The sequence below is a fragment of the Mytilus edulis genome, chromosome 13, assembly GCF_963676685.1.
Source record: "Mytilus edulis chromosome 13, xbMytEdul2.2, whole genome shotgun sequence".
NCBI classification, from domain to species: Eukaryota; Metazoa; Mollusca; class Bivalvia; order Mytilida; family Mytilidae; genus Mytilus; species Mytilus edulis.
Genome location: NC_092356.1, coordinates 47,712,498 through 47,784,586, shown reverse-complemented (window position 1 = coordinate 47,784,586; position 72,089 = coordinate 47,712,498). Strand labels below are relative to the sequence as shown.

The window sequence follows — 72,089 nt, the reverse complement described above, 5'->3', positions numbered from 1 at the left end:
TGGAATATTCATTCGTGTACATTGTTTTCAAATTAAACATTTTGATACAAGTAAAAGAAATCATCAAAGATCAAGGCATATTACTGGAATTAAATTCAAATTTAAAAATCAAATCGCTAGAAGCATTAGTATATATATGAAAAGTAAGCTGTTGCAAAGTGCTCTGTGAGCAAGAAATTCAATGAATACAGGAATATTATTAACTCACAAATTTTTATTACGTTAATGTTAATGATGTTTTGTTAATTTACTTAATATATCAGTCATGATTTCATTCACACGCTGAAATACAATTTTGTTCAGATATTGTTACTCAGCTGGGCCTGGTTTTCGAAAGTATCTTATGACTAAGACATGTCTTATGATGGTCTTATGACATGTCATAGTCGTAAGATATGTTTTCGAAAGTGTCCTAAGTTACGATTTGTCATAACTTTTGTTGTAAACTTAAGACCTCTCGCGACATGACTTATGATGGTCTTATGATTGTCAACTAAAATTTTAATTACTTTTCATGACTTTTTTGGCATAATTTCATATTAATTGTAATAAAAATATTTGTTGTGTTTCTCGGTTAGCTAAATAGTGATTTTGTTACTACGTGAATTAAAATTTGAATCTCCTACGAAATACAATTTGGAATTATTTTCTAACTTATGGTTTTGTACAATAGATATACATATTATTTCGTTCCTTGTTTATTTAATAGTACTATATTTACGTATGTGCACGGGCATTTCGTTAAGCGGGTTCTCGATGTACCCAATCTAAAAAGTATTCACAGTTGAATAACAATGCATGTATGTTGATACACGAAAGCGAAGTTCAAGATTAAACATATATTACAAACTAAATTTAAACAAATTATGAACTCATATTTCAATTCCTTTTTGTATAAAATTTCAGGTTCATTATAATGAAAAAAAAAAACTTAAATATTAAGAATAGTAATAACTTATTTGTTCATACTTTTCATTTTCATTTTTATATTTTATACTTTTTAAACATTATTTAAAATAATAGAAAATAATGTTCACTTATGACAGTCATAAGAGCATCATAGCTATGACTCTCTTAAGACAGCTTTGATTTACATCCTATGACATATCATATGATAGTCATATTGAGATGATCATAAAATATGTCCTTAGATATATCTTATGATACTTTCGAAAACCAGACCCCTGCAGGTTCGTATCATAAGTTCATACTGCTACTTATATTTTTTGAACAAAAATAAAGATGACCGTTTGTACAGACATACCTAACATAATATAGGTAAATAGCAGAAGAAATTAATTATGCATCCAGTGTCCAATCTCAATATAGATAATGATTATTAATTCAACACAGTAAATACAAATTAATATACATTAAATTTTGTTATTTTTTGTTATAAATAAACAAAATATTTTATAAATTAGGATTTACATGTTTAAATTTCAAAAACGGTATTAAGAAAAAACATGAACAAATATAAGTGTAAGTATTATTTAAAATGGCATGATTTCAAAGGAACTGTTCACAAATTCAGAAAAAAAGGAATTATGTGTTTTACCTGACTAGGACCAATAGATCAGTAGTTCCAGTTTACTAGTGCATGTAGTTTCAATGGCAAATAAAAAAAAAAAATATAGAAAAACTAAACAAGCATTAATTATAGTAAACCGTGTACAAATATTATTGATAATAATAACAATTTAGAGTAATAAAAAAAGTAATAATAAGTTAACAATAAATGGATACATTTGTCCAGAAATTCACGTTTTATTTTGGCTTTACGGCAAATTAAATTTTTTTTGGAATTTATGAAAAAGTGTAAGAGGCCCATTTTACTAATGAATGAGGTGAAAAAAATATAATAAATGAAAATACAAAATAACATTGATCAATAATGAACTCATTTATATCTAGAAGCGATTAATAAGGCTTTATAGGTTTCTAATATACTGAAAAGACATATGTGATATTCTATGGAGAAAAGGGAAAATATTTTCTAATGTTGTGTTTAAGCATTTGAATTAACAAATTGACCTGATGTGAAATTCAATCTTTAGGGTAATTGATTAAGTAAATGATAAACTCTTTTGTTCATATTACGTTCAACATAAACAATAACAGATATAGTAACTTACAAAACGAAAATATATAACTGTATGACAAACAAAAATGAATTGTGTATTGAATAAGATATATAAAGCAAAAATAATAAACAAATTAATTAGTTTACAAAAAACAAATAAAAAAAAAATAAGTAAAGAAAGATATAAAGAAATAAAGATAGAGTTAGTAAAGAAAGAAAGAAAGAAAGTAAAAGAAAAAAAATTAAATTAATAAGCTTATACAAAAAAAACTGAAGTACGTTACGTTCTTCTTTACTTTGAGCAAGATAGTTTAATATGTTATTTTGCCGATATTGTAAGCAGGTTAATATGCTATTTTGCCGATATTTTAAGCAAATGTAGGGCTAGAGAATAAACCTGAAGACTAAAAAATATTGATTGCCGAACACAAGAGGATACTTTCCGTTGCTTGTTTTAGTTTTCGGCTTTTCTTGAAGAAAAGACAATACAATTTCATCAAGACAATACAATTTGCGATAATTAAGACAATACAATTTCATCAAGACAATACAATTTCACCAATCAAAATAATTTTACAATAGAAAGAAAATTAATAAAAATCTCTACCATAAAGTGGAAAATCTCCACAATAAAAATATACTAGCTGAGGTTGAAATAAAAGTATATTCAAAATGAAATTACGGAATAACGAGTTCATCAATAAGAATAAATTCTTCAAGAAAATAATATTATTAAGTATACTCCCGTAAGTGAAGATTTATATCCATGATTACAAACACAAAATCCATATGTAAACCATATTTTATACATTAGAAAAAGAAGAAAAGCAATTGTTCCTGCAGATTTAATTATTTACACTAAATGAATCATTCCCATTCTATATATCTTAAAAATTGTGGTTAAGGGAAAGGATAGGTCTGAATGTAAGTTGGGTAAAGATAATCTGTTTTTATAGTAATAAGTATTTTTGTTATTGTAATATTTGAAACCATTGAAATAAGAGCACCGGAATAAACTTCTTTGTATAATGTTTTCCCTGTGGTTTGGCTCATCCTATGGTTAATATTTTATGATAAATTGGTTGATTTTTTTATTTATATTATTAAAAATCATAAGAAAGTCAGATATTTTTTATTTCACCTAATGATTATTCGATATCAGAATTTATTATATTGTAACATCCAAAATCATTGAAATAAATGCACCTGAATAAACTCCTTTGTATAATGTTTTTCTCTGTGGTTTGGTTCACCCTATGGATAATATTTAATGGGATTGAGGATTTTATAATTTTTTATTTATTTTTACAGGAAAAAAAAGCGTTTTAAAGAAACTCAGATTTTTTTAACTTCAACTGATAGTGTTTTATTTAGTTTTTTTTAAATCTTTATTAGCAATTTTCTCTATGAAAAACATTAGAACTAATTTCGCCATACTGAATATTTTTCTTTACTTTAAGAGTACTACTTTAAGAGTACGTAACTTATTGAACTTTGTCGAAACTCGGTCACTTGGAGTTCTTCCAAGTTAACCGCAATTTTCTGCCAATGAAAATATACCAATCTGTTTATGGGCTTACTTTGTACCAGATTGTAAAAAAGTTATTCATTAATTTCTTAATTTATGACTGTCAAATGTCGATATTCATCACGTTTTTTTCCAAAAAGGTTCTCGATCCTCCTCTTGTAATAGTACGCGATGTCCCCGTGAATTCAAAAGATCATAGGATCAAAAGGTGCACGTGATGGCATAGCATATATAATAGACAAAAATCAGCTTGTTTATCTGTTGCAAACCGCAAAGATAAGTATATAATTCAAATTGATGGAAACCCGCCGATATCGAGGTAAAATGTAAATATGGCCACCGTTAGCGTTCCTAGACCGGAAATGCCTCTGCTACTTATTAACAGACAAGGGCAACTGGTTTTGAAAAGACACCTGACAAATGTTATATGATTTTGAAAGTCATTAAATACAATAAATAAAGGGTTGGATGCATAAATATCTAAATTGTATGGATTATATTTTGCAGCGTAAGCATTTTATGAAAAGAATGCAAACAATGTACTTACACAGGAAATGACTACAAAGAAAGGAATGTTTGAGATGGTAAATGAAACAGTCAGCAAAGCTGTTTGTAAATTTAGACACAAAGTGATCATTTATCAAACTTTGGGATTCATTTGCATATATTTGATACCAAAAAGATTAGTAATCGACTATTTATAATAAAGCAAAACAACTGGAGGAATCGAATATGAAATTTAGTAACAAAGTTCAAGAAAAAGAGCATTTATAAGTATGGGATATATAAACAATATTGTAAACTAAGATTTTTTAGTTGTTACTACATCACCACCTGCAAATAAAAACAAAGACAATTACGACTTGATAAATATCATTCTTTATGACCGAAACAATGCCATTGACCATCGAGTAAACTTAACCCATCTTTTTAATACATGCGTGAAAATAGCCGGCATTGCCTTCATGTTTAGACTGCTTTAAATACAATCATTTCTGATATTTTGTATCGAGTGTACCCGAGAAGTTAATTTAAAAAAGCACCTGTTAAAACTCTTCATAGATACCAAGTTTATAATTTGGTATGCCCGTAATTCAATCCCAAAAAGAAGTATAATCCATCATTTGTATTCATCTACGCTATCATCTTGACTAGTTCGTATTAACACGAATGTCTACTTATGACATCATAGTCTTCGTGTGTTGTACAGTTAGAAAATTGTTTAAAATTAAGTTTTTTTTATCAAGTTCATAAAATTTAAACTTTTGGTTGATTTTATTAAGGTACATATTGTTTGAAAGAAATATATCGAGATATACGTTGTATGCATCAATTTACAGAGACGATATATAATTTGACACGATACAAAAATGCTTAGCAAAGCAGCAAATCTGATACATTGTACTTTAATTTTCTTTCTTACTTAGATCGATAAAAGTGCATGTGTGGTAAAAGTTTTTGGGGTTTTTGAAGGATAGCATCCGGAAAGTGGTCAATATTTTGGCATTTGACATGAATTATTACATGCATTTGATATATAATGAATTCTCTTGACGTATAGATAAGGTTCAAACTGCCTCATGTGGTGATTCTTTTGACATATAGATAAGGTTCAAACTGCCTCATGTGGTGATTCTTTTGACATATAGATAAGGTTCAAACTGTCTCATGCGGTAAAATTGAGATTTGAATTGCTTATTTAAAAAAAAACATTTTATATCATACTGTATATAGATATAAGAAGATGTGGTATGAGTGACAATGAGACAACTCTCCATCCAAGTCACATTTCAATTTGAAAATATGAACCATTATAGATCAATTTGAAAGCAAAGTCATCAATAGCAGTATATATCTACTAATGAAACCGTTTTTAATTTCCTTGTTGCTCAATCTTTTGTTCTCTGTGTAGTGTTTTGTGAACTTGTTCTTCTTTTCGTAGTTTTAATTTTACTGCCATGGGTTATAATTTTTTCTTCTACTTGATGGTTTTGAAAGTACCTTTGGTATTCGCCACCTCTTTTTTGTGTTTAGTTGGATTAACTTATATATTTTACAACTAGTTTCAAGGAGTCTTCTACATCTATATAAATAGGAAATCAAACACACCGAGGTGATTATAGTGACACCATTTATATACCATAAGGTTCCTTTTTTGGAAGTTCCAACAAAATAATGAAGAAAAAATGGGATATAGCGTCTCTTTGTCGGACACCTCTTGCTTTGATAGATTTTCATTATTTGTATTAGCATTACTAATGTCTGTTTAAATTTAATGTACCCATATTTTACGTGTTGAATGAAACACGGAAAAATCCAAATGCGTTTAATAAAAGCATACAGTTAACCATGCATGTTGAATGCCTTTTCGAAATAATCTAGTACTATAGCATTATATCTCCAATGATTTATACATCGGATTCGATTTATCTTCTTTGTTTGTGTTCGTATTATATTGTTTTGTCCAATAGTTTTCGAACTAATTAATGTGCGAGCTGATGTTGCTTCGAGACTGATTTTCCTTCTTCTTCCTATACATGTATCTCGGGTTTTATCATTATGATTATCATACATGTATGGTATTCATTTCTTTAAATATTTTTGATAGTCTAGAAGTCTAATAGAGAGGAGACAACTTCTGATTCGGACTAGTTACTGAAATGTTTAGAACCAATTGTAGCCTAAGAATGATACTACATTATACTTTGCGGTTGTCTTTTTGTCAACTTTCAAGATAGTCAGTGAAATATTGAAAATCTCCCCAAAAGTAGAAATAGCTTATGACGAAAAATATTTCCAAAGATGAATCATCGTATTGATAAAGTATGGTCTAGAAGCATTATTAATTTTATTAAATACAAAACTGTTTTATTTTTATACAAATATGACAGGGAGAGCGTTGGACCATTCTTCAATGACAAGTTATAAGAGGGTCATCACAGTCAGCACAATTGGTAAGACACACTTTGGAAAGCACTTCTGGAGCATATATCATTTGAAATGTTTACATAATTGATGATAGTTGAATATTAGCATTACAACAAGTTATATAAATATCAGAAGGTTTGTGACAACAACCCAACAACACAATACAAAATATAACAATTACAGTTGAATTGTTCTTCAAGGGCAATATACACAACATACAGAATCTATAAATAAAACATGAACAAGTCTTCGTTGGTTATTATTCAAAAATGTTGCATGCTTTTTTACCACTTTTTAAATAACCCCAAGGGTTAACAGGGATATTTTAATATGATCACCTATATTTCAAGCACCAATCATGCTAAAGTGGGATATTTGACCGGGATGTATAAATACACAGCCATATCGGTTCAGAATTGTGCGACACACGTATAGTGAGAGTCCTAAGAGAGAGGTGAAAGATCGCAAAAGGACATTAAAACTCATAAGTCGAATATAAAATGACAACACCATGTCAAAAAAAAAAAGAAAAAGACCAAAAGATAAACAATAGTATATACACAACACAACATACCAAGCAACAAAAATCAAAACAAATCTAGGGGTGATCTCAGGCTGCAAATTTATAACACTTTGAAGTAGCCTGGTGCCCATATCCAGTGTGCTCCCATGCTCAAATAACAGTTTTAATCTCTGTTCCTTCAGCCAAGACTATCCCATATGCAGAGCATAGAGTAATATTGATTTCTAAATTAGTTTAGTCGTCCAAAATATGTTTGAACTTTTTTCAACTGCATATTAAACAAGCAACAACAAATCAATGTGTCTGATAATTCTTACTTAGCGAGTATCTTATATAACAGATTTCGATGTAAAAACCATGGAAACTGCATACAATGTATGTAGTATGAAATACGTAAATATGGATGTATCGCAATCTGTCTTTTGCCAAAATATAAGCCAATTACCAAAAAAAACCCTTAAAATTCATTACCAATTAAAAGAGTCGCAGAACATAGTATTTTATTTATTTTGCAGTGCTTATTAGTGTCTCTGGTGCAATATTCTTTGAAAGAAGGTTCGTAAGGGAACTGCAATTGAACTATGGGGGACGGAAGGGAGATAGGTGTTTTTTTTTTATCCTGAAATATTTTCTTGTACCATACAAGCATTGAATTATTTTTCGCATAATACTAAATTAATTGTCCCCCCTCCCTGATTAAATTATTTTGAATGTATTCAATAGAATTAAAAAGGCCTGTTGTATTTGATTTGAAGAATGGACGGTTTGTTCCGTTAATTCTGTGGTTGGTGTGCGGAGTCTCTTGCAACAACTTAGAGCAAACATTTTCATTGAATTGCCATAATATGGAACAACATCACTGTGTACATGTAGTTTCTATCGTCAATTTGGAGATTTGACAGTGTCATTATTTCAATACACCTTACTGTATATATATAACAATCATATTTATATACATGTATATATAAGAAGCAAAACACATAGTGTTACAAACATCCACACGTGAACTTCGATGTTCGGAGATAATCTGAAGAAACATGAAAACGTGTCATTTCTACAATAAATATAAGTTTTGGTTAACATGGAAAATTGGTTAATTGGAGTTGTTATTAGTATCGTACGAGTTGTTTGTACTAAATATTAAACCAATAATATACATGTAGGAAGTATAAAACTTAGTAAGTAGGGGAAATTATATTTAAAGGTCAAGTTTGTTTGAAATACAACAAGTGCAATTTTTTTTATATAAATCGGTAACAAGATCAATGATCTTATTGTGTTATGTCATGTATAAGGATTAACTATTGTTTTTTTTTAGAGTCAATGCTATTTTTTATTTTATGTTTTAAATTTCCTGTTTACAAGTATTTTTTAACAATAGGATAGGACATTCACTCAATGGAAAAAATATGTTGTCATTATTGGAAAAAAACATACCTGTGAGTGCAGTTGCACGTATATAGATAAACAATTTATTAACACATTTAAAATACGACAAAGCATTTTTTTCGTAATTTCAGTGAGTTGTTTCATTTTGTGTGACCGTCCGTACTTCCATTGTTTTTTTTCTTCTGAAGAATGTTCTTGTATGTATGGGTAACTAGCTGCTATACAAAGTTATCGTATTTTTGTTATTCCAAGGTGTAGTTTTGTTGTCCGATTTTCTAAAAGTATGGTAGTTCAGGTGTATTAATTAGATTTTACCTGACATACGGTATCGGTAATTGAAATACTTGTGGTAAAATTCGTAATGGTCATTAAACGTTGTTTTGCTCAATACTACACATGACCGACGCTTGACCTAGGAAGTGGTCAGTAATTCAAAGGACAATTAAAGAAATTCATTTCATAGTCTCGGATTAATTTGACCATTACAATATTGGTCATAACAATTGCACCTGAAACACCCACGGTTGTTTTTTTTGACCGACTAATTTATATAGGTTTGGCTTCTTCAATGCCACACAATATGGATCAGACAGATTATCAGAATATTATCCGCACATTTAAATTGTAACTTTAAAAGATATATAACAAAGAAACAAGCCCTTTTAACAAAAGATTGAATTTTAGAAGGTTCTATACAAATTAACACTCTCCGATGAAATATTGAAAATATTTGGTACATTTTTTCGAGCATATTTTTTAAATGACTTGACACATGTCAAAATAATTAATTCACACAGAAGATTTACTAAACCAGGTTGTCCATACAGATTATTTAATCATGTATTAACAGGAAAATTGCTGATTTTGCTATTCACACAGTGACAGTTTTTTTTTTTTAAGTACACATGAAAAAGCAATTGTGCACATTGTCCCGGATAACTTTGACCAAGTATATCCAGCAGTCGTCATTTTAATTAATTGTATACATAAGAAAACGAATATCGTCACTATGTACCAATATTTTATCACGATCGAACGGGTTCAAATACATAATATACGTCACTGTTATTTTTTTTCGTATCTTCTCGTTTCGGTCCGCTTCGCATAACTTATGTCGTACTTATTATATAAATTCCATTCGTAAATGCCACGAAAAACCGGTTCTTTCAGATCATGATGTGATTACCAAATAGGTAATTTTTTAGAAAATATATTTTCTATTTATGCATCTCCGCCCCTAAATATTGTGCAAGCATAAATAAAATGGAATGAGACTCATACGTGTAAAATCAAAACAATACGAAAAATATTATATAAAGTGCGACTAAGTGACCCTTTCTTGGAAATAGAGAGAAGTCGATGTTCAAGAATTCAAATAGAAAATAGAATATGTAACATTGTAATATTAACGAAGTTGAATATGAAACCATCCTTTTCTTAATTTGACACGTAATATGTATAAATCCTTTCGAAATCAGCTTGAAGAAGACATAAGGCCGTACGGTGACCTATAGTTGTTAATGTCTGTCATTTTGGTCTTTTGTTGATAGTTGTCTCATTGGCAATCATACCACATCTTCTTTTTTATATAAGTACTATTTGCCTTTGTTGAAATTGTCCGAAAAAGATAGATTACAGTTACTTCTATCTTCATTTGATATTACCAAGAGGTTATATAACCTCCTTGATATTACGCAGCTTACTTTTCCGGTCACTTGCACTGAGGACAGTGGACACAATACCTGCATGAATATAATTACGTTTTTTACTATTGCTATATATATGATGTTTGATATCTTATAATTTTCAAATTGTGTGTATATTTATTTGTATTGTTTGTATGCCTTAATTCAACCCCTCATGGTGTTAACGTGGATTTCAGTAATAAAAAGGTCATCTAAAAGCAAACAATAAATAAACAACAAACGATCCAAGCAAGTAACAAGTCAATGCAGCGTCCTTGAATTAACAAGTTTTATAGCAGATTTATTTGATTTTATTTATGGAAAATTGGTAAAACTTAATTGGGTCTTACAACCTTGAAGACGAAACCGATATGTTATGTGACATTTCACCTACATTTATATGTTTTTTTTTCTAAAGTAACAATCCTATTTACTTGGACTTTTAACTAATACGATTCTTAATTTTATTCATACATGTGTTATACATGAGCAACAAGACTGTATCGAATCACAGCTTTCTAAAAGAAGAATCTTATTTGGTAACTTCTTCTGAATGTTTAAAAAAAATTTAAACTATCATATGAGTTCTTTATGTGCTTTTATGTTTTTTAGTGTGTGTGCATCCTATGAGTTCTTTATGTGCTTTTATGTTTTTTAATGTGTGTGAATCATATGAGTTCTTTATGTGATTTACTAAGTTTTTGTGTGTGCATCCTATGAGTTCTTTATGTGCTTTTATGTTTTTAGTATGTGTGCATCATATGAGTTCTTTATGTGCTTTTATGTTTTTTAGTGTGTGTGCATCCTATGAGTTCTTTATGTGCTTTTATGTTTTTTAGTGTGTGTGCATCCTATGAGTTCTTTATGTGCTTTTATGTTTTTAGTGTCTGTGCATCATATGAGTTCTTTATGTGCTTTTATGTTTTTTAGTGTGTGTGCATCATATGAGTTCTTTATGTGCTTTTATGTTTTTAGTGTGTGTGCATCATATGAGTTCTTTATGTGATTTAATAAGTTTTTGTGTGTGCATCCTATGAGTTCTTTATGTGCTTTTATGTTTTTAGTGTGTGTGCATCATATGAGTTCTTTATGTGATTTAATAAGTTTTTGTGTTTGCATCTTATGAGTTCTTTATGTGCTTTTATGTTTTTTAGTGTGTGTGCATCATATGAGTTCTTTATGTGCTTTTATGTTTTTTAGTGTGTGTGCATCATATGAGTTCTTTATGTTATTTAATAATTTTTTGTGTGTGCATCATATGAGTTCTTTATGTGCTTTTATGTTTTTCAGTGTGTGTGCATCATATGAGTTCTTTGTGTGCTTTTATATATGTTTTTATATGTGTGTTTCCTACAGATCTATTAAGCAAAATTACAGTGTGTTCCTATGTTGTGTTGTTACATAGCTGTCAAAAGGTTAGGGAGAGGGTTGTGTGCTCTCAAACCTGTTAAAATCGGGCCATATTTTCCGTCTCAAGTCATTTATCAGGAGACGTTAATTCAGAGGTTGTCTTTGGTTTTGTTCATGTGTCCTATTTGTCTTATTCTATCAAAATCTTCATAGTTATTATGTAAAATGGATATTTTTTCTGTTCTACTGTCCGATTTAAGTTTTGTAAAAAAAAAAGTAATAAAGATCAGTATACTGCTTAAAGTTTGTTGTACATAATATAAAAGATGAGCAATGTTGTCCGCTGTATCGTGAAATGTTTACTTCCTTGCAGCAGTGTGACCGAGGACCAAAGCTGGATACAAATACATGATATATGTCATAGAATAGACCAAAGACAACTGTTCCTTAACAAAATCCCCTATCTTGAGGAGAGTAATGCTGATTTTATATAGGTTTCATCTAACAACTCCGCACGAAACCAGCTTGTTTGAAATCATGGATAGAAAGATTGTAAGTGTTTTGTTCATAATTGGAGTTCTGGTGGGTGGTGGGCATGCGTTAACGTGATGTCGTATTATTGCATGTACATTTGTAGTTGCATGATTGTCATGCATTCTTTAGAAAGATAATTACCTTTAAAGATAATAAGTGTGCTAAATGTAATTATGCCAAGGTCAGTGCATGGGTAACTAACCTCATATAACAATGTCTTTTAAATTGCAATTTTATATTTTTTCAGATCATGCTCGAAATTTTAATTATTACTATCAAAATAAGGAGTGTGGTATATATAATTGCAAATGACACAACTATCTACCAGAGTTCAAATGAAATGGATAAGCAATTATAGGTCACCGTACTTCCTTCAGATATGAGAAAAACCCATACCTTATAGTCGGCTATAAAAAGCCCAACGTGAAAAATTCAAAACAGTTCAGATGAGAAAACTAACACCTAATTTATAATAATAGCATGTTTGTGCATCATATGAGTCATGGATAAGTAACAATGCCAATTCGTCAACTAAATTTAATGTTAAAAAAACTACACACGAATGATGTTTTCCTCGATGTGTACAGGGTAACGAAAATTAGCTGTAAAATATAAGGAAAATGCAAGTTTGTAAACCATGCATAACTGCACTTTATCCAAATTTTATGCATGTCAAATTGGTGCCATTCAAAGACGAGGAAAAACGTATAGACGGTGTAGGAGATGAATATCCTGTAACCATTAACAAAGACATGATGCTAAGGGAATGTTCGATTTATCAAAACATTAATGTTAGATAATAAAATTCCTGATCAATATTGTCTTGACATAACTATCCTGCATTTGTATTGGTGTCCATAGGTCATACTCGATTTCCCCTTCAAAAAAATCGGTCCTGCTTTTTTATTTCAAAAAGTATAGGATAAGTTGGTAGAATATTTTATTTTTTGTATATGTTTGGTCATTTCGTGTTTATGTTGGCAAAGCCGCTAAACATTTAAAAAAAAATATATTTTTGATTTTGTTTTAAATAAATTTTAATTGAAAAAAGTGCATTGATAGTCCTAAAATCATTACGGTATGGCTATTTATAAAAATATCTGTGTATAATTCATAAAAATCACAGAGGCACCAAGATCACATAAGAAGAGATTTGTTCTGTATAGACGTGCAGTTAAAGTAGAAACCGATTGTCCTATGACACAGACCAGTTGCGTTTATTTGTTTCTACACATACATATTGATGTCTGCAACAACGTTCACCTCTACGAAAAGCAAGCAGGTCATACGTATGAAAACATCTAAGAGAATTAAAACCAATACGATTAGAAAGGACAGCAGAATCCAAACCGTCTTAGCCTAGCTTTGATTGATGAAGTTAGATTAGAAATGAGTTCATTGTTGTGAATACACTCTGCAAGTTCAATTATAATATCATATATTATTGTCATATTGACTTTTAACATTGCAAGAGGAAGAGAAAATGGTCACAGCTGCAGAACAAGGTGTGACAGGTTTATAGAATGTTTTACATATACTAAAAATAATACTACATTTCCTGTATGTTTAAAAAAAAAAAAAAAAAAAGATTACAGCTAAAAAAAATGCAGGATTTTTTTTTCATCCTAGCCCCCCCCCCCTAAAAACCAAATGGTAGCTCCCTAAATAAATGGTAATACTAATAATATTTAATATTATTCTTTTTATATCTTTATTACTTGTTTCTAGCCTAACCATTAATATATAAAAATAAGTTAACTAGCATGATAGACAAACACAGAAGAAGAAAATTTTGGAAACAGAAAATAAGCAATAGGCCATCAAGTGTACTCAAGGATCGCTCTGGACATACTTGAAGTATTTGCCATTGGACATAATCGACCAGTCATCAGTCAATGCATTGAAAGATGCAAAATTTATCATGACAAAGGCCATAAAAATTTACTATAGCTGCATGTAAAAGAGCCTCTATCAACTGGTTGATAAAAAGTAAGGTATTAACAATCCCTATTTGAATTTTATTAAGGAGTAAATAAAATTCTTTAATTTGTCTTCCTTGACATTTCGATAGATATGTACATGCGTTCCCATTTTTTTCAGAAATAAGAAGAACACAGGACGAACTTAATTCCCCACAAAATGTATCTGAAGGTCATACAAAGTAAAGTATAAAAAATTAAAAAGTTTTAACGACCGAACAATGAATTAAACAGAAACTTAGATCTACCACCAACAACAACACTTAATGTACACAAAAGACATCAGGCTTATAATGTAGACGAATCAAAACATCTAGAAGAAAAAATCGACCTCAAAGTTGAAGAGCATTGAAAAACAAAAACACATTACATCCAAAACAAATGAAAACAGCGCCGACTGAGGGTCCTGACTTTGAACAGAAACAATATATTTTAATTTTGGAAGAGAAAAAACTTTATATCTATACTTTTGCGAAATTCAAGGGCATACGATACAGTTACAGGGGAGGTAATGACGTTGCTAACGTAAAATATTATTTTTGCGACGTCAAACTGTGACATATCGGGAAAAGATGCATTTTCGACTGATTTTTATCATTCAAACTGATTTAATTTGAAAACGAGTGCATGAACCCCCATTTTTTAAACAGACATTTTGTTTCATTTTGCAGGGAGATTATGTTGACCAAATTTTATAAAACTGTAAATAGTGCAATTTTTTTTTAATTTTGATAAATATACAGCAAAAAATTATGTTTTTTTCTCACTGATTCATGACCATTTGATAAATATGAGTTATTTCTGATAAAAAAAGGCATACATTTTTAGAATACTTATAAAATATAGAAATTACAAATTATTTAACAAAAAACAATTTGTGTTTATCTTTTTAAACAAAAAAGGTATGTCTTTCTTTCGAAAAGGAAAATACGGCCACAAATCCGAATTTTGAGCAAATATACAAAATTTCGACCTCATTTAACACAAAAAGTAGCACATGAAGGTATATATTTTATTACATATTTGACATAGCCTTAGTATATGCAAATTTTCATCAACTTGTAAATACGGAATCAAAACTGTATCGTATGTCCTTAAAGTGCAAACGAGCCCGTATAGTTCAACTGGTACTTATTCGGCATGTTATTCATACATTAGTATTGATGAATGTTCTCGTCAGGTTTAACCAAATACCACAGTACACATGATTTTTTAACCTGAAAGGGTCTATTATAGAAAACCTCTTTTGAAATTCTTAAACAAACCCAATAACATAATGAAAGAAAAAGATGTTTCTCATAACACCTAACCCTTAACCCTGGGTACTTAATATACTGGAATATCCGTCCATTAAATCTTCTGTAAACATTTTGCATGACAGTATGTGTCATTTAAAGCTCCCAAACGGAAATAAAAAAATGTTTGAACCCCATGCCGAAAACAAATAAGATACTTAACGTTTCACTAAAGTTAGACAACGGAAAAGAAATAAATCAGCAATTTTTCCATTTGATAAGGGGCATAACTCTAGAATGATAAAAGTGACGACATCACAATTGAAACCATATCCATGGTTTATGGTTATCCACATCATTTATAAGCGCCATAACATTTAATGAGGCAAACTAAAGTAAGAGAACGGAAACGAAAGATTCCGCATTTTTTCCGTTTGTAAAGGGGCATAACTCTAGAATGGTAACAGTGACGCCAACAAAATTCAAACTTGATATGTATTTTTTGCAGTAATAAGCATTCATTGTATATATAATTTAGGTGAAACAAACTAAAGTTTAAGAACGAAAATGTAAAATGATAAATAAAAAAACTACATTTCACAATACTTAATTCACCAAATTCTAGATAAAGTTTCAACCACAATGGTAAATAAAAACCCAACGTGTTACTGTAATATTATTGGACACTCCGTCAATAATTTGAAAATACCATAAACTTTAACATACGGTTTGGTATTCAAAAACAGGAGAATAAAACCGAAATGAAAATAATAAACTACTACTACGGGGGTGTTAAACTGAGGTGTTAAACGACCTTGACTACTGTAAAGTATTAATGACAATCTAAATTATAATTAGAATAGGACTTTTTCCATTTCCCCAAAATATTAAGGTCAGATTTAACATTCAAAAAACGAAATATACCTGATATTATCTTGCTCAAATGCGAAACCGAAAGTTAGATGAAAAGTAGTGGGAGTAAAATTCTAAAAATGTGCAGAAACGAAATATTTAATTCGAAATGCATAAGTAATAATAATTGATGACAAATTCACAACTCCTGATTTGTACTTGATGCAATCAAATTATAATTGCACATCTTACCTCAAGGGAGGGGTAAATGTACATATCAACCGCATGAATAGCTACAATCCATCGCTGTACAGTCATCACAGTGAACATCATTAACATTCATATGTCCACGCAAATATTCCTACATTTCACATTAAAATATCTGTGGTTTCCCATTTATGTATCTGACCTTCAAGGGATGGTTAACTCATAATTGATATTACATGTCCAGTTGAGCATTCATTTACTGTTCGTTGCACTGCTAGTTGTGGCTGGTTCTAGATTTTGACCTTTTTGTATTTTTCCATGCTTGTGTAGTTGTTGATAAGTTAGTAGTTTTTTATGCCGTTCCCATCGGCACTTTGGTATTACATGTCCAGTTGAAAAGTTACCGTGGCTGCTAGGTGTGGCTGGTTCTAGATTTTGACCTTTTTTTTGTCTTTTTCCATGCTTGTGGAATTGTTGTTTAGTTAGCAGTTTGTTATGCCAATTCTATTCCCATCGGCACTGTGATATTACACGTCCAGTTGAGCAGTTACAGTGGCTACTAGGTGTGGCTGTTTCTAGATTTTGACCTTTTTTTTGTCTTTTTCCATGCTTGTAGAGTTGTTGTTTAGTTAGTAGTTTTTTATGCCATTCCCATCGGCACTGTGACAATACAAGAACACAGTGACTGATAAAAATGGCACAGTATTCTACATTGTTCTTGAAATCCTGGTTCCTTAGTACTGCATTAGTAGCTTACAAACTAGATGTGTTCGATATATACGAAGAAGAGAAATTCCCCAAGGAATTTTATGTAAACGGACAAATTTCCAAATGTATAGTTATTAAACTTGGATTCTATTCAAATTATTAATCTTTACTTGGAAACCGAATGAGAACATTATTTCCAAAAATTCTATAAATATGTTTCCCATGGTTGTATATTTCAATCACGTTACCATATCCGTCAATCCTTATTTCCTGTCTTTTTTTTATAATGCAAAGTTACACATGCAAGCAAAGATGAATAAAGGACATTTGTGATTTTTATAAGATAGTAAAATTTAGGAATTTGTGAGTTGTTAATATCAATGAATAAAATGATATATAGCTGTTGTACTTTACTTTTTGAAATTCGATATAAAACATTCATATATCAATATGTACATAAAATGTTCAGAGAAAAGTATGCGGAATTCTTTACATTAAGTGTTGTTAGGACTGTCTACAAAGTGAAATCTATCTGCTTATCTGAACTTTACTTTATTAAAAGTCAATATTAATCATGTACATATACATATACATATGACATTTTCGGAGAAAAATATGCGGAAGTCTTGATTGCGAGATACACGTGGTCTCATTCCATACGATAACAACAGCTTGGGACCCTTATAAAATATCCGGGTTCTAGATATTCAAATGTTTGTTCAGTTAGAGAGATACGACTATTTACCGGGTTCTAGATATCCAAATGTTATTTCATTTATGGAGATACGAGATGTTCTTCGTGATACGGAGGAAGGACAACGAGGATAGGATAGAACTTACAATAGATTTCCGTCTTAAACAATTGCGACAGGTTCAATAAGTTTCCTTATTAATATTTGTATGTGCAATTATAATTTTGATAAGTGTCACTATGATTCGTCCTTATTTAAATGAGAAATGAGGAAGACATGTTGTAAGTTAATGAGAACAAGAACAATCCTCTTTAAATGTATTAAGTCCACTCATTTCCTCATTCCTGTGCGCGAGTGATTTTACTTTCCTGTTTTAGTAGTATTTCATTCACAGTGGTGGCGAGTAGGTAACTCGGTTCTTGTAACTGGTCACTGGTCATGCTGGATCTCTAGCCGATGTACAGAATGTCTTGAGCCTTATCTTCCAATCACTGCAGGATTTCTAACGCAGCGACTGACGGATAGGGCACAAGACAAACTGAGTATCCGATCATTATGTGCAACTGTCATCTTTAGAACAAAGTCCTGCACATATTCAGTATTCGTTCTTTTCTGATTGAACTGTTTCCATCGGAGAATACTTCATAATGTCTGTGCATCTTGCTTTATATACAATATTCAAATACAGCTTTTCTTCATGATGATAAGGCGCATGTGCAAAATAGCTACTGCGCAATTCAAGCACCTCATAAGAAAATAAGAGGCTTAGATTGAAATATAAGCTTTATCAAAGAGTCTTCTAATTTTTCTACTTAAAAAAAACGCTTAAAACTACTTCATAATTTCACTGTACTGCAATACAATTTTTCGAAAAAAAATACACATGGAATTTATTTGATAAAATTGTTTTCACAAATATTTGCCAATAGCGACTAAAAGAATAATTTTAACACCCACAAGTCCGTGTGCTAGTTTATCAGTTAACCGATTCATGCAATACAAGATTCAACCTATTGACCCTACTTATTAATTTTCCAAACTACTATCTTAACTAGCTGTACTGTTTTAATTAATTTATTTTCATTGTGTTATAGGAGTGTCTGGAGGCAAACATTCTAGCATTGATATCACATATCCACTTATCCTTGTACATAGAGGCATTTGAGGCTGTACGTCCCATGAAATATATTTTTTATATCCCCTGGAAGGATGACTGTTTAATATCATCCAGTATACAATGGTTTAATTCAATTTATTATTTAAGAGATTTTTTTTTTATTAATTCTTTGATTTAACAAAATAATGGCATCTACAATATAGCATTTTAATTTATAATTTAAATAATCTAAATATTGAATTGTGATATATGTTACATCTTCCTAAATTGTAAAGCTTTTGACATGTGTGATTTGGTGCAGATCAGAGAACATTTTAGGTATGAAAACTTATTTTGTTTTAGATAGCATTCCTAGTATACAAAAAATTCTGAATTGTGGGAAATTGATATAGTTGTCCGGATATATAATGATAGTGTGGTCGGATTTTATTATAATTTTGAATATTTCATTTTCGAAAACCAAATTAATTTAAATAAAAATAAGCAGTATTATAATATTTATGGTTTTTAAAGGAAAACATTTCTTTTCAGTTTCAGAACAGTTTTTTTGTCTGGTAATATTAGAAAATTAACAACCACATAATATAATTTCCTCTGTTTCTTAATTTTTTTTAATTTAGTTTAGTTAACAATTTATAAGGAGTGGTAGCAAATATCATGAAAAGTAGACTAATAGAAAAGTTTCGATTGCCATAATTTCTACGACTTTTCAGTTTAATTATTATAATATATATAGTAGTGTGGGTTACATTACAAAATACTATTTTGATAGTCAAAATACGTGTGGGTTCATATTTATTGTTATAGTACAAGCTTTAACTCGATCATGTTTGTTTTTAATGTTAAAACAGGAAGAGATTTTAGATAAAATTGTTTAAGATCATATATGAGGACATATAAGGACATTTATTAAAAGATTTAAGGACAATCCCATAAGCAATTAGGACAAACATTCTTTGTTTGCCAAAAGCTGGAAAGAAGAACTTTCTGAAAACGTGCTGGTATAATGATCGACTCATAGCTGGGTGATCGATCGTTATTATAGACATATCTACTTCCATTTTATCATTTACTATTTGCTCTTTTAATTTATTTAGTTTTGTCAAATGTTCACATTGTGCAACGTAAAATAAGTACAGTCGCGCTTGATGTACAATGTAATATGGAGTATTCACAAAATGAAGAAGAAAACTATAGAAAACAACCAACCTAACAAAAACAAGAAAAATATCAAATTTGAAGATTTTGAAAATTATTCTCTTTTGGCGGAATATAAATAAATTTATTACTTTTTCAGGAATTCAAGCGGGTTAAAATTTCTTTGTGAATTCGGTGGATTTGAATTACTTGGAATGCGATAAATTTTAAAAATAAATGTAGTATTCTGGTAAAAATATATACATACTTACCTCACAGCTTTTTGTTGAATAAAACAAATATTTTTCAGGTTGAATGGAATACACAGATATACACACCAGCTTGGCACTTCATTCACGTCGTGAAAGTGATCTTATCGCCATACTACAACTCCCACGCAGACATATTACAAACTATTTTACAACTATTCATTTACCTATAGTGCGATATTGGGTGGTAAATATATATCTGAATAGTTATATCCCTTTTAACTATCTCATGTTGAATTTTTCGTGCGTCATTTAATGTTTTTCGTCAATACATATTTTCAATAGAATAGATAGAATGATGTAAATAATTTAAATTCTTCGGTCTAGGTTTGAATCTGTTAAAAAGCTTTGTATATTCACAGTCAAACTATTTTTCATTCATAGTTTGTCGTCAATGTTAAAGTCACACCATTGGATAAATCTGTTTTCCAATCGAAATAATTGTACGTACACAGACATACTAGATCATTCTTTCATTCATAAGTACTGCCTGAAGTTCGTTGACTTCTCGAGTATATCCATTGATAAAATGTTATTTCCGAAAAATTAGTATATCCACTGATGAAAGGTTATTTCCGAAAAATTTAAAGGTATTAAATCAGTACTGTATTTCTCGATCGTTGAATACATAATGATCAATATCGACTATATCGAACTAGTTTTATCAATTTATATATACCTATCCTTTATATACTCGTGATCAGATGACGTAGACGTACCCGTCACATCGCCCAAAGAGGTCATAGAATATGTGGTTCTTACCAAATTTCGATCAAAACTAATATTATATAAAAGTTTTCATGGACAGATGTTACTTGAATAAACTTTTTTTCTTGCACTGAGAGACATGTTGGAGCATCGTTAAATAAACCGCCATAAGCAATCCTCGGAAACCGCAAGATATCATTTCTGAATGAAACCGTCACCGGAAAAGAATTTTCGCGCTTGTTTTCTCTGACCACACAAAGACATAGCAAACAGTCGTCGCAAATATGTTGTAATTTATTAATCAATGATTCGACAATTTGAATTTGGAATTTGAATTCAAATAATTTGTTTTTCGAACTAAATCCATTAATATATATTTCAAAAGTAACCGACTTTTATTCGTGGCTTTGATGTGGTTATAACGCATTTGACTGGCAACAATATGTTTCAACACTATCAACTTTACATGTTTGATTTATGTGATTATAATTTCAATACTTCAGATGTGATAATGATATTAATTATCCTACAAACAAAAAGTGTTGTGTTTCTGTCTCGAACGACTTATGAATAAAATAATGTTCTCAGACATTCTTTGTCCATACCAGGACATACATGTAAGGCCAAACAAATTAAAATAATGTTTCCTGCCTCCATTCCTACACTATTCTAGCTTATTTTGTGGGCATTTATTTGGTAATACATCACTAAAGTCTATTTTTAAAGGGTTAAGCACAGTTAAATTTAAAAGCATTTCTTAAAATGATTGACAAATATTGCAAATGAAAAATCACTTTAATACCTGCCTTTCAATTTATATCTCCCAGGATGAGGGAAACGAGAATATCTCTATCTATATTTTTGGCCTGCAAATATTATGGTTTTGCATCGGAAAGAAACTAGTAATAATTTATGCAATTGTAGAACTCAGAAAAAAATATCCCCAAAAATACATACTACATTAGAATTTAGAAGAGAATAAAGAAAAATAACAAGGGCATATTTTCCTTTCTATAAATAGCACAGACAAAGGGAATTATAAACTATTCTAGTATGACTGGCACGAAACGTGATCAAAGATTGTAGAATCGACTCAATTTGGAAAGTATTTGGCAATCAACAGCATGAAGTTATGTCCGTCTGGGGGCGTTCCTTTCAATGACAGACTTTATGCATGAAATCCAGACGGTTTACAACCAACATGCAAAAATCACTAAATCGATATTTTCTCCATCAATTTAACGATTTACTCTTTTTCAAATAAAAGTACGCATCTTTCTGATTAGAAATCGAATTTTAAGCTTATAAAGAAAAAAATTTATACAATGAAATGGAAAAGTAAAAATGTCATTATACACTATTTCAAGAAAGCGTATCATGTCTGTCTGCTGTATAATTATTCATTTTGAGAAGGATTTTTGACAAGGCTGCAGTTTTGACCTTCAAACAATTGTATACTGTACAAAATTACATACTGATATTTATTTCATCATTAAAATATCACGCGTTGTCTGAAACTTACAAAAATGTACTTCCGAAATTTTTATGAATGAAATTTAATTCATCATTCTGTCGGTTTTCACCTGAATATGATAACCTTTGTGTCCTTTTATCACATAGTTTATTGACATACGACAAAGGAGTGTCACCTCTTCGCTGGGTCACGGGTGGTTTTCCCCTCAGTGTCGCCTTGAAAATTACTTGCGACGCAAAAACCAAAAAAATATCATGACAATAACTCTTTGAGCTCTCACCACTGTAGTACTGCAATTAACAGTACACACGGTGCATGTTCTGAAAAAAATAAGTATGTCAACTACTTTTGACAAGTGTTATAACTTAATATAGGACACATAAAAATGGGTTCTTCTGATGAAATGTACTACATAGCTTAGGCATTCTATTTCAAATACCAACGCGTCGAGTTATTCAGGCCTTATCTAAAAAAATATACACTTCCGTTAAATATAAAATTCTATATGAATAAGAGATGTGCGGAGTAAATTAAAGGGGGAAAATACAAACTTTTAAAACCAAATTCTCTCTATTTCAAATTTGAAAATAATTTCAAAAGTACACAAATAATATAATATAATCTAATACAATTTATTTACGTCAAATAGTCATGGCATTGATAATAAAATTGATAACCCATCTGTGAAGTTATGTATTTAATATTTAGTCAATAAATAAAATATATGTAAAAGTGAATACTCAAGTCATCTTACCTGTGCGGTTATCCAAAGAGATGTGTCATCGAGAGCGCGAACCCTTCCTTATTTATAGCATGTACCCGAAAACAAAGAACTCACTTTCATAATGCAACGATATCGATTAATTTCCGTGTATTGTTAATATAAAAAATGTAACATGCATATTTTGTAGTGTTCAGGATGAAAAAAAGGAGCATTTGCGTGGGAGTGCCTGAAGTCAAACCTTTGTCCATTACAGGTGAAAAGCTTAACTTTGAAAGGAGAAAATATGTTAAGTATGATCAACAACTAATTAATAAGATTTTGATACACCTATACTTCGTTAAAAGGTAATATTTACTTTCAAGTTTTAAGCTTCCCTGAGGTAAGAGTGCAGAGCGATTAAAAGTTGAGACGAACAATGACAATAAATCTACAATTAAGGCGAAGATGAAAGCTAATTAATGATTAAAATGAGTCAAAATGCACCGCATTGCACTTGGAGACGGGTATCGTGCACCTAATGACTCAAAAAACGTATGGATTGAATCACAAAGATTTGACTCAAAACCAATGGAACATATTTAAACATAATGTTTTAATAATATAAATGCGGTTAACTATCAAAATGTAAATTTTTCTAGGAGTGAGGGAACAACCAGCAGGGAAACGTTTGAACACATGTTAGGATTGGGTAAATATAATATTGAAATCTATTTGTACCTAGGAAAGTTCAACATTTTTAAAATGAATCGATTGTGATTAACTTGATGACAAGTACAGAGACATGCAATGTCCCATTATTCTTAATGAAATAAGGTGTGCATCTTTTATATAATAATACTTAGTTGGAATGCACGTCCATATAAAACATGCGGGACCATAGGAAACAAGGGTACACCATTATCGAGTTTCTGTGAAGGTTATTTACGTGCAAATGTAAAGCAAACTAGTCCATATTAATGGTATTTACTATATAATACATCATATTACTTTATAAAGGACAATAAAGTAAGAAATATACATACAATTGTACATTATTAAAGAAGTACTAAAGTTTTATCTTTAACCATATGTTATACAAAACAGTTTAGTTAGTAAGGAACTCTGTGCCGTTCAAGAGTACCCGAGACCAGCACTGTTTTAATGGAGATATTGTTTAAAACTGGTGGTCTTTCATGTGCTTTCTATTAGTCATGAAAATATGTCTCTTCTCTCCCGTCGAATTATGATTTTTATACGCGAGTATCAAGTTATGTGTTCGTCTTTCATTTTCTATGCTGATATGAATCAAAATTGTTTAGCGAAATTTCCATTGGGTAGAAGATTTAAATGTGTTTTTTTATTAACTACACAAGTAAAACATTATATCGATGACTTACAAGTATGGATTGTTGAGCTAAATCCATGTAGTTATAACATCAAACATTTCACGGACACAATTATATTTTATATTAAAATGTAATCTTTATACTCTTTTTAAGGAACACTTTCATTAATTCATGCGTAAAATAGAAAGCAAAACTAACACATTACTAATAGAGTGTCCATCATGTGTTGCTTTGTTGTCTTAGCAATATAATTACCTGCTTTTAATGACCATATAGATATCAACTCCGACCACCAGCAAGACGTAGCTCTAACACAGCACCTTGTATCACCAAGCGCTGATGTCGAACATGTCACCGATAGTACAGATGGCAACGTTATTTCAACCCTTGAGGGTTGTATTTACCATTTCGGACCTGATACATTGCAAAAACATTAAACCATTTTTGAACTTTTATTTTGTCAACAAGTGTCAATTCACAGACGACATACATAAAAACAAGCGGACTATTCTGGTATACACCTGCAGAGATCACCCATCTGCCATAAAAGTTCACGGTAACATTGTTTTCGGATACATGGGAAAGTGCCATGTCTGCATATAATTTTGTACGCGCATTAATAGGGAGGAACATACTTGCACAAACAATCATGTATTGGATCCATAAAGACCTAGCCTAAACATACAAATAAAATTAGCCATAAAAACAATCAAAGCCTATCTGTACTAGATCAAGCTAGAACCAACACAGATTCAATTTGTACATATGGTACTGTTACACTCAATACTCATAGTCAGGCATAAATTTACGGCACAGTAACACTCAATTCTGATATTCATGCAGTAATTTATATACTCAAACTTGCTTTGAAAGTGAAATTTATTTTGTAAAACTTAACTGTTTGGTGCGGTTAGACGTATATATGTCGCTCCCATTTCAGAATTATTTTGAACAATCGTTGACCACTTAGCCGTAAAAACAACTTTAATTTTTTACATTTATTTGCCTGACGACCGTTGAAAATCGATGCAATTCAGTTAGTCATGACTTTTAGGATTTTATGTAAATTATAGTAACAAACACGATAAACAGATGGAATAAATACAGGAAGTATACAACATATACCATCTATAAGAAGGACTTATTGAAAGGGGGTGGAGACATTCAATTCTGTTTTCTTTTTACTTTTTCCATTTGTCTCTATTCATTATATTTCAGAACAAAATTATTCTTCATTCTCTATTTCATGACCTATTTTCCTGTTCATACGTTAATTTGTTATTTCCTTTTCCATAATTTTGGCCTATTTATTATATAGTCTCTATACCACACCAGACCCTCAAAACAAAGACATAAACAACATACACCAGACCCTCAAAACATAGACATAAACAACACTTGTGTGAAGCACTTTCGATTGTTCTTTCCTTTATCTCTAGCATCCGGGCAACATTTCGTAAAAACATGCGCTTTCTTGAAAATTTGCGTTTTATTATTTATATTGTAGACAACAAAGGATACAGAACTGTTTGCGTATTTTCCTGTGGTAATGACGATGAAAGATAAGAGCATTTCCTTTGCGTTAGTAGTTTTTCAATTTATTGACGCAAATAAGCTGACCGAACTTGAACAATATATATATATTAATTCGGCCGGACATTTCTGTAGTTTGAAATGTTTTCTCAAATAATTCAAGTTCAAATATTTACAAGAATAAAGAAAAACATATCAAATTTATTCGAGATAAAACATTTTATTTCCGCATCTATTTGACAATGTTAATTAAAATAAAAATGTCCGATTAGTTTTTTCTATGCAGACACCACGTGTTAATAGAATAATCCTAAGCAGGTAGTCTAGACCAAATGTTGGTAGCCTTAAACTGAAAATATGAGAAACAAAACGGAAACATGTCCTTGAGTGGCTACTGGTTGGATGAAATCGTCCGGCCTCGGCGATTGATGGTCAAAGCCCATCTCATAAGTTGAAATGACCAATGCGTGCTAGCCTTTATCCAAAGCTTTGATTTGGCTATAAAAATACACATTAAAGTTCAAAGGAAGGAATTTGCAATAAGCTACCATGGGAAACAATATGTCATGATTGAATTGCAATTGATAAAGATAATTTGTGAGTATAAAACCTCAGTAAAATGTTCTTTTGAAGAGCACAAAAAATCAATATCTTTTATTAACTATTGCCCTTTTTTTACCATGTTCATATGTGGTATAACAATTATCTCCAATATATGATCTGCTGACCACGTGGTAACATAATTCGCAAATTTTATTTCGTTTTGACCGAAGAAAAACAAATTTTAACTTTGACGCCCATTGCATTCCGTCTTGCTATACTGAACAACCGTAGTAAACACTAGGACCATTTGCAAAAGTCTTTCGTTTAAACATATTTATTTATAGTGGATTGGGAAACAAGTTATTGCAACTTATATTAATCCCTTTCCAATTTGCGGGTGCGAACAGTCTTGTAGCGGCATTAGCCTGCTCTTTTTCGAAATCTACAAGGGTGTCTTTAACGTACAAGAGATATGGCTCTCTCTTAACACGGGTCAGCCTTTTGTCGCCCCCTTCCGACGGACTATCATCGTTTCCTCAAGACCATACTCACAAATGGTGTGGAGAGCCGAAAATTCAGTCCCTGAAATTTTCTCCTTGGAGCGGGGATCGAACCAGGAACCTTTGTGTTTATAAAGGTCTTTCAATCTTTACTTAAATTAAAAATATCAACGCTTTCTTTGTGTGCATTTACTTTGTTCAGCATCATGAACATTGAATTCCCTCTCAATTTTATTGTGTTGTATTTCTGAACAATTAACCAAATTGGGATACCTTTAGATGATTCAAAACTACACAGTTTATAGTACATTCATCCAAAATTGAACTAGAAAGACTTTGTTAGCCAAAACACTTCTTTCGGTTAATCGATGATTTTTATTTTCAATCAAGTACAGATTAATCATTTTAAGTAGTGATGTCCTTCGATTCAAAATTTTACAATAATATGTAAAATGGCCAATATTGCATTAAATAAATGTTTACATTTTCAGTATTTAGCGCTAAATAACGGTTTGATTTTATGGGAAATATATCAAACAAATAACAGTTTACTCATCTTTTATTAAAATTTGACATATAAAATTACTTTTACCACCAACTGCATATGATTGAAATAATTACATGGATAATTAGTCATACCTGTAACTGCCACTCTCACCAACCTGCTGTCCTTTTCAGTATTTATTTTTTGGCGTTAGTTTCGTACTTGCCTTAATAATTTTAATATACATTTTGGTATTTGTCTATCATGTCTAAAATTGTTTTCTAGAGTTTTTTTCCTATGACACCGTTGTCTCGGTACTCTTCGAGTCTCTAGTTATCAGAAAGATAGCTATGATGATGTGTACACACAATACATCGAGCAATGAACCTATCGGACGGAGTTATTGTTAAAGCCAGACAAGGTTAAGGACAATGTCCTGACTTGACCAGTACGTGCAGGTGGTGTATGCAAATCTATAATTAACTTGCGATTTGATGGGGTCAATGTAGCAAGCAATATATGTGTACATGTCAGTGTCAAGAATCATGAAAAGAAAAGATGAAAGGTAAAAAAATTTCAATTAATTAATTATAAAGATTTTAAGAAAAGCATTAATGAAATAGAAAAAGATCAGATCACATTATAAAATCCAACATGCTGTCAATTTCTTTGGGACAAAAGATGTAAGATAAAATTCTCAAGATGCCGATCAAATTTGAAAAAGCCCACATCAACGTATTCATACATTCACTGTGATCTCTCTGTTTTTTTTATCCAGCTTCATAAAGTGTAAAAACGGTCCTATATCATGTATATTTTACTTACGTACCAAGAAAGTCGATGTATGCTTTAAGCTAAGTATAATTTTGAAAGGATTCACATTATTTTCCAATTACTTTTTTGTTGCCTTCCCATACATGACCGATCATTAATATGATAATTTAAGAGAATATATACTATGAGTTCAAGAAAGGGCTGCTAATAGATCCCAAGTCACATGAACAATTTCATCATTGATATATTTAGCTTCACGGAAAGTCTGGTTAAATGAATCGTTGTTCACCTGTCAAAAATATCCCCAAAATACTTTATGAATTGATTGTTCCTTGTGTCCGGTTCAAAGTCCTTCATTAAAAGTCAAATATTTCATTAACAAAAACACTATGTACATCCGCCTTGACTAGGTACATGTACTTTCTGCATGAATTGTATTTCAAAATATCACCACAGAGACGAATGTACCAAGAACTTTCATGTAACAAAATTGATGATCAAAAGGTAGAACGATGAATGACGAAATATTTGTTTGTTTTAGAAAGGAACATATAGAATTTATATTCAAATGTAAGAAAAAATGACAGTATTTCAAAATTTATACAAATTTGAAATGCTCCTACGATAAGTCCTGCTTTTTAGTATACATTGTTAAAATTTAAAAGAATAGGTCACCAAAATAAAAGACAATAACATTTATAACAAAATTAAACACACAAGGATAATTTAATACTTTATTTAACGCTTCCTTCATCGATGTATTTCTGTCAGGTTGGTTCAGGCTTTTGTTGTCTAATTACCCACGCTAATTGGCCACCAGACTGGAAAATTGTCTACGTTAACAAATCCAGAACAAATGAATTATGTACGGAATCATTTTGCAAGTCATTCTTCTATACGCTAAACTTTATGCAATTAGATGAATAAATATCTACATTCTACTTTAAAATAAGAAAATATCTTTATGAAAAAAAGTTTTTCAAACAATCTTTGAACTTACCGCGTTCTATCACGTTTTCTAGTCCTTCTCACGTGCTTTGAGTCGTCTGAATGAAATGAATTTCCGGATATGGTCTAGTGATAAATAGACATGCGTACATGCAGCACTAGGCGACCCGTAAGTCATTGTCCGGCGTATTGTGCACCATAACATGGTAATTGTTGAAAACTAATTAACCTGAAAATGTTATCTTGATTTAGGAAATGAATATATGAGTGTAAGGTAGGCTGTACTTTGCACCAATATGTAATACATACGTAAAATAGAAACAATGAATAGATATTTAAGAAGTTCCATATCAAATTTTAGACACTTGCACCCGCTTGCACTTTAAGACACGTTAATCTTACTATTACACCAACTTGTGGTTGATAAAAATAGATATTACACATAAACAATGATAAGTAGATATTACTAATTGTAATCTTAACCAAAGGACTTTGCTACTGCACCAAACCATTTAGTCACAAATTAACAATTAGAAAATTCAATATTTTAAAGTGATAAAATCGGTCACTGACCGACATTCCATACAAGATCATTGACTTCCATATTGTATTCCAGAAAATCAAGTATGGCTTTTGTTAATTTGAAGCATTCAGAAAAAAAAATCAAATAAACAGATATTTGATAATTGTAAAGTGACCTTCCATAACCTTTGGTAAATATTTCTATAGGTTAAATTGCCCATATCGATGAATGACCGGTCATCTTATTCAGAGAACATTTATGTTCAAGTCGTGTCCTAAACATACTTTCAATTTGTATCTGTTTTCACTGCAACTGCTGTTAGTTTGTTATAGGTTCAATGCTCGGGATGAAGTCACGAAATAGTGTAGCAAGATACTAACCTTTGATAGTAAACAATGTAGTTTGGTTTGAAAGTTGATTTTATTACGTGCTTCCTTACCAATGATATTGAATTATCATATGTTACTGGATATTCAACTTGTTAAACATTGTAAAAGACCTGTACCAAGTTAGGAATGTGAAAGTGTAATAAGTAATTTGTCATTTGTTTCATCATACATTTTTTGTCAGTTTTTCCAAAGAAATATGATTGGTTCATAATTTTAAAATTTTTTGATGTTTGAATTCATCTTTACTGATTTACAAGTATAATTCTCAAAATAAAGAATATATATAAAAAAGATTGCTCGTCTTTCAACTGAATGAAACGTACTAGTGGTCGCATCAACCTGGCACATTTAAACAGATAAAAATAATGATATCCATATGACTGTAGTGACCATCTCTCTGAAAGATAATATGAAGAACAGGGTGATACCAAGTCGCAATTACAATTTATAAAAATGCAGAAACACGCACAACGTGTCCAAAAATGAAAGAGGAAGACGAAACGTAGTACTACAGTCAACAAAACACAGACTACTAAACCTTCAGCAACATTAACCCTGCTTTAAAGCACCGTCTTATCTATGTGTTTAATTACATCTTTAATTCATTTTAACCATCCTGAGGGTTAAAAAGGGACAAGCGAAGAGATTATTACAGAAGGAATACAGTTCTCATTGAGCAGGAATTTCGGCAGTGGTATTATTTATGAGGGGGAGGACAGGGGGTACCCTTCTCCCTTCTCCCACCCCTCTTCTCCTTTCTCCTACCCCCGTTCTCCTTTCTCCCATTAGAATAAAACATCTCCTTTTGAGATATTTTTTCTTGAAATATTAGAACAATTTTTAAAAGGAGAGATATTTTATTTTTTCTCCTTTCTCCAACTTTTTCTCCTTTCTCCCAGCCTTCCTCTCCTTTCTCCTTTCTCCCGCCCCCTTTCTCCTTTCTCCTACCCTCTTTCTCCCTGTCTCCCTTACCCCTGTCCTCCCCCTCATTTATGTAAAAATATATGCCTTCATTTTGGAATAGAAGATGACACGATACATTAAAATGATTTTCCGCACAGTGACTGTTTTATCAGTATCCAAACCGACTTTGAGGTTAAATTTTTAAAGAAAGACTAAGGTATAAAAAAAGAAAATCCAAAGTAGAAATGCAAAAAATGGCAAAAAAAACCCTAACAAAGTTATCAAAGTGTTCATACATAAACAGCATGAACAGAAACGAAAAGGTTAATAACGATATAAAAAGAATCTAAAACGTTCTATTTTTTATCGTATGACGAAAATATTGAGAAGAGGAGCAGTTACACAATATAAAGTATAAAAGGGGTGAAAAGGGAGAGGACATTGTGTTGAACATATCAGTAACGCTTATTAAGCCATTTATGCATTATAGTCAAGATAATGTTACACTATTTTTAAAAGAACAACTACTGTTTTATACACCAAACCAAATGGCCAAATATACAATGTGTGCATTTACATAAAATAACCAAAGGAATATTAACTCCACACGATACTCGAATATTCTCACACTGTCGCTATTTCAGTAAAGAAAATGGCGTCTAGTTTGAAACTATAGGGCCGATCAATGTATTTTACGTTACCCTGTTAACAAAAATCCATCCCAAAATAACAACATTATTGCATTAAGTTATAAATAAATAATACAATATATAAAACAAACCGAAAAGGAACAAAGTGACGCCCAGAAATATTTGGATCAAACCAAAAGTAACTGTCCAGGAAGACTTCCCTGCTCATTCGTATAGGATTGGTTTATGTTTGCCCAATACAAAATTTTTCGTCGTGAAAATGTTCCTTGTGGGAGGTAAAACTGTAGAAGGTGTAAACTACTTTTAGAAGCAGTGCCAAATCTAACCACACAAAGGTTTAATAAGGCATCTATTGATTTGACGACTTAAATCTATGTTGATTCATTTTAAGATTTGTCTTTTAGTTTATGTTACTTATTAGTGACCTACGAGAGTCATCTGTACAAAATGTGTAAGTGACCTAATGTTATCTTTTGGTAAAAAGAGAAGGCGTTGATAAACATCATTCATATCATAATTAAACAAAACTCTCAATTGATATGAACCTCTTTTTGGACAGATAGAGTTATTTCTCTTAGCACAAAACATTCTTATATGTTTTTGTTTACTACTTCCAAAAACATACTTACATTTGTTTTAACAAGATCAGACATTTGACATCAACATCTATACCATTTGCTGTCTTCAGACATGTAATAGTAGGTATAGATTTCAAAGATTATAATAAGTAGTCTCATAGAAAGCATAACTAAGAACAATTACGTGTATACATAAGTTTATGTTTTAAAAAGTCAAATCGATTTGGTATTTAGCGATATCTGAAATATGTTTTAATATTGACCAGCGATGGGCGAAAGTGACGTTATATGTTATCCTTAAGGTTTTCGGTTTTGAATAGTATTACAAACATACAAGATAAAATAATGCAAAAGTAGTTCATCGATGTTCAAAACAAGACAACCTCGAATTACAAGGACTATGACACCATTAATCACTAAGACAACATTGCATATAAATAGCAGTCAACACTGAATATAATCCCACATTTTACAGCAACGTGAATTTCGTCAACAAATCTTCCAAGGCCTTTAGAATCACGGTAAACATATTTTCTAATACTGTTCAATTAAGCTTGCATCTATGTATAGCTGCAATAATTACCCGTATTTCGTGTTTATCTTTTATTTCCAGACATGTGCAAACCCTTTTCACAATTATTGATGACCGAAATCTTATATTGTTCTTCAATAATGCGATTAATATCACAAGAAAGGGGCCTTAAATAAATGGCAATCATAATTATAACAGGATTGTACTATACTTTCAGTGTATACATTGAAGAAACATTCTTAGCCATTCGAAGCAACCAACTAAACATACATTTCAGCGACTGCTTCCATTTCCTTTAAAGAATACAGTTAAATATACTATCAAAATTAAACGTTTGCTTCAGAATTCGAACTTTTCCATTAATCCAAACGGATAGGGGATTCAAATCTCGATTTGGGACAAATATGGAAGATTTAAGTTTTCCCATTGTCAACTTTCCATCCCTTACTACTAACACTCCTTCTACCTTATCGTATGGCGTTCAAATATCTCAATTGATAACGTTCACATTCAATTCAACATTATACAAATTCAGTAAAAGGAATGTGCTCCTAATGCTAACACCAACAGGATTATGAAGACGTATGCATGAAACCTACAGTAATATTACGTTCACTGACACGAATTGGTTGACCGATACATTTTATCGTCGTCTCAATTCACGTGAGCCGCATTTTGATGTATGCAAAACATCAGACGCTGGGAATTTATCGACGCATTAGCTCTGTTTTGGGGTTCAATTCTCTTAGTTTTTCATTCATTTTTATCTTCAAAATTAAACTTATGTTGCCTCGTGGTACTAATAGTTATCAAAAGTACCAGGATTATAATTTTATACGCCCTGGTATTAAAAAATGATGCCAAAGAGTTAGTTCTTGGAGTGACATTATAGTTGTGTTGCAACATTAATTATAAACGACATATCAATATGTAAATTGGAAGATTCTGAAAACGTTTTTTGCTTTAAAAAGATAATCAATAGACGCGATACGGAAGGCATAGGAATTATTCATTTTAATTTTGAACAGTTCACCCTAACTCTGCTATCAATATATTTGTCCACATCCAATTATCCAAACATGATTGATAATACTGTAAACCAACTTATTTTCGCGACTTTCGCGAGTAGAAAAAAAAACGCGAATTTAAATCGCCGCGAATATGTAAAACTTCAATTATTCCTTATTAAACTTCATCAAGTAAATCAGAAAATCGCGAAATTAAATACCCGCGAAGTGATCTAAAAAGGGTAAAAGGCGAAATAAAGTATCCGCGAAAATAAGTTGGTTTACAGTATACGAATGAAGATAGAATGAAATTCAAAACAGTGTAGCTGTGGCCATTGATTGACACATTAAAATCATCCATTGACTGGGACAATTTACGTTAACGTTTGTCTGTAACGACCACTGTTCACGACGTACAAAAATGTACCTACGATAGACATTTAAACTGTGGGGTCACCAAAGGTTTCTTAACGCCTTTAATTATAAATTAATTCGAAAAATTAATCAGGAATAACCTTTGTGTTTTGATTTATATAATTGATATAAATCAAAATATCGTGTTATTTCTGATTAATTTTTCGAATAACTTTATTTAGGTGTTGAGAACCTTTGGTGACCACATAGTTTAAGTGTCTTTAAAAAGTACATAGTGAGCATTGGTCGTTACATACAAACGTTCACCTAAATTGTCCCAGTCAATAGATGATTTTAATGTGTCAATCAATGGCCACAGCTACACTGTTTTGAATTTCATTCTATGTGTTTCAAGTGGTTACCAAAAACCATTTACAACTGAAAAACAAAAAAGAAAGGTATAAAAGAAAGAACACGTTTCCGTGAATAACTGAGCAAATATGTTGTAAATCCTCCACTAAACACGGAACTACAACGACGACAACATAGTTGTGGTACTTTTCACTACACATTAGAGATTACTGTATAATTAAGCAATCTAAAAATAAATTTCGATCAGACATTTACACCACCAGAACTTTACACCATTGAGGTCAATGAATAAAGGCAACAGTAGTATACCGCTGTTCAAACGTCATAAATAGATTGCGAGAAAACAAGTCCGGATAACAAACTAAAACTGAGGGAAACACATCAGCTACAAGGGGAAATCAACGGAACAACAAAAACACCAAAATGCAACAGAAGCAAGCATGCGTTTATGAATCTGGAGAAATGAAGTTAAAGTTAACTTCGCTTTGCAATTATGATACGATCATTGATATTGACCTCACCCACGTATCATTCCAAGAACCCCACTTCAAGATTAGCTGAATCCGCCATTACAATTTTCTAGATTTCTGAGTACTTATTGAAAATTATACATATTCCTATTTGAATCAGAAGGTTTTTACTGAACACATGACCTTAAACACTTAAGCAATTAATGCATGGGTGGTACAGTACTTGTAATTAAATTATACATTTACCAAGCATTATACATTTACACATTTACCAAGAACTATACATCGCATTCATATTTGATACATTTATAAATAATCCTTACTAGACCTGAACATGGTTAATGAATTATAAACGATTATGTTGGATATGTAAGTATCTGAACGTGAGACAATAGAACACACTGCAACTTTGGCTCAAATACATAGATTGTAATAGTTGAACCTCTTAAGAGTAAATGTTTATATTCAGTTAAGGTTGCCATGTCATTGATGAGTCTTATGTCGACGTGGGCGCGTCTGGTGTTCCAAATATTAAGAGTTGGATCTTTGATGAGTATTGATACAATACAAAACATTAGAAAACAAGGGAGCGTTGAAATCGACAATAAACTGGCAATACTGTGGCAAACAATTACTTAGAGTTACTAAAACCTTATTGAAACATTTGTTAATGTGCGAACACACAAAATAGTGCCATCCAACAGAAGCCGCAAAAGCAATTGGATTGAATGACACATTCATCACTTAAACTTTTATAATTTTAATATTTAAACGGTTTTATTTCATTTCATTCAATTCCTCTTATGATTTATGAAAGCCTTTTTTACTAATAAATTTATTTTAGTCTTAAACTATTCATCTGTTAAGACATTCAGTTATTGTATACATTCTTACATCATAACTTTATGACGTAATAGCAACATTGAAGTTGATAAATTATTATTTTCTGGGAAATTTATAGAACAAATATTAGACAAAATTCTATTTGGAACTTCGAACTGTCTCCGTTATAACTTACATCTTATAAAGACAAATTTTACGTAGAATTAATGTTTCAAAGTATTAACTCTAAATTGATATGTTAACAATTAAGATGGTTATTGAAAACCTCCAGTACCCCTTCATACATTCTTTAAAGGATTTATCAATCAGCGTGATTGGTGAACATAAGCTCATGGAGTACATTTTTGAATGAAACAGATGTTATGGTGACGTCTAAAGGGGTAACTAGGGGTTTCATTTTGATGGATTCTGCGTTAATTTCATTAAATATAATTGTTATTTGTTGAAGATTTATCATGAATATAATGACAGCGACGGTTAAATCATAAGAATGAAATCATTTAAATTAAAGTAATGTAATGAAAGAACTTACCTTTGTGACTGCGGATACACACATTACATTTATATCAATTACGTAGCTTATATCAAATGCTTACTAAAATTCTTTCATAAAGTTTATGTATTTTATACACCAATAACAACACATGAATAACATTTATTTAATATGTTGATTTTATCAATTTCAGAATACCACGTCACGTATATATAACATGATGACAAAAAATAGGTCATTTACAATACGTGCTGTTAGATAATACGTCACAGTCTGTAGTGTGTAGGTAGAAATCACATGATACATGTAGTGGCGACATCAACAAGTGTTGCAGTAGTATGCCTATATTTGGGGAATATATAATTAAAAGTTAAATAGTAAATTTTATTAGAATTTCATGACTTTTAACATGACAATAATAACAAAACAATAAACAACACGTTTTATGAAAAATACGAAATATCATAGTTAGTTCAAAATGTCTTCTTTTTATCTATTGGCCATAAGCCGGTCTTTGTTTCGTATAAATTGGACCAGTCAAGTGGTCCGTTAAGTATTTTTGATACTGCGACTTAATAATAAATAAGAATTCAGTAAAATGGCATATATATAATATGGGCAAATATTTCAAGTAAAGTACAAAACGATCTTTCTTTTCTCAATTTAATCTATTCAAGCAAAAACAAAGCTAGTAAACGGTTGTTGCATAAATATTGCTTGGAAATATATATTTAGTATCACAGGAAAACATGTTGGTTTGTTTGACTACGTTAACAGAATAATATGACAAGCATATTAATTAAGGACCTAATGTCAGTTTATTGACGGTTTCGGTTATATATGCGGATCTCAGCTTAAATTCTGTTTATATAGTTTTAAGAAGATGATCGCCTGGTACATTAAGTGCAGTATGGCCGTCAGTGATATGGATTATTTGTTAAACTATACAATTGACGGTGTTCTACTTTTCACAAACTTTCACGCTTCAAATCAACATTTAAACGGGGAGAAAAATATTTTGACATCATATCATCATTTATATTACATATGATGCTGTCCAGTGATCAAAGAAGACAACATGTAAGATGTGTATTGAATTCACAATTTTAAATGGTATAATAAAATCAAATTTGGTTATCAAACTAATTTATTCTAATATCAATACTAAATTTAATTATACTATTGCTTAGAGGTGTGGAATAAATTGTCAAGCTCGATATCGACAAACAACATCCTAAACCACAAGAAATGCGCAATATGTATTAAAATACCAGACGACATAGTATAGGGATTATCTAATGTATGCATCATGATTTAATTAGAACGCATTAATTATTTCGGTTAACCAGATGTCTGTCTGTCATAAGATGATAAAAGCATGGGATTGGTTGTATTTGGTTACCAAACTTTAGTATCAAAACATGTTTCAATGTATAATTTCAACCGTCATTTTTTTTTACACCTAAGTATCTTCTAAATATTTGACAACTGTCTCCGACAGGTTACAGGGCTAACACCATAACTGTTGTATACGTCGTCGCAAATTGATCCCAACAGTGTTGTTCCTAACGCGGGATTCTAACCCCTGTACTTATCAATGTATTGATTCTTGCCTTATTGCTTAGGGTTTCATCCAATTTGAATTCTTAATTTAAACACATGACTCGTTTACAACTCTTCAAAGTCCATGGGACACAGATTATGCCTCCGCTTGTATTAAACATGAAAAAGGGATATTATCTTATTTTGTACTTAATCTAAGTTTTTGGTAATAAGCATTGAGGATAAGTTTCATAAAGTGGCGTTCACACAGTGTCGATTATTGCTCCCATTTGAGATCAAACGATAAGTGATACAAATGGGAAATGTGTCAATGGGACATAGATGATGCACCCGCTTGCATATCATATAAAAGTATAAACGAACATAAGTTTCTGAAGAACAGTTAAAGCGACGCTTCCCAAATTTGTAAATTTTTGGTAATACGTATTGTGTATAAGTTTCATAACATTTGGTTGAGGCAGACTTATGTTAGAGAAAAGAAACGAAAAATTCAGCAATTTTTCCATCTAAAAAGGGGCATAACTCTAGAATATTTAAAGCGACGCTACCAAAATTCAAACAAAAGGGCCCAGACAGTTAGGTGCGTCCGGTTTCATTCAGAGAAACGCAGTCGATTTTGTCTAGTCGGATTAAAATCGTGACTTTGTCGTGACAGATCCAGCTACATGTATATCAAATCAAAATTGTAATGCGGACACGAAAAGTAAAAAAATCGAATTTCTATCCTCAATGATCTGGAATGTCCTTTTATTGCCTGAACGCTGTAGTATAAGTTCGTAACAGATTCCTACATATCATTGAGGTCGACAAAGAACCCCCGACAGTAAAGTGCGTCCCGTAACATTCGGGAAAACTCATCCGATTTTATCTAGTCGGATTACAATCGTGATTGTGCGTGACAGATTCTGCTGTATCGGATCGAAAAAATCGTAATACTGTTCTGTGTTTTTTGGACGGTGTCCTGTGGAATTGGCATGATCTGGCGAGATTTTTCATTGCTGTTTTTTTGCCGATTGAGTGCAGCAGACTGTGATAAGATTGCCTTCCGACAGAACTTGATCATCCCGTGTTCTTTAAAAGTTTTTAACGGATATCTTCCGTCAGCGTCGGTTCACTGTCTGGTCACTGTGTGATGTCTGTCGGATCGACATCGGCAGCATCGGGACACTGTCGGGATAGATTCAGTCGTTTTTAAACCTGGGAAAGATGTAAATAAGATTAGAATCGGATTTAGAACGGGATACTCGGGACAAAATTCGACTGGAAACGGCTGAATAAGATTGATTCATGAACAACATTAAATTTAAATTTTCAGCCACGATTCACAGGATCTTGATCAGACTTTTAACAAATTTTAATTTGGAATGGTCCTGTCAAGGCCGGCTGTACAAGCAGTGAATATGTGACCCTGGCTTAGCATTCGGTTGAGGAAAGCTAAAAGCAGAAACGAAAAATTCAGCATTTGTTCCATTTGAAAAGGGCATATTTCTAAAACAGTAAAAGTGACGCAACCAAATTCAACTTGATCTCTGCTTTGTTGGGATAATCAGTGTGTATTTATAAGTTTCATTTATTTCTATTCAGTTATATTTGAATTATCCCTTATCTATTTCTATCTTTAGTAACTGTGGAACAAGTTTGTAGAACAAGTTTGATTAGTATCTATATATAAGTCTTTGGTTAGTACTGCATGGTAATTTCTTAAGTGGTATTACGGGCGGGGTTCTATAGTCATATACAAGTCCGACAATTGTATAATATATATCAAGGTGTTCACTGTTACTTCTAAGTACAACAAGTTCTGCATAGTATATTATTTGCATTATATTATAATGATTTCGTGTAGAATAGCTAGATGTGTGTTTGTTGAGAGATATTTGTAATGTTTTATTATCTTTATTACATGTTGTATCGTACAGAAAATAAAAAGTTACTGCGAGCAAACCAAGCCTACGTTTTGACTTGCCTTTTATTTAGCCATGTAGATAGAATAGAAATGTTTTAATTTCGGACGTATTTATAAGAGAGAGTTTATATAACAGTTGGTTGAGGCAAACTAATGCTAGAGACTGAAACCAATTTCGTGACGTGCATACGAACGTACGGGTGGACGTACCTTGCTTCCATGCTCAGTATCGATACGATGATTAAAGCTTTTTCCAACTAGTTATTTTACACTTTTTTCATCTTTTGTTCTGTTCAGTCACTGAGAACGGCTCAGGTTGGAGGTTTTAGGATTAATAAACGTGTCGAACCCCACCACATGATGTTTCTGTCTGTGTGTCCAGAGTCTGTGATTCAGCTTTTATCGTCTGTTGTTATCTGCCATGCTTTGTTTAATTGTTTCAGCATCAATCAGGCCATTGGTTTTCTCTTTTGGTGTGTTTCCAATTTTCCTTGGAGATCGGTATTTTTTACATCGTACGGTGAATTGCAGTTGCCTTTATTCTCGTTGTTTTGCCACTGGTGGATAATTGTTTGATTGGCAATCATATTTACTCATTTGTATATTACAGTTGACGACCCGGTTTCCCTGCGTATGGTATTCGTTCGATTCCATTGGTAGTTTATCAAATCTCGGTGTATGTAGGTAATGGATTAAAGTACTTTTGATCATCTATTTACTACTGTTACCTAATGTTACCCCTGAAGTAGCCATACACGGTTTTCTATTAAAGTGATAAGTCCGTAACAATATTTTCTGTTTCACTACATATGTTTTATAATTTCATAAAAAAAAATTGGTAAATTATAAATTTCATGCGTTCAAAATTATGTTGTCTTTTACATATACTTCATGGGGAATGCTCAAAGCCGAATATCAGAAAGAAAAGGATGTATGAGATCCGAAACAGTAGAAGAGCAATATAACCAAGAGGGATCTGAAATATTGGTTAAATCCTTCAACGGTCAAATTCACTGGAGAGAATCGAAACCTTAGTGTCTAATTAATAATTTCAAAATTTATAAACGAACCAGTTTAGAAAGGTTTGTTATAAATCATGTCTGTTCCGGAATACTGACACCTGAGCTGATGATACACTTAGGGACTGATAGTTTACCAGAAGGTATCGAACCAGTGCTGTTAAAATGAAAACAAAACAACACGATATAAATTTAATGCGTAAAATGTCTTTAAACAGTAAAACATTATTTTGTCATTTATCATTTAAAAAATTGTCTATGCAGTTTTTATATGAATATAACATCCATGGTTCCAAAAGTCTATTTATGTAATTTTTAAACAATTTTATTGATTTGGCAATGTACTAGTATTGGTTTCCTGTCTTGTAGACGCATATTTCTCTTTAATTAGGTTAATCTACCAAAGGAATACACCTTATGGACTTTTTTGATAAATGTTTTTGTATCAAAATAAATTCATATTTTGTTAATTTAGGATAAGGTTTTGAATGATATCAATATTTCACAAGACTAATAGTTATCAAAGGTACCAGGCTTATAATTTAGTACGTCCTACGCGCGTTTCGTCTTCATAAGACTCATCAGTGACGCTCAAATCATAATACATTTGTAGTTAGAAAACCAAACAAGTATAAAGTTGAAGAGCATTGAGGACCGAAAATTCAAAAAAGTTGTGCCAAATACGGCTAAGGTAATCTATGCCTGGGATTTGAAAATCCTTAGTATTTTGAATAATTCATACTTTTGCAAACAGTATAAAATGACAACATAATTTATATTCATGTCAACATCGAATTGCTGACTACTAGGGTGGTGATGGGACGAAACGTCAACCAACAGTGGCATCGACCCAGTGGTGTTAATAATTATCAAAGGTACCAGGCTTATAATTTAAGCATTGAGATTTATACCTACTACCTCAAACCAATAACATTGTGCTTCATACTGGACACAGCATGATAAGCAACAATAAACCAACCATCAACTAATTGTCTTATAAAAGACAAATTATCCATTTTACAAAAGTCATGTGGCAAACATTGAATTATTTCAGTTTACCAGTTAACTGTCTGTTATATTATGATGATGAAAGTATGAAATTGGCCGAAGGTTATATGGATACCAGTCTTTATGAAAATCGCTGCGCAATTTTCATAAAATGCCGTAAATAATGATAGCAGAAAAAGAAAACAACAACATTTTACGTCTTCAAATTAGCACCAAGTCTAGACAGACTGTGAAGGTAAAGAAAACATTTTTAATATTTGACATCATGAAAGTTAAAGTCATATAAAATCCAAAATCTGGATTGTCATCAACACACAAACAAAGAACAAACGTCATTCATTACACTCAATTATATATCAATACAGAACATAAAATCCATGTATATATAAAATCTGGTAATTTTTCAATCTTTTTCTGACTGATTATATATGACCATTGTGATTCGATGCTATTATGAGGTATGGAATTACTCTAAATATTTTTAACAAATATTCCAGTTATGTTAACTCTTCGAATACAACAAATTTAATAATTAAATTATTACTTTCCAAAGTTTAGATCAAACCGTTCTAACAGAATATTTAATATTATGAAAACGAACATAACGCTTGGTGCATCTAGACATCCTTGCTGACAAGCGTGGTTTTTGCTGTAATGTTCTAACTCCAAAACAAGTTTTACCGCAAAAATGCGCAGTTCGTGTGGAAATTACTATACAATGTATCATGATTTAATTTAGATACATGAACAATTTAAGTGAGGCAGATGGTTTTCTGTCAAAAGATAACCGTATGGGATGGGTTGAATTTCACGAGTACCAGATCTAAATCTTAAAACATTATCAACGTATTATAGACGGTTTCTTCACTAAATAAGGTCCCCATGCATGATGGATATAACACATATCGTTCTAAACATTTGTAGAACAATGAATTATCAGTTTACTTCTATGGCGAGTTTGTCATACTAAGGTAAAGGGGAGGAATCGTATAGATCTATCATGTTTATTAAAAAGGTACTGCTGGTTCGTCCTCGAGGGTATCACCAGCCCAGTAGTCAGCACTTCGGTGTTGACATGAACATCAATTATATGCTCATATTTATAAATTTCCTGTTACAAAAATTTTCACAAAAATAAGGAGTTTTTTTTTATCCCAGGAATAAATTACCTTAGCTGTATTTGGTAAAACTTTTAGGAATTTTGGTCCTCAATGCTCTTAAACTTCGTAATTTATTTTGCCTTTTTAACTTTTAAGGATTCGAGCGTCACTGATGAGTCTTTTGTAGACGAAACACGCGTCTATAGCGTAAATACAAAATTGAAATCCTGGTATCTATGATGAGTTTATCTATCATTTCTAAAAGGTTAAACTTGTAAATGTTGGAAGTGTTTCGGATTTTGATTTTGCCATTTGATTAGGGGTTTTGCGTTTTGAATTTTCCTCGGAGTTCAGTAGTTGTACTTTTACTTTTGTAAATAATTGATTAAAACGATTGTTTGAGGAAATAAAGTCTAGATACCGACATACATTGTATTTGGTATATTAAAAAAGAGGAGGAACTATCGGGTTACTTTATCATGTCTAATAACAAGACGCCAATCTGTTAGACCAACTGTAAACCAACTAATATTTGTGATTTACTTTCGCGAATAGAAAAATATCGCGAATATAAATCGTCGCGAATATGTAAAACTTTGATTTTTCCTTACTAAACTACACCAAGTAAATTTGAGAATCGTGAAATTTAATCGCCTCGAAATGAGCTAGAAAGGGCTAAACGCGAAATAAAGTATCCGCGAAAATAATGTGTCCGCGAAATAATGTATCCGTGAAAATAAGTTGGTTTATAGTACAAATGTATATTTCTTTTTAATTTTCGATCCATTTTTGTGTACAGTCTTTCAAACCTCCAATGTGCAAGGAAACACGTTGTGACAACGTTTATGTCTTCATTGAAGCACATATTACCTAGTTACTTGACCTAGAGCCTGTTGTTATTGAAGAGTCGAGCAAATGTATACCAAAAAGCAATTGTTTTATAAAAAAGGGGTGGGGAAGAAAGACAAAATACGCACTTGGTTAAATCATGTGTAACTAATTGTTGCGTAAATTGTAATTGGTTATACGCCAAGTATAGTATGCATTTAGCAAAAAAATTAAAGTATCGTCAACCTAGTACCCTGGTTTCATACGTAGACTGGTGTGTTAGTTAGCAAAAATGCACTTTATCTTAGAACATATGTATCTAAATAATATATAGTCTTTTTATGAGAAAACAAACAAGAAAAATGCATGTTAGATCAATAAAAAAGCACATGCTTGAATCAAATGATTAAATTATGGGAATTTCTTCAGTTATACATCATAATAGTGTAAATTGTCACTGGTTGTATGCCAAGAATGACATAATGTTGCAATAAAATAAAGATCACATAGCAGAATGTGTAAAGTATCGCCAACCTAGTACCCTTGTTTTATATGTAAACTGGTATGTTCGTTTCCAAAACACGTTTTATCTTAGTTTGATATTTATATATTTAGAGTTAAAATAAACTATTATGTCATCTAATGAGAAAACAACAAGAAAAAATCATGTGATATCAAAGACAACAACACATGTTTAAAGTATGGGAATCTCTTCATGTCTACCTAATTATTGCGTAAATTAACATCGATTATACGCCAAGGTATGACGTAAATGTTCCTATAAAGTGAAGATCACATAGCAAAAAATATAAATGTGTAAAGTATCGTCAACAAAGTATCCTGGTTTTATGTTTATGCAAAAACTAAGGCTTAAATAATTCTAAAGTCTCCATTGTTTATGGTGAATGAACTCCCTCCAACTTGCTTCACATAGAAATGTTGGCACTAGATATTCACCCCTTTCTCTGATCTAGAAAAAAAATCTTTTAATAAAACTACTTTGCATCGATATGCTTTGCCATCTTTTTACCAATTTCTATAATAACACCCTTTCTTTCCTCGGACACTAACTCTGTCCCAGATATTGGTCTCCCTAAATAGTTTAGTACTAAATTCTCCAATCCAAATCTACTAACAACTTGGTTAGTGTTCTGTCTGGATCTATTAGTACTCAGTCCGCCTTCATGAATATTCTGCATAGCATTCAGTCCTCATGTCTGAATCTTCGACTACTTGAAAAATCCTGTCTTATGTACTAGACTAAGTAGTTAGACCACCTGTTTACATCTTCTAGTACTCAAGTCAATAATCTTGCATAAATCTTCTAGTATCATGAGTATTCAGTCTTCATGCCTAAATCTATCAGTATTCAATCACACTGTCTACATCTCCTAGTACTCAGTATTTCTGCTTAAATATTCTTGTAATCAGTCTTTCTGCATACGTCTGCTTGTACTCTGTCTTACAACCTAGATCTAGCAGTATTCGGTTATCTTCACTAAATCGGATAGTAATCAGTATTTATGTCTGTATTTTATAGTACCAATCCTCAACTACTGTCGTCTGATACGGCAGGTGTCCCCTCATCACCAGACATGACAAATATCACAAACATAGCCATGGCGTTGTCAGTTTTTTTTAGATTTATGAGTTTGACTGTCCCTTTGGTATCTTTCGTCCCTCTTCTACAAACGTCTACGAGTACTCAGTTCTACAACATAAATCTACTACTACTATGACTCGATCAACCTGCCTATGTATCTATTTAATAAAGTACTCAGTCATGCTGTCTATATCAACTAGTATACACAAGCCAAATAGTGCTTAAATATACGCATAATCAGTCATCCGGTTTAAATCTTGTAGAACCAATCTATGTGTAGTTTTTTTTAAAACTCAGCCTTCCTGTCTTAATGTACTAGTACTCATTTCTCCTTCCTTATTCATTTACTAGTATACAGTGGGACTTTCTTCGTACATTTGTAGTTGACAAGAAACTTTCTGTTGCAGGTCTCCGGGAACAATAGCTTCCACTGCCGATGAAATGCTTTCACCATGACCTACTTGACTTAATCCACTTCGTCCCATGGGGGACATAGGGCGACCACATTGACTTTCCACCTTTTCTTGTATTTTGCTAGTTTCTTTGCCTCTTCCCACGTTTTCCCAATTTTCTGTAGATCAGATGTTAGATATCTGCGCCAGACGGTTTTTGGTTGCCCTCTTTTATGTGTTTTTGTGATTTTTATTTTTTTTATGAAGGCCCTGAGGATTCGAATCTAACGACTGTCTAGTTAGAGTGTGTCCAATCTTTCTATACATTTTTGTCTTGTCCTCTATAATTCGTTGGTTCTAATGATGGTTTGGCCACTTAATTCCAATAATGTTTAAGTAGACGCAGCTGTTAGTCTCCAAGTTTCTGACCCATAGAGAAGTGTAGGTTTTACATTTGAGTCACCATGATATAGCAAATATCACCGAAAGTGGTGTTAGATATTTATATCAAATAAACAATCAAACAAACAATCATATATGTTTGTGTTGTTCAAAACGCTCTTGCTTTGTTAAACATAACTCTGTATTCACCTTCGAATAAGTAGTCAATGCAATATGCTTAACCTTTTAATTCTGCCACTCTCGTCTTTTACATTGAGTGAATAATAGAAATCTACCGACATATCATAGAGCAGATCGCGAAGTAGACGCCAACAATAAACATTGTCATCTATATGTATATTCGTGTGTATATTTCCATTCACTCATGTAAGTGCATGTAGATGACAAAAGAGTCTTTTTGACACATTGCAAAGAACATATAGTAGAATTTTAATTAGTACACCTGAACGTAACTGTCTTCTATTTCTTGCCTTTCTTTATTCCATATTTACATTTTACCAAAAAGGCAATGATTAACCAACCTATTGAAACCAAGCGTTTTGAAACTCACTTTTCCCGCGTTTCAGATGCCAAGTAAAATAGAACTGTGATCGTCATTTCTTTGAGACACATTTGTCACTGTCAATATTTTTTAGCGTGATAAAACCCGAAGAAACAACTTGGCTGCTTTATGAAAAATTGCGGGGAATAATAGCATTGGAGAAAAAAATGTACTTTGATATGAATAACTTTGTATTTAATTTATTCTGGAATCGGTAATTGTTTAATAGCGGTATCATATTGATTGTTTCTTTACAAGTTACTATATACCAGACAGATAAATTTACTTTGATAGACAAAGTCAATAAGTTAGCTAACGAAACTACTCAATTATTCAATTTTTTTCTATAAATGTGCCGTTGTTACATAATGCTATTTTCCTGGAATCATCAAATTTTATACCAGTTTAACAAGGAATGGTAATAGCAGGGATGGGTTCAAAAACATTAGATAAACGACGCTTTTTCGTATAGAGGAGGCGTGTCGCGAAGATATTCTTGTCACATCGAAATAACTCTAGAAATAACAGATCATGTGGTCAGCTGTAGTAACTGGCCACAGGCACTTGTCTCCGAAAAAAATCCTATATACCTTAATATAACACAAGGTACTTAACTAAAAGTTTTGAAAAATGTCACCCTGTCGTAAAATTCCGTAATATGTCGATTTCTCAGTTGCCAACTAAAACTTGTTATGTGTGATATTAAGGTATATAGGACATTTTTTGGGAGACAAGTGCCTGTGTAACTGGCCACAGGAAAATCACATAACAAACCAAAAAATTTACAGGACTAAATCATTCAACCTTTTTGTTTTGATTGCGTAGTACCAGTAAACCCCCTAAACCTAACCAAGGGAATACCATGGCTATTTAACGTTCGTATGTTGTGGTTGGATTGGTTTTGGGTTGGCCTTTTTTAGTTCGTATATCAATAATCTGTGATAACATTACTCACGTGTATTTTATTAGAAAAAAGAAATATGAGAGTTTTAATTCAAAGAACTTAATAGAGACACAAAGCTTCTAACAGTCCTCTGTTTTGTTGTTTCAAAGACAACACGGAATTCGTACATTCACTGAAGCCTCAAGACAGAGGACCACCGCAAAGTAGCAAAAAAAAAACAACAACAAAAAAACAACAACACGAAAAAAACACAATAAAGGACTTATGACCTATATATCCAACACAAATTGTTTAATTGTTAAACAAGAAGTCATAGTTTGGTTAAGTGCATACATTAAGTGTATAATTATATGCATTTTAAAAAACCTACCCAAAGATGATCAAACGAAATCATGCGCTGTTTCGTAGTAGGTTACAGACAGACGGACGGACTTTGCCTTACCGCAGTGTGACGTGCGTTGGGTGTTTCATCTAAAACATTCAATGCTGATACGTATTTAGACTTTGTGACGACTTAATGAAACTGAATCTTACGCAATAATATGATTGTTGTGTCCGGATGCTCATACAATATTTATAGATTCTCGATTCTAGTTGCCGATACATTTAACAATATTTCAACATATTACTATATATAGACAGTAAAGTATATCAAAATCTCATTCGCCTGCCTACCAATTTGTTAAATCTTATATATTAACACCATCTTTCAGCTCGCTAGTTGGGGTAAGACAAGGGGATGTTCTAAGTCCAAACTTATTTAAGCTTTTCATTAACGATCTGCCTCCAAAATTTGAGCCAAGTCCAGATGCTGTTGATATCAATGGGCGTAGAATTGATTGTCTTATGTACGCTGATGACATTATTGTATTATCAAACACTAAAAAAGGTCTTCAAAACCGACTTGATATATTGCATACTTATTGTATTGACTGGTGTCTAGATGTAAATTTGTCCAAAACAAAAGTTTTAATTTTTAACAAGCCTGGAAAATTTTTGAAGGAATCATTTTATTTAGATAAAGAGGCTGTAGAATGTGTTAATGAATGTAAATATTTAGGGATAGTCTTTACCTCTAGTGGTCTTTTTCAACAGGGGAAAGAAGAGCTATTCAAAAAATCCTTAAAGGCAAAATTCAAATTACAAAAATCCATGTCAGCTTGTAATCCAAGTATTGATACTGCAATTCATTTATATGATCACACAATAAAACCAATTTTATTATATTGTAGTGAAATTTGGGGTTCATTTAAAATTAACTCTGCTGCTTGTAAGAAAAAAAGTGATTATCTATTTGAATTAATCTACATAAATGATTATTTGGAAAAATCACATTTCAGATATTTAAAGTATATTCTTGGTGTAAATAAGAAAGCCTCAAATTTAGCAGTGTTATCAGAGGTTGCAAGATTTCCTCTTTATTTTTCTGTCATTATATCTATGGTAAAATATGTACACAGGCTTAACAAGTTGGACAAAGGGTTACTTTATGATGCTTATGTTTGTAATAAAATTTTAGATGCAGAAAACATTAATTGTTGGTATTCATCTATGAAATATGTACTTCAATCACTTGATATACAAAATTTAGATACAAAGCTCAATAAATTAATTAAATTTGTAAAAGATAAACTTTGTAATAGTTTCAAAACATTTTGGTTGGTCAAAAGATCTGAAACCTTATCACAAGGTAATAGTAAATTAGAAAATTATTTCAACCTCAAAACTGACTTTGTAAAGGAGGCTTATTTATCAATTAAAGATTTTAGTATAAGAAGAGCTATATGTAAAATGAGAATAAGTGCTCATGATCGTAGAATTGAGAAAGATAGATACAGTAAAAAATACATAGAGAGAACTCAACGTCTATGTCATCACTGCTTATCACATGGATCAAATTCTATTGAAGATGAGACCCATTTTACAGTAAATTGTCCATTATATGATGAACAGAGGAAACTATTATTTGATAAAGTTATCACTTTTTGTATTAATTTTAAAGAACTACCTAATGATAAGAAATATTTCTGGCTGTTCACAAATGAGCATTTACCAACTCTCATGTGCCTAGGAAATTACATTATTAAAGGTTTAGAAATAAGATCTAGATGTAAACAAAATATATGAAATAATATAATATCTTATTGTTATAAGAATTAATATAATAATTATATAAAACACATGTTGTGTTAGGCTCTGATCCTGTCCATAATGTTATAGTATGGTATTAGTTTTCTGTTTTGCTTTTTCCAATCATATTGTGTTGTAAAATGATGCCCTTTATGGGTTCTTGATTAGATTAATAAAATTCTTATCTTATCTTATCTTATATCAATGTAAAAAGGGGAGCTGTGAAATTACCTCTTGAGAATGGCATACAACCAATGTCCATTGTCCGTCAACGTGAATCCGTAGATGTGGCCCATGGTCAATAATAGCATGGATGAGACACAGTGACATATTTGTAATGTAAAAACAAATAGAATTAAAACTAGAGGCTCTAAAGAGCATGTGTCGCTCACCTTGGTCTATGTGCATATTAAACAAAGGACACAAATGGATTCATGACAAAATTGTATTTTGGTGATGGTGATGTGTTTGAAGTTCTTACTTTACTGAACGATTTTGCTTCTTACAATTATATCTATAATGAACTTTGCCCATTAGTAACAGAGAACTATATTTGGTAAAAATTTACATAAATTTACCAAATTAATGAAAATTGTTAAAAATTGACTATAAAGGGCAATAACTCCTTAAGGGGTCAATTGACCATTTAGGTCATGTTGACTTATTTGTAGATCTTACTTTGCTGAACATTATTGCTGTTTACAGTTTATCGCTATCTATAATAGTATTCAAGATAACCAAAAACGACAAAATTTCTTTAAAAATTACCAATTGGAGGGCAGCAACCCAACAACCAGTTGTCCAATTCATCTGAAAAATTCAGGGCAGATAGATATTGACTTGATTAACAATTTAACTTCTTGTCAGATTTGCTCTAAATGCTTTGGTTTCATAGTTATAAGCCAAAAACTGCATTTTACCCCTATGTTCTATTTTTAGCTGTGGCGGCCATCTTGGTTGGTTGACCAGGTCACGCCACACATTTTTTAAACTAGATACCCCAAAGATGATTGTGGCCAAGATTGGATTAATTTGGCCCAGTAGTTTCAGAGGAGAAGATTTTTGTAAAAGATTACTTTAATTTACGAAAAATGGTTAAAAATTGACTATAAAGGGCAATAACTCCTAAACGGGTCAACTGACCATGTTGGTCATGTTGACTTATATGTAGATCTTACTTTGCTGAACATTATTGCTGTTTACAGTTTATCTCTATCTATAATAATATTCAAGATAATAACCAAAAACAGCAAAATTTCCTCAAAATTACCAATTCAGGGGCAGCAACCCAACAACCGACTGACCGCTTCATCTGAAAATTTCAGGGCAGATAGATCTTGACCTGATAAACATTTTTATCCATGTCAGATTCCTCAAAATGCTTTGGTTTTTGTGTTATAAGCCACAAACTGCATTTTTCCCCTTTGTTCTATTTTTAGCTGTGGCGGCCATCTTGGTTGGTTGACCAGGTCACGCCACACATTTTTTAAACTAGATACCCCAAAGATGATTGTGGCCAAGTTTGGATTAATTTGGCCCAGTAGTTTCAGAGGAGAAGATTTTTGTAAAAGATTACTTTAATTAACGAAAAATGTTTAAAAATTGACTATAAAGGGTAATAACTCCTAAACGGGTCAACTGACCATTTTGGTCATGTTGACTTATTTGTAGATCTTACTTTGCTGAACATTATTGCTGTTTACAGTTTATCTCTATCTATAATAATATTCAAGATAATAACCAAAAACAGCAAAATTTCCTCAAAATTACCAATTCAGGGGCAGCAACCCAACAACCGATTGACCGATTCATCTGAAAATTTCAGGGCAGATAGATCTTGACCTGATAAACATTTTTCCCCCCATGTCAGATTTGCTCTAAATGCTTTGGTTTTTGAGTTATAAGCCAAAAACTGCATGTTACCCCTATGTTCTATTTTTAGCCGTGGCGGCCATCTTGGTTGGTTGACCGGGTCACGCCACACATTTTTCAAACTAGATACCCCAATGATGATTGTGGCCAAGTTTGGTTTGATTTGGCCCAGTAGTTTCAGAGGAGAAGATTTTTGTAAAAGCTAACGCCGGACGACGACGGACGACGGACGCCGGACGCAAAGTGATGAGAAAAGCTCACTTGGCCCTTTGGGCCAGGTGAGCTAAAAAACGGGAATTGTAAGTTGTCACGAGTGTCGTTGCATCTTATAATACAATAATTTACACACCCAAAAAAAGGAAGAAAAATTCAGAAGCAGACACGTGAAAAAACAAAAATAAAATCTTATTTCTTGAGAATTGCACTTATTATGTTTAATTTAATGACGACATACTTACAGTTACTTACGTAAATACTAAGCCACGAGTTTTATCAATATTTAAAAAAGATAGGATACATGCTTCAGTGGTCGTTAAAACCAAATCACGTTTATTGACAAATTCATATATAAAATGGGTTTTTATTGAAGGAAACACATAATTTTGACAATACGCAATTTAACCTCGGAGATAAAACCAAAACAAAAAACACGTGTCCTCGCAAATGTAATCAAATAGTAGAAAATGACTTACCTGGGTGTACCTTTAGCCAAGTTACAATAAATGACACTTCTGTATATCCATCTCTTCGAAATCTTGCTTTCCTATGTTTGTTATGGTCAAAGTCTTTTATTGGAACTAGAGAACTGCGTAATTCACAATTATAATGAATCAGGTCAAATTGAACGTTTGCCAAGTTTTCGTCATAGCTATATTTACTAAATTGTGTTTATTTATAAAATTTATGTATGATTCAGGGTAGATTCTGAATCACATATGATCTCTGAGACATATATTTCATCAGTGGTCGGAGCGGATTCCTGTTATTGTTAAAATATCTTCACTACTGAATGACGTCGTCAAGACTTACTTAAAAAATATCCACTCATGACCGTTCGTTGAACTTAATAGTATTTCATTGATCGGTCTGACTAGAAATTGAAGTTACATAACGAACGTCTGCAAGTATAATAGTGTGGGTTTTTTAACCACCCTAATCATTTAAATCATAATGAATTAATCTAGATCAATATTTGTTAAGTTACCTAATTATGATTCGGAAAGAAAACAAGTTTAAAGAGTGCATGTACTAGATTAATGCAACTGAAACAGAGCGTAACAATTGGCACACTGTACTACTTTAGAGTCTAGTACGTATACTACTCGTAAAATTTATAATTATATAATGATTATACAATTCATTCATCATAGTTTATATGTACTGGATAATGATCAAAGATTTAATTAACCTGTTAGATAAAAATATGCAAACCTGTTCTAGTATCGGGTTGTTTTACTTCTGAACAACGATTATATTTATGTTGTATAACAATTAACAATTATGATGCAGCGCACTGCATACACATTTATCAATTGTGTTTAACTTTTCCCCTGTATAATAGAGTAATAAGAATATTTTCTATTTCAATCAAGGGCCAAAATAATAAATAATGTTTGTCGCTGAATATTTCAAATATTGGTGAATGTTGACAGCATCTATTCCATGTATTAGGTAAAACTGAGGAATAGAAATATGATCACTCGTGGTCTGTTTCCGACTGGCAGTTAAAATATTCTCAAAGAAGGGAGGCTTGTTTTGTGGTGCGCTGGATATAACATACGCAGTCACCTGTGTTAGAACGGGAAGTACAATCCGTACCTCGTGTGGACAGTGCCATGTTTTGTGCACGTTATTAAACCTTGCAATAACTCTTTTATGGGTCCGTTGGGTGTGTGTTGCAAGTCCCACAATGTTTGTCTTCGTCCTTAATATTTATGAAATATTTGCCACTGGACGTAAATCAAATATCAACCTATCAATCAAACAATGTAAGGTCTGCTTTCAAAATTTGAATATAATATTATCCTTAGATTAAAGAAGCCAACATATGATGGATTCTTTTTACCAATAAAGATAGGTATTAAGGTCTGACATGCATACGCCATTATGAATAGATTTCATACTTATGTACGTGTCAAACATTTCGTCCGGTTGTTATTCCTATCATTCAAAGAATGATCATCAGATTTGTGTATGAACAACTTGACGGCTGCATATATTGTGGAACATGAATTACTACCTTTCCGGTGCACATGAGTTCTTGTCCGCGGTTATTGATGGGCTTGTGTTACTTAATCTTTAGTTTTTGTGTCTTATTTTCTGGAATGTTGCTTACTTTGTAATTCTTTTTCAGTTGCCGTGGTTGAAAAAGGCTTACAGTTGCATGATGATTTAGTCTTAGATACATATAAAAAAAGAACATAATTTATTTTATTAGTTGCTATTGGCTTTGAACTAGCTGTCATTAACTGCGAGTACTCTCAGATCAGTATTAAGTGGTTTTTTTTTGTTCCACACTGTGTTTTTGTTAGATGTATTTCTATTTGTATCCATCTGATGAGTTGAGTCTTTTTCAACTGATTTTTATAGTTCGTTCTTATGTTGTACTGTTACACCACTGTCTCAGGTTAGGGGAGGGTTGGGATCCCGCTAACATGTTTAACCCCACCACATTATGTATGTATGTGCCTGTCCCAAGTCAGGAGCCTGTAATTCAGTGTTTGTAGTTTGTTGATGTTTCTTGTTAATTTTTTGTTCATAAATTAGGCCGCTAGTTTTCTCGTTTGAATTGTTTTATATTTGTCATTTCGTGGCCTTTTATAGCCGACTATGTTTTATAGGCTTTGCGCATTGTTGAAGGCCGTACAGTTACCTATAATTGTTAATTTCTGTGTCATTTGGTCTCTTGTGGAGAGTTGTCTCATTGGCAATCATACCACATCTTCTTTTTTTATACTAACTCATGAGATGGATACAAATAACATACATCTAACAAACACACAGAGTGGACGTGGCCGGGTATTTGTATATCCCAACAACGAAAAGACACGAAGTACCTGATCTGAGAGTACTCGAAGTTAGGTAAGAAAATAACTCGCTCAGAAGCTAAACATTTTTAATTTTAAAACATGACTCTAATTGACCACAAAAAAGACAGATTTTGTTCAACTTTTAATGATTTATAGCATCTGTTTTGTATATAGAAAATATTATTTAAATTTATCTCAAATACAAAGCTAACCACCTGTAAGGAGTGTGACTAAAACTTTAGTTAAAAGAAGAAAGATAATCTGGGTCGTTATCTTTTTTTTTTAAAAGATTGTCAGCAAATTGTCGTGACATATTTTATTGAGAACCATTACACTTAATTACATCCGACAGTTGTTTGATCATGCATTTCTTTGATTATTACAAGAACATCTGTTAGTCAGGACAGATGACATAGCAAATTAATTTATAATTCGCAATGACATATCATAGATTTCCATCATTCTGTATCACAGAGTGCAATTTCCCAAGACTTAAAAAATAATACGTATTTTAAAAACCTATATTTATAACCTTTGAAATTGCAACAGAATTCCGAAGTTTACATTTTCGTTCCAATGAAATTGTCACATAAATTTATTTAAAATGAATACAATGATAAAAAAAAATCTGCACACTCATGTTTCATTTCAACTGGTCATTTTACGCATAGATGTTGGTCAGATTCAATAAAAACGGCAACCTTATAAATAATGTTTTTTTACCGACGATGTGTATCTCTTGTGAGTATCTCGATGATGTTAAAGACATACATATATGGACTTATGTTTTACATTTTCAGATTCCAAGAAGTATAAAAGATGCTGTATACAGGTACACATACATATATGTAATTTTATTAACCAATCAAGGTTCACTTTGAAACTAAACAAATAATCAATAAGACATTAATGTTTTATTTTATAAAAAAATAATTGTATTGTATGATTGTATGAAAACTTTATATTAATAAAAAAGAACAGGAATGTCAACATTGTTGTATTTTCATTTATTAATGATTCCACCTAGATTTGGACAAAGGGAAACAATTCCATCCTTCTCACAGTTTGTATAACCCTTTAAAGGTATTGATGTCATGTACATATATCGTGTAGTAATACATTTCATTTATTATTATTAATCATTTGTGACTGCGTAATCTGCATTCGGTATTGATTTGAAAACAAGTATTCGACATTCCCATGAGAACCAACTGTGCCCCTCTTCTTGCCGACTTGTTCCCTTTTTCGTTTGATGTTGACTTCAGGAGGTTCGACCTACTAAATTAGATGTTGATAGTAATTTAACCTGTAATGTTCAATCTGACTGTTCCTGAACCTACCAAAATCCAACTTTAAATAGAATTCGAACATATAAAATGAAATGTGTCAGTTTTGTCATAATAACTTAGTCGCGTGTTTATTGTGTTTCCTGTAACATTTAGGCTGAGTTCACACGTAACTCGAATTCGATTCGCATTAACTAATTCGAATTAGTTTTATTCGCATTCGAAACGTTTTTAAAAGTCCTAATGTCAATTCTAATTCGAATTACAATACGCTGGACTGTCCGAATGACGTTAACTTTTTTAATTCGTATTAACAAAAACGTATTTCTAATCCGAATTGGATAATTCGAATTAGCCAATTTGAATCAACTCGAATTAAAAAAGAAAAGTGTGTGAACGCGATTAGCGAATTCGATTCGCATTCAATTCAAATTCAATTCGAACTTAATGTACGTGTAAACTCAGCATTATTAATATCTGTTAGTTATTTGTAGATACTCCCTGCTGGATTAGACATTGGAACGCTGCTCTTGTAACCATTTAATATTTTGTATATATATTTTTCAAAAACTACTCCCACAAACTCCATATCAATTATTAGTGCAAGTTATTTAGTGTTTTAGTATATGCATATATGGAAAGAGTCTTGCACATGTGATAACAATGAAACGTACACGGTGTTTGATACCATAGTTTGTAGCGAGTCGCTATTCAAGAATGCTCATTTGGGCAGCCGCACAGGTTGTTTCGAAATCGAGACCAATATAGTTGATTTTAAATCTACAAGGAGATCATTCACGTAAGTGTATAAAGAAAGGGTGATAGTAATATTCTTAGTTTTTCCCCTTGTTTTAATCTTAACGTTATTCACGGTGGGTATGGTTGTCCTGCGAGAGAACGTTCTGTGCTGGTGATTTGGTCCTGTCAGGTGCTGGTGGGTCCTGATTCTGTGCTGGTGGGTTTGTTTACATTGTATCAGAACGGCAAGAAAACGACTGTTTTGTTGCTTAATTTTTCTCTGATGCGTCATTAGTACCATGCAAAGTATATTACAACAATATTACATTGCAAAAGTCGTGCAAGTTCGTTAAACGGAATTGTCCTGACGCGGTGCTGGTGATAAGAAAAACGGTCCTGGTTCTGTGCTCCTATTTTTTTTTTTTTTTTTAAATTAACTGTAATCTTATTTATTGGCCTGTTAATGGAACCCTTCTTGCCCCCTTTTAAAAGATAAGAAAATATGTTTACGATCATTTTGCAAGATCACCAAAATACGTTGTAATTTTTACAATACTTATATAAAGTAGATGATGTGTATGTTTGTTGTCAATGGACAAATTTCCATAAGAAACCAAAGGAAGTATGTGTTAACAACCATACGTCATCGTACGACCTTCAACAATAACCCATAAAATAAAAATGTAAAAGGTTTTGCATAAAAATGGAGAGCAAAAATATATAGAATTTTTTTTTTTTTTTTTTTTTACATAAATAAGGCCGTTAGTTTTCTCGTTTGAATTATTTTACAGGGTCTTATCGGGGCCTTTTATAGCTGACTATGCGGTATGGGCTTTGCTCATTGTTGAAGGCCGTACGGTGACCTATAGTTGGTTTTTTTTTTTTTTTTTTTTTTTTTTGAAATTATAATGTTTTATTTGAATTTTACATTTGTTAGAGATACCTATAGTTGTTAATGTCTGTGTCATTATGGTCTTTTGTGGATAGTTGTCTCATTTGCAATCATACCGCATCTTCTTTTTTATAAAACAATACAAATCTACACACACAAAAAACTGTAATCTTAATTTCAACTGGTTATCAACTGGCTTAATTTCAACTGGTTATCAACCCGAATCGCTATAAGATCATATATAAGCTCACATGTGTCGAGGGGTTGTATGAGGTTCATGTATTGTCTTGGCGTCCGCAATTACAAAAAGATCTTTTCTGAAATTACTTGACCAAATGTTACCAAATGATTTTTCAAGAGTGAATCTAGGAAAAACATTATTCATCAACAAACATGACCACTGTCTGTTAAAATGTATTCGAGTTTTTAGTTACATCCGATTCCATTGAGTATGTAGGCAAAGGTAATATCTTTGGTTAGTGCTTGTTAGCTAAACCGTGACTTTTCTGTTCAGCAAGCAAGATAACCAAAGATATTCCCTTTGTCTACACACTCATTGAAATCGGCTTTAATATTGCAATAGTTCAAGCAATTAGGGCAAAACTTACCGAGTAAAAAAAATCAAAAGACTAATGTCTATCTACCTTGCACATTTCAGAAAATTCAGATCAGATAACGAAACTGGGTCCAGCAACATTTATAAGCAATTTAAGATTTTGACCCCACAGTTTCCATTCACCACAAATATTCTCGTTACAACGAATCATTTTAAATCCAAAAATACCAGTTGCAGCCTTTTGTTTATCTAATTAATATATGTATACGGATAAAGTTATGAAAGACAGCAGGGTCACCAGGGTGAGGAGTCCATGTCATCTGAAATAAATGCTAAGCATAGATCTAGAAAGCGACAGATAATCATGACATTAAAAAAACTCTCTTCTTTTCGACTTTTTTCGAACAAATTGACACATAAAATGAATTATATAGTATTGTGGAATTTTTAACTTGTGTTCAATTCATTGGTTACATTTTTTACTAGGATAACAATCCTGTCAAGTATGAGCTGGGTAAAATATTTCAGAAAAGAAGATGAAAATGTGAAAGTTTCCGTGCGTCAGGTGCAACAGCATACGAACAGCTAACATGCCTCGTCAGGGTGGAAGCTAAAAAGTCCACGAAAATTTGATTTAAAACCTTTCTTCGTTCCAACAAAGTTATTGAGATTTTGTTGAGGATTTAACCATCTACGACAACAATAATTTTTTTTTAGAATTTACAGCTCTTCTATAAATATATGCAAAGCAAACTATTGATCAAATTGCTTGCTATGATTGTTTGGATGTTTTTAAACGACAGGTAAGTAGTCTGTTTACTATATACTAGAATTTGTTTGGACAATAAACATCAACTTCAATTCCTGTCAGTTTATATTTGTCAAATCAAATCCCAGTATGTATTGAAACTCCGCCTACCTATTGTTTGAAAACATCCAAGCAAACATAGCAAGCAAGTCAATCAAAGTTTTTTTTTGCATGCTTTTATAGAAGAGCTGTACTATATAATGCAAAGAAGCGTTTAAGTCTTTCGCCAAAAAATACTATCAATTTCTTTTTGTCCTATGTAAACTTCCGTACCATTCATGATCATTAAATTGAACTGTAAAATATTTCTTGGTACCTTCTTAATTCCTTTATAAGTCTTATGTAAATATAATTATGAAAATAACTGTTGTGAGCACAAGATTCACTGCACACTTTTAAAGTTCTGCTTCATCAAATATTAAAATGTGAACTTAAGTTTTGAGACTTTTTTAATCGACACGATTGGGATTTTTGTATATGAGAACATGGTTTATCTATTAGTTGAAAATGCGGCTTTGAACTAGCTTTCAGTACCTGCGAGCATTCGTTGTTCAATAATTTGTGTCTTTGTGTTATTATTTTATGTGATAAATTGTTGGTACACCACTGTAACAATGAAGGAGGAAATGAGGAGGGTTGGTTGGGTGGAAATGGGGAGGGGTATGCGGAGCGCTTACAAACATGTCTATGCGGCATGGGCTTTGATCATTGTTGAAGCATCAATGTAAGGGGTATTTAATATCTTAATAACACTATTCTTATTTTAGATACAATATATTGTTATCTTATATTGACGAAAGATGTTGCCCTTTTATGTAATTATGTAATACAAGTTACGATCATTTGAAAACACATATTAAACAGCCAAATGGATGCACAAGAGCTAAAATAGGAGTCATAGATCCTATTGACAACAATTATCTGCCCAATTTTATTGATTTTGTAACATTTGTTTCAAATATGACCAACTTCTTATCCAAAATCACCAGCACCGTATCAGGACCCACCAGCACAATGACAGGACCCACCTGTACAGTATCAGGACATGAATAAATTAAGAAAATGCAAAATTTTAATAAATTGCAATGTTTTTTTCACAAAATAGTTTTGTCGTGTGGATTGCGGTATAGAAAGCGGACTCTATGAGCATTTTTGTGTTACGCTTACTGAAACAGTGTAGATGGTCAACTTTTTAATGGTTTATATATGAACCCATAAGAAACAAAATTGAAAAATCTTAACTGTTTTCTCCCATTTTTGAAGTGAAAATGTAAAAAATCATCATTTTCGTCTTTGTTTACATTTTTTAATTGATCACCAGCACCCGTCAGGACCGAATCACCAGCACAGAACGTTCTCTCGCAGGACAACCATACCCACCGTGGTTATTCATGTGTGCCTGATATTTCCTGATCATCAAAGTTAACTCGTACTAGTCATAACGTTAAACAAAAGTTAAAATGCAAGTTTTACTTCTTGACCAATCAGTAGTAATTTTGGTGCCTGTACCTGTAAATGGTATGGCACGGACTATATTAATTAATGCACATTTCCTGAGTTCTGAAGCCGTGTCCTCGCTTTACATTGATTTTGATATCGCGAATAACCCAGTCGTTATATTACGCTCCCTATCGATCACTACACTCTGGAGGACAATGACCATAAGGGGGCGCTGTAAAAATTATTCGAGTTGTGATTTTGATATATAGATTGATTACCTTGAAACAATTAACTGGACATAAGAATATTCACGCGGTCTGGTCAATGATCATTAGTGAATCATATCCTGATGAAAACTTGCCAGGATACATGACCTTGATATTTTGATGATTCATTGCTACTGTAGCATACTAGTATTTGCGGCAGCGTATGTTTTTATCAGAAACGAATTATTACTTTATATGGACAAATTGTCCTTCTTCACAATGTTTGTTGAAAATTTAAAAATGTAGTTGTTAGACAAGGATAATTTATTTCACTTCGACGTAAGTGTAGATTGTTATGAAACACCATTGTTTATCATGTACCAGTTGTTGATATTGTCCAAGATTAAAAAAAAAAGAATTCTAAGAAATATTAAGTGCCATTGGTAAATGAGAGTTTACTGGATCCAGACAGATGGTTAGCCTTGCAACAATCCATCCTACAGACCTCTTAAAGGGTGTGCCAATGGTTCTCAACGTGCAGAGACATTTCCTCTCTATCTTTTAATGAAACATCGGATAAAAAAAACAAAATTCTAAAAGACATGACTGTGAATTTATAGATGTCGCAAAGCCAAATGGATACAACAGATCTGATGAAGACCAAGGGTCGTCATATGTCTTCTAAATTTCCCCAAATACCGATGGACAAGAATGTGAACCACTACACTGTGTTAACGGTGCGGTCTTATACATTTCTAATGTAAGATAAAGCCAGTAATTTCATTCACCTGGTGGCATTCAGCAATCTATAAAATTGTTGAGACGAAGCCATCGAAATTGCATCAAAATGAAGTTTGATTGTTGGTTTAAAAGTTTCTGGAGACCATTCTGACTTATTAAATGCAAAAAGTAAAATAAAAACAAGAATGTGTCCCCAGTACACGGATGCCCCACTCGCACTATCATTTTCTATCATGTTCAGTGGACCGTGAAATTGGGGTCAAAACTTTTATTTGGCATTAAAATTAGAAATATCCTATCATAAGGATCATGTGTACTAAGTTTCAAGTTGATTGGACTTCAACTTCATCAAAAACTACCTTGACCAAAAACTTTTAACCTGAAGCGAACGGACGGTACAACAGACAGACGAACGAACGGACGTTCAGACCAGAAAACATAATGCCCTTCTACTATCGTAGGTGGGGCAAAAAAATACTGAACTCCGAAAAAAAAAATCGAAAATGGAAAGTCCCTAATTACAATTTATGGTAAAATTAAAAGCCCAAACACATCAAACGAATTGATAGCAACTGATTTTTTGTTATGTAAAAATGATAAATTAAATGAATTTTACAGCTAGCTATACCTCACACTTTATGACAGTCGCATACAATTCCATAATACGGACAACGATGTGTGAACAAAACAAACAGACACAATAGGAAAAATGTCAATAATAGTGGTACAGCAGTCAACATTGTGTTATCATTTAAATCACTCTAAGAACAAACAAATGTATTAACAAACAGTTAACCATGGCAAAATAACATATTGACGGGATGTATAAGTACAGAGAAACACAAAAAGAGGCATAAAGACAAATCATATTAGCAGAAACGAAAACAAGAATACAGAAATTATAATAGAACAGTAACACAATGATGGGATGTAGAAGTACAGAGCCACGTCATATTTAACCAAGAATCAGAAAAGGCATATAGGCAAAGCATATTAACAAAATGAAAGACAAGAATACGAAAATTATCATAAAACAATAACACAATAACGGGATGTATAAGTACAGAGCCACGTCATATAGATACAACCAAAACCAAACTAAACAGTAAAAGTAATATTCATAAAGACAAATAAAAGAATACTTTAACACGTTATTTTAAAGATGATAAACAACGTCAGTACCTAGAATCTATACTTCAAGACCATCGTGTTTTATTTGTGAAGTTGATATGTCTTATTCGAGGTATAGGTCTAAAAAATAAGGTGAAGGAAGCCGTGTCTGTTGTTTCTTTGGTCTTCTTGTTTTTGACAAGTGTCTCAAAAATAAAATACTTGCGAATTCCGCTCATGGAAAATATTATGTAAAAAGGATGTCAATGAGCAAGAGATGTGAAAGCACAGCACACTGTATAAATGTAGCATGCTCTCATGGAGATTTATTTAAAGATTTAAGAAGGACCTGATAGGCAGTTTCTGAGCAAAATGCGACAGAATAAATTTATCCATTGTGTAATAAAACTAAATGATGAATTCGTTAACAGGAAGATTGAATCTGTAAATATTTATTGTAACTGAGAAATGTTGAACAAAACATGCATGAGTTGCAAGGACAGAATAGGAAATACGGATAAAGGGACGGACGTAAAACAATAAAACCCCTCCGTTCGGACTGGATGTATAATTATGTTCTTCACTTTGACTATTCAATTTTCAATTCAGTAAAGTGATTGAGTATTAATTAATTTTCTGTAGAATTATACAGTTTATATCAATGTTAACTGAACTGACTACAAATCTGATGACATTGTCTTCGTGATAGATCTTTCGGCAATCCTCGGTAGAATCCGCTACTCTCATTCTATCCGTTAGATGAGCCGAGTTGAGACGAATGCGTGATTAATATGAATTTAGTAATAGGATACTATATAGTAACATCTAAAAAGTATATTATTTTTCTATTATACAGATAATTCCATCAATTTTCGTTTCATTGAAATGAGACCTTCGGTCTTGAAAATAGCAATTAAACTGTAATTATGTTTAAGATGAATACTCTTGTATATATTGTTATTGCTATAAAGAAGATATTGACCTATGATTATAAACAAATGATGAAACAAGAACGATATGACAAGTATATGAATGTGGTAAACATCAATATTAAAAAATCTTTCTATTGTTGTTGAAGGTCTGTAACCTCTTTATATAAAAGATATTGTTGCGAAATATCCTTTTAGGCAAGGCATTTGTTCATTTACACAAAACTTATCATTTTTTCATTTGCAAAATAATCTTTTGGGATTGGCATATGTTCATAACATAGAAGTCTTGATCAATTATCAGATGTGAAATATCCTTTTGGGCAAGGTGTTTGTTTGTTCATTTACATAAAAGTCTTATCCATTATTATAGTCGCGAAATATCATTTTGGGCAAGGCAATTCATTTACATAGCAGTCTGATCAATTATCAGTTGCGAAATATACTTTTGGGCAAGGCTTCTGTTCATTTACATAGAAGTATTATCTGTTGCACTCGATGATCAGTTAAAAACCCAAAACGAATATTTTCGATAATAGAAATCTAGGCGTTAGCAATACACCGGAATTACCCTAGCCCCTTCATCCGCTGTAAAAATCAATTAAAAAAAGTCTATTCCAAATCCATAAAACATGCCAATCAGTGTAACTATTCCTGTTTTACCGAGAAAAAACACACATTACTCTTTTTAATAAGAGAAAGGGTACAACAATTATAGCCGACGCCACTTAGATATGAGAAGACTATTTCTAATGCATGTTAATAATTTACCTCGATTTATAATAAGTACACTTTTACATACAGTCAGAAAGGGGTCGTTAAATCCGATATAAATGTACAGAGAGTTCCGTTTTCTTTGCACGTTAAGGACCCTTGCTTCAACTCCTTGATGGGGTCTGTGGCAAGGCTACATTTCAGAATTCTTTCCGTTATAAATTCAAGATACCTTCATTTTCTAACAGTATTCAAAGTTCTCACCTTTTATCCCAATCGTAACAATTTGAGAGTCTACATATTTTATCAACTGGTCGTTCCTAAAGAAACATGAACTACATTGTAAGCAAGTCAGTACAAATAAACGGTTACAGTTATTAATATTTTGTTAAATGTGCAGTATTCAATTTTCAGGTTTGAAAAACAAATAACAAACCAACTTCGTTTAGGGAACTCGCAAGTAGCAAAATAACGAGAATATAAATCTATACGAATATGTAAAACTTGGAGCTTCCATTAATGAAATAAATCCTGAAAATTAGAAAATAGCAAATATTAATGGAGGTAAATCGACTAAAAGGGAACTACGCGTAAATGTTTCCGAAAATATAAGATGGCTAATAATATATACACATGGGAAAAAAGTATTGCAACACCAAATTGAAATTCAAATTAAAAAACACTCTTTATTTTTTTGTGATATAATTTGTTGAAATAGAACTAGTTAAACATTATTTAAATATCATCTAAGTATAAACAATAAATATCGACTCGATAAGTTCTTATCTGCGCATGCAGCTACTGTACTCGTAAACAATAAAACAGATGTTTTAATCCTCATTGTTTTCAACACTTTAAATAACCAAGTTTATAAAGTTATGTGATTGACACCTTGTAATTGGTCATCATCAACTCATAACTGCAGCACGATGTCAGATAATCAGCATGAGAGAAGCAGGTATGTCGCTGTGACAATTGCACGTATTGTTGGTCATCATTCCGCTATAAGTTATTTTGAGAATAAAAATCAGGCAACAAACGATGTTAAAGACCTTCCGAGATCAAGAAGACCCCCTGTATCATCTGCTAGGGAAAATCAAGCACAATGAAGGTTGGTCAGAAGGAAGCCCATTGCAAACAAGACAATCAAAAAAAGAGAGTGATGACCATACAGGAGCATTTAAACAAGAACTGTTCGAGATCGGCTCATCGCTACTGGTTATCGTGCGATAAGACCATTTCGGGGACCATTGCCTTCGAACAGACACACAGTTGCCCGTATCCAATAAAGGGCAGAGCTCGCCAAAGTTGGAAATTAGCATCGTGGAGGAAGATCCATTGTTCCAATGGAATTCGGTTTATCTTCCTTGGCCCGATCGTAGCCCGAATTTGAACCATATCGAGCATATATGGGACAATATTGGGCGTAAAGTGCACGAAAGGACACCCCAGTTCAAACAAGTCATGAAATAAACAATACCCTTCGTCAGGAATGGTTGCTGCTACCTTCTCAACAAATTAGTCGACTTGTGGCAGGAATCAGAAGACGTTAAGATGCGGTTATCCGTTTGAATGAAGGCTGCGCACAAAGTACTAATTATTTGGCGTATAACGATCAACCATGATGTGAACAATCATCTAAAGATTAATTTTAAAATGTCTGACGTTGTAAAGTTCGACTACAGTAAAAGTTGTAAAATGCATTGTTTTGTACTAAAAACACTTCTTTTTGTTATAAAAATTTTGGTTAGATAAAACATTTTTTTTTTTCATATTTATTTTGTTCGTTTTAATACCAATGTTATCATTAACTACGTTTCTATACTATTTTACAAATATTTTATCTTATTCCATCCAAAATAAGAGGCTGATTTTTCAAGTTTTTAAAAATCAAGGTGTTGCAATACTTTTTTCCATGTGTATAGTATACAGTAGCCAATTTTGGAATAATCAGTTTGATAATGGACTATGATATTGTTTGGCTTGGTATATACCATTACTTAGTAAACGAAAGCAGCAGTGTAAGCCATCATTGGCGACATAAAATACTTTATACATGCATAAAAGAGGGGCGAAAGATACCATTCAAACTCATAGGTAGAAAACAAACTGACAACGCCATGTCTAAATAGGGGGAAAAAGACAAACAGACAAATACTAGTAATAGTACACAAGACACAGCATAGAAAACTAAAGACTAAGCATTACGAACCGCACCAAAAACTGGGTTTGTTGACGATTGCAGGTGCTTCGGAAGGGTGAGATGATCCTGCTCCACATTTGACACACATGGTGTTGCTCATGTTATTACAAATACGGTAAATAATATAATTCGGTAGGTCACATTAGTGAAAAGGGAACCGGATTGTAGTTACCACATAAGGAACATATCCGATTTTATCTGTATAATAGATATTCCATAACGGTCGAACAACTCGTGATGACGTCCGATGGCATTACGAATGGATGATTTAAACTTCACCATTTGGAACTCTTGGTTTTATAACTTCCTTATAAGCAGCAACCCCTATCATAGAAATAATGATAGGAAATACAAGCCCGGGAATATCGTATCAATTAGTTACTGTAGATATATATACTCCGTATATAAGCAGGCGCGCCTGGAATGTTGCTATACATAGAACTCAAAAGTTCACTATTTGGAAACTGAAATCATCTCTTTTGTTGTCAAGTTTTGTTTTCAACCGACCCTCATTGTCAATTTCTAGATGTAAGTCAATTTATGAGATGGACTTAACTATACGTGTTGCATCTTTTATCTCTAGTTCAATGGGATAGATGCGTTCAACATGGTCACCAAATTTTGAATTATTTAGTGAGAACGTCATCTATATAGCGGAAAGTAAAGTTAAATGATGCTGCTTTCTTTCTTTCTTTCTTTCTTTCTTTCTTTCTTTCTTTCTTTCTAAGAAGTTCCTGAATAAAGTCAGCCTCATAAGAATAAAGGATCAAGTCGGCAAAAAGGGACACAATTAGTTCCCATGAGAATGTGGATAGTTTGTTGAAAGACACGTCCTCCAAACGTAACAAATATGTTGTCAATCAAGAAATCAAGCATCTTGATAGTGTCAGTTTCAGAGAATTTTTTGTTTGAATAAGGGAGATATTTTACAAAGTAGGATTATTCCCTCTCTAAGACAAGATACTTTTAGCTACGTTGGACATTCTTTTTCATGAAGCAAAGCAATACCAACTCTTTCAATTTGTCTTTTATTTTAAAAGGGGAATACTGATGTAAAGTGTAGAAAAGTCACATGTTTTACTACTATTGAAAGATAAAAGAGTCTTAGATTGTATGTACTCTAAACTATCTTTGGAATATTTATTATTCACTTCTGATTCACGCCACCTCTAGAATATACAGTTTCACAATAACGTTGAAGCCCGGCTTTGATTGCTGATAAATTATAATTTATAGATGTTAATAATTTAGAAAGAGGTTTCATGGAGCACTTGAAATCAATATGTCGGTCCCTATCCAATAAACCCTCAGTTTGTAGGGACAGTTAAAGTATCCCATATCTTCATCTCGAACTGTCTCCAATACAGGAACTACCTATTTTGTTAATTTAATCTCGTCCTGAACATACATGAAATATATGCCATCGGACGCTAAGGAAATCAAGTTTATTTATTCTACCTGATTATAGTTGTTCCAGAAAATCGTATCCAACTCATGAAAATCAGTATCATACGATTTTGTTTACGACATATACATTTGTACATGATAATACCAAAAGCCAAACTCTTTTAAATGTTTGCCAGTGGTATTGATTGTGATATGCAGTGCTGTAACTGTTTATTCTCGCCATTTCTGGCAAACAGCTTAAAAGTAGTTGTTTGTTTTGTCGTTTTGTTTTTATCTCATGAACGTTTACGCCATATATTCCTCCTTTTGTTCAAACTATATAAATGTTTAGGTATATATCTATATATTACTGTTTTTACAATCCTACGTCATAGTGTGAGATTAAAATGATGAGCTTTAATAGCTTACATCCTACATTGCTAAGAATGAATATCAAGAAGTGAAACCATCAACAGATCTTAATTAAGGGAATCTATATTTGTAACAAACGTGGAGAAGAGTACAGCAAACCCTGGATAACAGTTATGGCTATGATGTTCTATATATAGTTATTGTGTATGCTTAATAAAGGCAACAGTAGTATACCGCTGTTCGAAATTCATAAATCGATTGAGAAAAAAATAAATCCTGTTTACAAACTAAAACTGAGGGAAACGCACCAAATATAAGAGGATTACTACGACACAACAGAAACACAACATTAAAATGTAACACACACATAAACGAACTATGATATAACAATTGCCATTCTCCTGACTTGATACAGAACATTTTAAGAAAAAAATGGTGGATTGAACCTGGTTTTGTGGCATGCCAAACCTCCCGCTTTTATGGCTCTTAAACCTGCATATACATAATATTGCTATAACAGGAAAAGGAATGTATAGATTGAAAGACTAGTAAACAATGAATGTACAAACTGATCAATTGCACACAGATATTTAGCTCTCATATTTAGTAATTGGTAAATATTCATAATCTAAAGTAAAAAAAAAAAACCCCAGATTTCTCATATCTTAGACTTTGTTGAAAATGTGTGACAGACTGCATCTTGAAAAGGAGTAGGTCCGATAAGGGTCGATTTTGGCCTCAAATATCAGGTTCATCTGAAGAAAGATTTTGGACACTTTTTAAACACTTAAAAATGTAAGTGTCTATTAGTAGATTCAATTAGTTTATGTGAAAGATTTTTACTGATTCAGTCATTAAAAACGCTCCGATTCAAGCTTAAATATAAAAAATCTATCAAATATGCCCACAAATGTTTCTTTTCAGATGGTTTTTGTCAAAAATGAAAGTGGCCGCATCCGTGTTCATCCTCAACCTTTATATATGTTATGTATAATTATCTTTAAATTCAACTTGCATTTCAATATTAAGAATGAACACAAATGCGGCCACTTTCATTTAAGACGGAAACCGTCTAAAATTTAACTAAAATGCTAAAATTGTGACGATTTCAGTAATTTAGCATGACTTGACGATGCTAGTACAAGATATATGTGCATTGTTTAGTCAAAAACAGCACATATTTATGTAGCAGAAGCATTATACTTTCCAATAAATTTTAAAAGTTTACATTTTAACAATTTTGTAAAACTGCTATATTTTGGGGCCAAAAAGGGGTCTTTCTGGACCTTCTCCTTTATGCTTTGTTTGATTGATTGAATATGTTGCTATAAGAATATGTATATAATCAACTTAATTTTAAGATCTTAGGCCACAGCCAGACCAGAGCCATAAGCATATATTGCAGTAACTTAAAATATTATATGTAATTTAGGTAAAGATGAAAGACGAATACATATTAAATCTGTTCGGTCAGTACTGTCGGGAAACAAGTGAAACAAATAGCACAAATTTCAGATTTTCTCAATCTGATCTTAGTCTATAATAAAATTCAATTCCATGAAGTACAAATACATCATCTGTCTAGACTGGTCCTGTTTCAAAGTGATTGTCCTGCCAACCATATGCTGTAATTAGAGAACAATTTAAAATTAGCAATTTATATGGACCGTATGCAGTCCCCGTTATAATACAATACATAGCCTTTCATCACATGTTAGACAGAGTTGAAATTGTTATAGTTTTATATCTTGATATCAATCTTTTCTCTGTGTTTTCCACCGAATTGAACATTAGTATAAAGCAATTAGGTACATATGCACTCATCAAGGTTTTTTGCACTTTTATAGCAGACTTGAGTGTAAACTACATCTGTATCGAATTTGTTGTTGAGAATATTACAGTCGATGAGATAAATCAATTAAATGCTAATTAATATCGGAAATCTATCTTTCAACTTGTTAAAATGAGTAAATATATTTCATGTAAATAAATACTTGTGGTTGTGTGATTCAGTCATCTTTTTTGAATGTATATGGGGAAAATTGTTGTAATGAGTGTTCAATTATTAAACTTGGTAAAAACGGAATCGCTGGAAATCAATACAAACTAAAAACTTATTTCTAGAACTAAAACAATACTCAATGTTGATCAATATAAGAAGCGTGTGCATGGGCGGATCAATGGTTCGAGGCAAGGGTCGAGGCATTTCTAGTGTCGTAATGGCAATAAAAGCGCTAAACGTAAAGATGCTCAATTTTTAGGACAGAATAATACCAAAAATGATACTCTTCTCAATCTGAATAAACATGGGGCAGACTTGTGTTAATTTACTTATGTTGCATTGTGTTTTTTTATGTTGAAACTCTGTATTATGTCTGGTTCTTTGCATTATGTATCCTGTGCCTTCATGTTACATGTATATATCGCATTTTTAGCTCACCTGGCCTAAAAGGCCATGTGAGCTTTTCTCATCACTTGGCGTCCGTCGTCGTCGTCGTCGTCGACGTCGTCGTCGTTAACAATTTTTCAAACATCTTCTCCTCTGAAACTACTGAATGGATTTGAATGAAACTTAAAATGATTGTGCCTTAGATTATCCTGCACAAAGTGTGTGCTTCGACTTTTGATCCGTCAAAAAAACATGGCCGCCCTTACTTTAAATAGAACATAGGGGTCAAATGCAGTTTTTGGCTTATATCTCAAAAACGAAAGCATTTAGAGCAAATCTGACATGGGGTAAAAATGTTCATTAGGTCAAGATCCATCAGCCCTGAAATTTTCAGACGAATCAAACAAACTATTGTTGGGTTGCTGCCACTTAATTGGTAATTTTAAAGAAATTTTGCAGTTTTTGGTCATTATCTTGAATATCATTTTAGATAAAGATAAACTGTATAAACAGCAAAAATGATCAGCAAAGTAAGATCTACAAATAGGTTAATATGACCAAAATTGTCAATTGACTCCTTAAGGGGTAAATGTCCTTTAATGACAATTTTTCACAATTTGTTCATCATATTTGCTAACTTTAAAAAATCTTCTCCTCTGAAACTACTGCATGGATTTGGATGAAACTTAGCATGATAGTTCCTTAGATTATCCTGCACAAAGTGTGGGCTTCGATTTTTGATCCGTCAAAAAACATCATGGCAGTTATTATCTTGAATATTATTATAGATAGAGATAAACTGTAAACAGCAATAATGTTCAGCAAAGTTAGATTTACAAATAAGTCTTTTACAAACTTCATTTGAATGATCAGTAGGGTGTATAAAATAAAGTTTGTGTTTTATTTTCTATTTCGTCAAAAAACATGGCCGAAGGCATTGTTTACCAGGTGAGCGATTCAGGCTCTTGAGAGCCTCTTGTTTTGCTTTTTGTCAATTTTATAGCGTTGATTTGTCTAGCTTCTACTTATTGTTCGGATTATCTTAAATTATCTCACAGCTAGGTTTTGTTTTAAATCTACTTTTTAGGTTTGTTAGCTTTATGCCGATTTAAAGGGGATATTCGATACAATCCTCTTGTTTGTTAGGAGCAATGTATAAATAAGTAGAATATGCATGCCTGTGTTTGTCGAAAGTCAAGAGCCTGTTATTCAGATGTTGTCATTGGTTGGGTGTAATAATTATTTTACATTTATAGGTTTGGAGTGATATGTTATCTCGGGGCTTTTGATAGCTTACTTTACGTTATGGGCTTTGCTCATTGCTGAAATTGTTTAAAAGCCTTCATAAATAAAGGTTCATAAAATTTTAATGATACAAAGGATATATTTCTTTGCACCATGAAACCAAGTACCAAACCACTTTGACAGATTTGTTTGAATCATTAATGTTAACAAAGTTGTATTAATATAGATCTAATAGTTCGAGAAAAATTAAAAAAATGTGTTTTAAGAAATAAGTGTTTTCTTATTCTAAGAAAACATTCTCAAAAACTGTTTTGTGACTTTTTGTCCTGTGACTTCATTCACTATAAGTTCCGGGTTTTGCTCATTGCTGAAGGTCCAGAGGCGGATCCAGGGGGTGGTCATCCGGTGCCGGTGACCACCCCCTGGGTTTGCAA

The 72,089-nt window shown here is 32.1% G+C and overlaps 1 long non-coding RNA gene across 1 annotated transcript; it reads right to left on the bottom strand.

The window, feature by feature from the left end:
• Window positions 1–36,490: 36,490 nt before the first annotated feature.
• Window positions 36,491–52,412, bottom strand: LOC139500784 (uncharacterized). The gene is made up of 2 exons (XR_011658361.1): window positions 52,304–52,412; window positions 36,491–36,685 (listed from the first exon to the last, which is right to left on the bottom strand). It is a non-coding gene; the product is annotated as an uncharacterized lncRNA (long non-coding RNA).
• Between the last annotated feature and the right edge of the window lie 19,677 nt (window positions 52,413–72,089).